Source organism: Anomaloglossus baeobatrachus, chromosome 5 (genome assembly GCF_048569485.1).
Source record: "Anomaloglossus baeobatrachus isolate aAnoBae1 chromosome 5, aAnoBae1.hap1, whole genome shotgun sequence".
Classification (NCBI taxonomy): Eukaryota; Metazoa; Chordata; class Amphibia; order Anura; family Aromobatidae; genus Anomaloglossus; species Anomaloglossus baeobatrachus.
Window position 1 is genome coordinate 577,288,380 of NC_134357.1, and position 72,089 is coordinate 577,360,468.

At 46.8% G+C, this 72,089-nt stretch overlaps 2 protein-coding genes across 2 annotated transcripts in view; one reads left to right on the forward strand and one right to left on the reverse strand.

The window, feature by feature from the left end:
• Positions 1–22,262: 22,262 nt before the first annotated feature.
• Positions 22,263–32,177, forward strand: LOC142312443 (uncharacterized). The gene is made up of 6 exons (XM_075351386.1): positions 22,263–22,408; positions 22,538–22,717; positions 22,799–22,922; positions 23,002–23,099; positions 23,297–23,387; positions 30,413–32,177. The coding sequence occupies exons 1-6, from the start codon at positions 22,331–22,333 to the stop codon at positions 31,936–31,938; spliced, it is 2,097 nt and encodes a 698-aa protein (XP_075207501.1). The 5' UTR covers positions 22,263–22,330; the 3' UTR covers positions 31,939–32,177.
• A 33,701-nt stretch (positions 32,178–65,878) lies between these two features.
• The window catches only part of LOC142313108 (uncharacterized), a 16,225-nt gene continuing 10,014 nt past the window's right edge, over positions 65,879–72,089 (reverse strand). The window contains exon 3 of the mRNA XM_075352092.1: positions 65,879–67,563. Within this exon, the coding sequence (XP_075208207.1) occupies positions 66,128–67,563 (1,436 nt within the window). The 3' untranslated portion in view covers positions 65,879–66,127. The remainder of the gene's footprint in view (positions 67,564–72,089) is intronic.

The window sequence follows — 72,089 nt, forward strand, 5'->3', positions numbered from 1 at the left end:
TATAATACCCTGCACCTGCCTCCACCTGCAGAGCCGCACACTAGATATATAATACCCTGCACCTACCTCCTCCTGCAGAGCCACACACTAGATATATAATACCCTGCACCTACCTCCTCCTGCAGAGCCGCACACTAGATATATAATACCCTGCACCTACCTCCACCTGCAGAGCCGCACACTAGATATATAATACCCTGCACCTACCTCCACCTGCAGAGCCGCACACTAGATATATAATACCCTGCACCTACCTCCACCTGCAGAGCCGCACACTAGATATATAATACCCTGCACCTACCTCCACCTGCAGAGCCGCACACTAGATATATAATACCCTGCACCTACCTCCACCTGCAGAGCCGCACACTAGATATATAATACCCTGCACCTACCTCCTCCTGCAGAGCCGCACACTAGATATATAATACCCTGCACCTACCTCCACCTGCAGAGCCGCACACTAGATATATAATACCCTGCACCTACCTCCTCCTGCAGAGCCGCACACTAGATATATAATACCCTGCACCTGCCTCCACCTGCAGAGCCACACACTAGATATATAATACCCTGCACCTGCCTCCACCTGCAGAGCCGCACACTAGATATATAATACCCTGCACCTACCTCCACCTGCAGAGCCGCACACTAGATATATAATACCCTGCACCTACCTCCACCTGCAGAGCCGCACACTAGATATATAATACCCTGCACCTACCTCCACCTGCAGAGCCGCGCACTAGATATATAATACCCTGCACCTACCTCCACCTGCAGAGCCGCACACTAGATATATAATAACCTGCACCTACCTCCACCTGCAGAGCCGCACACTAGATATATAATACCCTGCACCTACCTCCACCTGCAGAGCCGCACACTAGATGTATAATACCCTGCACCTACCTCCACCTGCAGAGCCGCACACTAGATGTATAATACCCTGCACCTACCTCCACCTGCAGAGCCGCACACTAGATATATAATACCCTGCACCTACCTCCACCTGCAGAGCCGCACACTAGATATATAATACCCTGCACCTACCTCCACCTGCAGAGCCGCACACTAGATATATAATACCCTGCACCTACCTCCTCCTGCACAGCCGCACACTAGATATATAATACCCTGCACCTACCTCCACCTGCAGAGCCGCACACTAGATATATAATACCCTGCACCTACCTCCACCTGCAGAGCCGCACACTAGATATATAATACCCTGCACCTACCTCCACCTGCAGAGCCGCACACTAGATATATAATACCCTGCACCTACCTCCACCTGCAGAGCCGCACACTAGATATATAATAACCTGCACCTACCTCCACCTGCAGAGCCGCACACTAGATATACAATACCCTGCACCTACCTCCACCTGCAGAGCCGCACACTAGATATACAATACCCTGCACCTGCCTCCACCTGCAGAGCCGCACACTGGATATATAATACCCTGCACCTACCTCCACCTGCAGAGCCGCACACTGGATATATAATACCCTGCACCTACCTCCACCTGCAGAGCCGCACACTAGATATATAATACCCTGCACCTACCTCCACCTGCAGAGCCGCACACTAGATATATAATACCCTGCACCTACCTCCACCTGCAGAGCCGCACACTAGATATATAATACCCTGCACCTACCTCCTCCTGCAGAGCCGCACACTAGATATATAATACCCTGCACCTACCTCCACCTGCAGAGCCGCACACTAGATATATAATACCCTGCACCTACCTCCTCCTGCAGAGCCGCACACTAGATATATAATACCCTGCACCTACCTCCACCTGCAGAGCCGCACACTAGATATATAATACCCTGCACCTACCTCCACCTGCAGAGCCGCACACTAGATATATAATACCCTGCACCTGCCTCCACCTGCAGAGCCGCACACTAGATATATAATACCCTGCACCTACCTCCTCCTGCAGAGCCACACACTAGATATATAATACCCTGCACCTACCTCCTCCTGCAGAGCCGCACACTAGATATATAATACCCTGCACCTACCTCCACCTGTAGAGCCGCACACTAGATATATAATACCCTGCACCTACCTCCACCTGCAGAGCCGCACACTAGATATATAATACCCTGCACCTACCTCCACCTGCAGAGCCGCACACTAGATATATAATACCCTGCACCTACCTCCACCTGCAGAGCCGCACACTAGATATATAATACCCTGCACCTACCTCCACCTGCAGAGCCGCACACTAGATATATAATACCCTGCACCTACCTCCACCTGCAGAGCCGCACACTAGATATATAATACCCTGCACCTACCTCCACCTGCAGAGCCGCACACTAGATATATAATACCCTGCACCTACCTCCACCTGCAGAGCCGCACACTAGATATATAATACCCTGCACCTACCTCCTCCTGCAGAGCCGCACACTAGATATATAATACCCTGCACCTACCTCCACCTGCAGAGCCGCACACTAGATATATAATACCCTGCACCTACCTCCTCCTGCAGAGCCGCACACTAGATATATAATACCCTGCACCTGCCTCCACCTGCAGAGCCACACACTAGATATATAATACCCTGCACCTACCTCCACCTGCAGAGCCGCACACTAGATATATAATACCCTGCACCTACCTCCACCTGCAGAGCCGCACACTAGATATATAATACCCTGCACCTACCTCCACCTGCAGAGCCGCACACTAGATATATAATACCCTGCACCTACCTCCACCTGCAGAGCTGCGCACTAGATATATAATAACCTGCACCTACCTCCACCTGCAGAGCCGCACACTAGATGTATAATACCCTGCACCTACCTCCACCTGCAGAGCCGCACACTAGATGTATAATACCCTGCACCTACCTCCACCTGCAGAGCCGCACACTAGATGTATAATACCCTGCACCTACCTCCACCTGCAGAGCCGCACACTAGATATATAATACCCTGCACCTACCTCCACCTGCAGAGCCGCACACTAGATATATAATACCCTGCACCTACCTCCACCTGCAGAGCCGCACACTAGATATATAATACCCTGCACCTACCTCCACCTGCAGAGCCGCACACTAGATATATAATACCCTGCACCTACCTCCACCTGCAGAGCCGCACACTAGATATATAATACCCTGCACCTACCTCCACCTGCAGAGCCGCACACTAGATATATAATACCCTGCACCTACCTCCACCTGCAGAGCCGCACACTAGATATATAATACCCTGCACCTACCTCCACCTGCAGAGCCGCACACTAGATATATAATACCCTGCACCTACCTCCACCTGCAGAGCCGCACACTAGATATATAATAACCTGCACCTACCTCCACCTGCAGAGCCGCACACTAGATATATAATACCCTGCACCTACCTCCACCTGCAGAGCCGCACACTAGATATATGGCTGCTCTGTGCTTACAGGACCTGTGATGATGTCACATGGAGGGGAGGAGTCAGGGGTCACATGATCAGCTCCTCAGTGTACGTTAGTCGTGGTTTCACAGTTGGCAGCGTTGTGATGTAATGCTCTGAAGTGATTGTTCTCCACGTTGTAGGAAATCCCCATGGATAACGTCATCTCCCCAAACACTGAGGTCAGGATTTCCCGGCTGAGGACGGGGTCTTGAATGTCTTTTTCTGGGGCGAGCCCTTGTGCTGATATTCCATGGACTGACGTTTCGGCTCCGGTCCGTAGTGGTGTACACAAGCTTCATCTCCGGTCACAATTGAATGCAGAAAGGCGTCACCTTCATTCTCGTAACGTGAGAGGATTTCCTGGTAAATGTCCGGTCTGTGGCTTTCATGTCAGACGTCAGCATCCGGGGCAGCCATCGTGCACAGATCTTCCCATAACCAAGCAGAGCAATAATGTGACTACACGTTCCTGTGAAATGCCGATTGTGCTTACAATTTCTCTCTGAGTGATACGACCATCATCCTGAGTCTACGTTTTCCATGTGTAACTCCGTGGTTGCTGTCACAGGACGTCCAACTCTTTCTTTGTCACACAAGTCAGACGTTCCCTGTCACCATCTGTAATCTTACTACTGGCCCAACGACGCACAGTGCACATCAGCACAATCACCGTACACGGCTTGTATTCTCTGATGGATCTCCTTTGGGGTGACACCTTCTGCTGTCAAGAATTCAATGACAGCACGTTGCCTAAATCACATTGACCGATCGTCTGCACAGGGTCCATTCTTTACACTGTAACAACACAACCGTTCATTGCTAAGGTCTCCCACCAACTGGAGTTGTAGAGGAGAGTCTCCTGAACAGTCCAGTACCTGCCCCATACCAGCGCTGACATCTGAGAGGAGTTATGAAGGTGGAGATATTACTTTTCATTCAACCCTTGTATTATTGTGTTTTTGGCCTTACAGCCCCATTTCTCTGACCTGCGCTCAGTCCCGGGGGTCCGACGCTCTCTGTGTTGTAGATTTGGGGCGTCTCCATAGACATTTTTCCAGGCCTTTCCCTTAGACCGTGCTCACACTGTTGTATATTTTCTCATGTATCAGACTCTAGTGTGGAGCCGAGTGTCATTCACTATAATTAGATTCCATCATAAGCAAGAATCAAATAACAGGTGCGGAGAAGATGGACAGATTAAAGGGTTTATCCAGCTTTATAGTAACTATTACGCTACATAGATACATGTAGGTTGATACCAACTACTTAGGCTGCTTTCACACCTCTGGTTTCTGCAATGCGGCACAATCCGGCACTTTGCAGGAAAATCGCAACCGTTTTTTTTTGCTGCCGATTGCGTTTTTTCTGCATAGACTTTAATTAGTGCCGTATTGTGCTGCATGGGCTTGCGTTCGGTCCAATTTTTGCCGCATGCGGCAGATTTAGCCGATGCGGCGGCCGGATGGAACGTTGCCTGGCACGTTTTTTCGTGCGGCAAAAAAAAAACGCATTGCGCCGCATTCGGCCGATGCGGCGAATTTTTTCAATGCATGCCTATGGCGGCCGGATGCGGCGCGATGCGGCAAAAAACGCATGCGGCCGCCGCATGCGGTTTTTGCCACTGCGCATGCTCAGTAGCATGCCGCATGCGGCAAAAACCGGACGGGCCGCATGGGAAAAACTTATGCAAAGGATGCGGTGTTTTCACCGCATCCGTTGCATAGCTTGCACAGCCGGATTGAGCCGCACAGCTCAAGCCGGATGTGTGAAAGCAGCCTTACCTGCTCTTCTGTGAGCTCCTCTCTCTTTGCACAGAGGTCATGTTAGATAGTTGCATAGGTTGAAAAAAGACCTAGGTCCATCTAGTTCAACCTTCCTCCACCAATTTTACATTTTGATATTAAGTCATTTATAACTGACAATGTTGTGTACTGAGGAAATCCAACTCTTTTTTAAAAGCAGTTATAGTATCTGCCATTACTACCTCTTGTGGTAGGGCATTCCACAGTCTGACTGCTCTAACTGTAAAGAACCCTTTCCTATTTAGGTGTCGGAATCACTTTTCTTCCACTCGCAGTGAGTGCCCCCTGGTCCTTAGTATTGTCTTTGGAAGGAATAAGTCATGTGCCAGTCCTTTATATTGACAACACATGTATTTATACATATAAATGAGATCTCCTCTGAGACATCATTTTTCTAAGCTAAACATATCTAACTTTTTCAACCTCTCATCATATGGGAGGCCTTCCATTCCTTTTAATAGTCTAGTTGCCCGCCTTTAAACTGACTCTAAATCTGTATGTCCTTCTTAAAATGTGGAGCCCAAAACTAGATCCCATATTCCAGATGTGGCCTTACAAGTGATTTATAGAGGGGTAACAATACATTGGGATCACAGGATCTAATATCTCTTTTTATACACCCTAAAATCTTGTTTACTTTAGCAGCTGCTGCTTGACATTAAGTGCTGCTGCTCAGCTTATTTGTAACCAGAGTCCTCCTGTTCTTTAGCGCAAGATTACTTCCATTAAAAGTATATGCATCTATAGGATTACTCCGTCCTAAGTGCATTACTTTACATTTATCAACATTAAATCTCATTTGCCAAGTATCTGCCCATTCTGACATCTTATCCAGATCTTTTTGTAATATTTTACTATCAAGGTCAGTTTTTAATATCATACATAGTTTGGTGTCATCAGCAAAGACATCCACAAGGTCATTAATAAAGAGATTAAAAAGGATCGGTCCTAGCACAGATCCCTGCGGCACCCCTCTGCTGACTATGGCCCATTTAGAGAATATACCATTTAAGACTACTCTTTGTTTCCTATCTTTTAACTAACAGAGTTAAATAGATGGGTAGAGTGCTCAAAAAGGGACTAACATGTAATCTCAACCCTATTTTAAAATGTGCAATTTTTATTAATATTCATTAAAATGTACCCACAAACAGACACACAAACATATAAATGAGAATGGATCACGATATCCTTGTAAATAACCAAGGAGTTTTATATACACACTCACTTTAGGAAAGGGAAGGGAAACTAATATAGCCCTATAAGGGTAGTGTATCCCTACCTAACAACGGAGGGTATGACACCATAAGTTACCGGGCGCCCCCGTTCCACGTCGGCTCTCCCTCTCCCTTACCCTGATATAGGGATGGGATGGAAAGTCCTATAGTGGTGCTTGCACAGTACAATATCCATGGATTGTTATTGAACAGGACCCGCTGCCGTCTCCCCTTAGCCTCCTGATGAACCTCTAAAGGGAGAGGAGAAACGCGTTGAGGCCTGGCAGGCCTAGATTCCTGCTTCTCAGGGAAGTAATTAATCTTTTCTCCCTGTTATACTATATTATATAGAATATGATTGGAGCAAACTTTTCTATTTTGCAGTAATTTGCAGGGGTGTCTGTATCCCATTTTTCTTTCAGCTCCTGGGGTATAATGGGGAGATTATCTGAGCCCCTTGTGATATGACTCTAGGTGACTGTAATATACTTGTGGGGTATACCACCCTGTAACATATGTGGTTGTAAATAACTCTTATGGATCACTACCTTGCATAAAGATAATTTATTAGGAATAGAAGTCTATACGTCTTGTACAGTGCTAGTATCATGAATAGGAATTCCTGGTTATAGATCAGTAAATTGATACCTTCTTGATATAAGGAAAACAATACAGGGAAGAGTATTACCATTTGGGAACTCATATATATTGTACTGTGCAAGCACCACTATAGGGCTTTCCATCCCATCCCTATATCAGGGTCAGGGAGAGGGAGAGCCGACGTGGAACAGGGGCGCCCGGTAACTTATGGTGTCATACCCTCCGTTGTTAGGTAGGGATACACTACCCTTATAGGGCTATATTAGTTTCCCTTCCCTTTCCTAAAGTGAGTGTGTCTATAAAACTCCTTGGTTATTTACAAGGATATCGTGATCCATTCTCATTTATATGTTTGTGTGTCTGTTTGTGGGTACATTTTAATGAATATTAATAAAAATTGCACATTTTAAAATAGGGTTGAGATTTCCTATCTTTTAGCCAATTCCTTACCCAGTTGCATATAGTTTTCCCTAGTCCTTGCTTCTGGAGCTTTAGTATAAGGCTGTTATGTGGTACAGTATCAAATGCCTTTACAAAGTCCAAATAAATCAGATCAGCTGCATTACCAATATCCAGGTTTGCACTTACCTCCTCATAGAACCTCAACATGTTGGTTAGACATTACTTATTTTTCATGAATCCTTGCTGTCTGTCAGTTATTATATTATGTTTTGCAATATTTTTGCATGTCATCCCTTAAAATGCCCTCAAAAACTTTGCACGCTACTGATGTCAGAATTACTGGATGGTGGTTGCCTGGATCTATCCTCTTACCTTTCTTAAATATCGGTACCACATCAGCAATCCTCCAATCCTGAGGCACCAACCCTGTTACAAGCGAGTCTAAAAAGATGAGATACAGCGGTCTGTCAATTACTGAGCTCAGTTCCCTCAATATTCGTGCATGAATGCCATCTGGCCCAGCGGATTTGTCAATGTTCAATTTACTCAGACGCAGACGTACTTCTTCTTGTGTTAAATTAATATCAGGTGGTGAACTTTGATTTTTCACTTGTTGAATTATCCCTGAAACAGTCTGTTCCTTGGTGAACACGGATGAGAAGTGACTGTTTAATATCTCAGTCTTTACTTTGTCCTCTATAATTAACTTGTTACTATATTTTAACGGACCAATGCCATCCTTTGTCTTTTTTTTGGCATTAATGTATTTATAACAAATTTTGGGATTTATTTTAATGTCCTTGTCGATTTTTGTTTCAGTAGCTAATTTTGCTTGCTTTATTTCTTTTTCACGTTTCCTATTGAGATCCTTATGATCTTGAAATGCTATTTCTGTATTCTCACCTTTCAAGATTTTGAATGCCATTTGTTTTTCTTTTATTATACTTTGTACAGTCTTATTTATCCATAGAGGTTTTGTTTTTATTCCTAGACATTTTTTTACTAGAAGGTATAAGTATTTTACAGGACTCTAGTAGTATATCCTTAACCCTTTAGTGACGGAGCTAATTTTCACCTTAATGACCAGACCAAATTTTGCAATTCTGACCAGTGTCACTTCATGAGGTTATAACTCTGGAACGCTTCAACGGATCCCGGTGATTCTGAGATTGTTTTTTCGTCACATATTGGACTTCATGTTAGTACCAAATTTAGGACAATATTTTTTGTGTTTATTTATGAAAAAAATTGAATATTGGCAAAAATTTTGAAAATTTAGCAATTTTCAACTTTTGAATTTTTATACCGTTAAACCAGAGATTTCTGTGACACAAAATAGTTAATAAATAACATTTCCCACATGTCTACTTTACATCAGCACAATTTTGGAAACAAAATTTTTTTTTGTTAGGAAGTTAGAGGGGTTCAAAGTTTATCAGCAATTTCTCATTTTTACATCAAAATTTACAAAACCATTTTTTTAGGGACCACATCACATTTGAAGTGACTTTGAGAGGCCTAGATGACAGAAAATACCCAAAAGTGACACCATTCTAAAAACTGCACCCCCCAAAGTACTCAAAACCACATTCAAGAAGTTTATTAACCCTTCAGGTGCTTCACATGAACAAAAGCAATGTGGAATGAAAAAAAGCAAAAATTAAATTTTACCTAAAAATGTTGCTCTAACCCAAATTTATTCACTTTTAGAAGAAATAACACAACAAAATGGACCTCAAAACTTGTTCCCCACTTTCTTATGAGCGCGCCGATACCCCACATGTGGTCAGAAACCTCTGTTTGGACAAATGGGAGGGCTCGGAACAGAAGGAGCAATATCTGAATTTTGGAAAGCAAATTTGGCTGAAATAGATTGCGGGCACCATGTTGCATTTACAGGTCCGCTAAGGTACCTAAACAGAAGAAATCCCTCACAAGTGACACCATTTTGGAAACTAGACCCCTCAAGGCTTCTATCTAGGGGTATAGTGAGCATTTTAGATCCACAGGTACTTCACAGATTTTGTTAACGTTACGTTGTCATATTGAAAATTTTAATAATTTTCTCAAAAATGTTGCTTTAGCATCAATTTTCTCACTTTTTCAAGAGGTAATTCCAAAAATTTGACCTCATGGTTTGTTAACCACTTTTTTATGAGCGCGGTGATACCTCACATGTGGTCTGAAACCTTTGTTTGGACAAATGGGAGGGCTTGGAACGAAAGGAGCAATATTTGAATTTTAGAAAGGAAATTTGGCTGAAAAAGATTGCGGGCACCATGTCGCATTTGGAGGTCCCCTAAGGTACCTAAACAGCAGAAACCCCGCACAAGTGGCCCCATTTTGGAAACTAGGCCCCTCAAGGAATTTATCTAGATGTTTGGTGAGTACCCTGAACCCTCAGGTGCTTCACAGAATTTTATAACGTTGAGCCATGAAAAAAAAAAAAAAAAATTTTACCACAAAATTGTTATTTCAACCAGGTAGCTTTTTTTTTTACAAGAGTAAAAGGAAAAAATTCAGCATAACATTTATTGTGCAATTTCTCCTGAGTTTGGCGATACCTTATATGTGGTGGAAATCAACTGTTTGGGCGCATGGCAGGGCTCGGAAGGGAAGGAGTGCCATGTGACTGCAAAATTGGCTGGAATCAATAGCGGACGCCAGGTTGCATTTGGAGAGCCCCTGAGGTGCCTAAACAGTGGCGGTCCCCCAAAAGTGACTCCATTCTGGAAACAAGACACCTCAAGGCTTTTATCAAGGTGTATAGTGAGCAGTTTGAATCCACGAGTACTTCACAGAATTTGATAAGCTTAGGTTGCCATATTGAAAATTTTCATTTTTTTCACAAAACTGTTGCTTTAGCATCAAATTTCTCACTTTTTCAAGAGACAACAACAAACCGTGGACCCCACAGGTTGTTATCCAATGTCTTATGAGCACAGGGATACCCCACATGTGGCCAAAAACCTCTGTTTGGATAAATGGGAGGGCTTGGAATGGAGGGAGCACCATTTGAATTCTGGAAAAGTTGAAATAAATTGCGCGCACCATGTCACATTAGCAGGGCCCCTTGGGTACCTATACATCAGAAAACCCCCACAAGTGACCCCATTTTGGAAACTGGATTTTATTCAGGAGTATAGTAAGCATTTTGAATCCACAGGTACTTCACAAAAATGTTGCTGTAGCAACAAATGTCTCACTGTTAGGCTATGTGGCCATGATCCAGCGACACGGCATCTAGTACACAGTGTCAGCCTCCTGCAGAGATGTGAGTGTTGTCCACGGGAGAACGCAGCTGCCCAAGCCCACGATTTGGGTTCAGGCCGCTGTGGAGCTCTATGCTACCTGCAGAGAACACTCATCTCCGCAGCATAAATTGACATGCTGAGGCTTGGGAAGCTGCGCCACAGGTCGGTTTATGCTGCGGAGAAAAGAAGCACATTGGGCATGGGATTTCTAAAAATCCTTCCACTGTGCTTCTACTGCACAACGCAGCGCTATGGACGCAGGGAAAACACTCTGCGCCCAAAACGCTGCAAACCCTGATTGTGGGCACACAGCGTAAAATGCTACAATGGATGAATGGATAGATGTCAAACAAATATAACGTCCCATTCCCCTGCATATTCTAAGCTGGCGCCCTTTAGTGCCTTTCATGTGGCACTAAAGGGTGCCTAGCCTTGTATTTAGCCCCCCAAAAAATTAATAATTAAAATAAACGACGTGGGGTCCCCCCTATTTTTGATAGCCAGCTAGGGTAAAGCAGACAGCTGTAGCCTGCAAACCACAGCTGACAGCTTCACCTTGGCTGGTGATCAATTTGGAGGGCTCCCCAGGCGTTTTTTAAAAAAAAAAAAAAACGTGGGGTCCCCCCAAATTAGATCACCAGCCAAGGTGAAGCGGACAGCTGGGGTCTGGTATTCTCAGGGTGGGAAGAGCCATGGTTATTGGACTCTTCCCAGCCTAAAAATAGCAGGCCGCAGCCGCCCCAGAAGTGGCGCATCCATTAGATGCGCCAATCCTGGCGCTTCGCCCCAGCTCATCCCGCGCCCTGGTGCGGTGGCAGACGGGGTAATATATGGGGTTGATACCAGCTGTAATGTCACCTGGCATCAAGCCCTGGGGTTAGTGATGTCACGGCATCTGAACAGATACCCGACATCACTAACCCAGTCAGTAATAGAAAAAAAAAAGACAAAAAAAAAATTTATTTGAAAAAACACTCCCCGAAACATTCCTCTTTTACCAATTTATTGAAAATAAAGAAATTCCGGTCGCTGTAATCCATTTTGGAGGTCCCTCGGCGACTCTGGATCTTCTAGAATATGGGGGGCACGTTCAGGGAACGTATCCCCCATTTTCTGGAAGAGCAAGCTCTCCATGAGCAGTGTGGGTGCAGTAATCTGAGAATACTGCACTCACACTGCCCCGGTCCAACCTAGGGCAGAGTGACCTGCAGTAACCTCATTCCAGAATATGAGGGGCACGCTCACAGAACGTACCCCCCATTTTCTGGAACAGCAGCCTCTCCATGTGAGGAGTGTGGCTGCAGATCACTGCACTCACCCTCCCCCGGTCCACAGTGGAGCCTGTGCATCAGCGACGTCAGCAGGATCCCTGCTTGCAGGGATCCAGCTGACAGCCGCTGTCTGCGCATGCGCCGCCAGCATTGAAGAAGGAGGCGGCGATCGCGGGCCCGGAGCGGCAGACAGGTAACGTATAACCGGGGGCTTGGGGGGGGGGGGGGTGACGGGGGGTTACCTAGTGGGACCTGGGGACACCTTTCTGCCGCATGTGACGTGTCACATGCGGCAGAAAGAGCAGAATGAAGGCGGCCGCGCGCTGTGCGCCGCCATCTTCCACGCTCCGGAGGGGGGAGGGGGGAGGCGGCTCTGGAGACCGGAGGGGGCTCCGGTGACCAGAGGGCTCCGGTGGACCGGAGGAGGGGTCAGGGGGAGGACATTTCCCTCCGATCTGAAATGTTTGATCATTTCAGATCGGAGGGAAATGACTGCAGAGCCGGCGCCGGCGGCAGTTTTCTGTGCGCTTCGGCGCCATTTTGGATGTCCGGTGGGGGTAGGGGTGGTGGTGGGGGGACTCTCCGGTACCGGGGGCTTTGGGGGCACTAGGGGGTTAGATTTCTTTCTCATCTGACATGTTTGATCATGTCAGATGAAAAAGAAATCAGTTTTACCGGCCATTTCTTTTTTTTTCATGTGTTCGTCGGTATACGGTGTATACCGCCGATCACATGATCGGGGTCCAAAAAAAACACCCCGATTCATAATCTGGGGGGTCTCAGCTACCCCCGGTAGCTGAAACCCCCGAGATTTTCGGTCGCTGGGGGGCGCTACAGGGTTTTTTCGGGCCGCCGCTTTAAAGCGGCGGAACAGAATAAGTACCCTGTTTTGCCGCCGCTTTAAGTCGTACGGCCGTCGTTATGAGGTTAAACTTACCCCATTTATGTTCGGTATCCCCAGTTACCATGACTTTGTCCCAATCTACACAATGAAGCTCTTCCTTTAATTTGTTAAATCAGCTTTCCTAAAATTCTAGGTTTTAGGATTTCCCCTTTTAAATGTTCTATTGAATATTACGTTGAAGCTTACCATATTATGATCGCTGGTTCCCAAGTGCTCTCGGACCTGTAGATCTGAAATTGTATCCGGTCTATTTGACAAGACCAGATCTAGCAGATTATCTCCCCTTGTCGGTTAATCTACCATCTGAAAGAGGAAATGGTCTTGAATAGTAGATAAGAACTTACAACTATTAGCACAACCAGAAGATTCTATGTCCCACTAAATGTCTGGATAGTTAAAATCCCCCATAAAAAGGACCCGATTATTATTATTATTATTTGATGACTTTTCAATTTGTTGCAGCATTTCACCCTCTACCTTTCAGGTATGTTAGGAGGCTTATAGCAAACTCCAATTAGTAGCTTTCCGTTATTCCCCTCCCCATGTACATTTTCCCATACTGACTCTACATTGTTGCAGTTCCCCCCAATGTCATCATTGAGCACAGGTCTTAGGTTGGATTTTATAAATTTACACACCCCTCCACCATTTTTGTCTTTCATGTCTTTCATGAATGTAGTATAACCCTCTACGTTTGTCACCCAGTCATGGCTCTCATCCGATTTCCCTAATGCCCACCACATCATAATCCATGCTTGACATTAGTCTCCAATTTATTCATTTTCTTTGCAAGACTTATTGTATTTGCCAGTAGACATTTAATAGTATTAAACACATTCCTTACTCCTTGCCTCCCTACTCTCCTTGCATGTTCCAGATCCCCCAACCTTCATTGACCCCTACTGTTTCACTGTCTCTATATGCTCTATTCCTTTATTTGTTCCACTACCCTCCCTCCCCCCAAATCCTAGTTTAAAAGCTCCTACATCTGTCTGACCATTTTCTCCCCCAGCACAGCTGCACCCTCCCCATTGAGGTGCAGCCCGTCCCTACTGTAGAGCCTGTAGCTGACTGAGAAGTCGGGCCAGTTCTCCATGAACCCGAACCCTTCCTTCCTGCACCAATTCCTAAGCCACATATTTATCTCCCTAATCTCCCGCTGTCTTTCTAGTGACGCTCGTGGCACCGATAGTATTTCTGAAAACACCACCTTGGAGGTCCTGTACTTCAGCTTCTCTCCTAGTACCCTGTAATCATTTTTAAGGACCTTCCACCTGCCTCTAAAGTTGTAATTAGTACCAATGTGCACCATGATTGCTGGATTTTCCCCAGCCCCACCCAGCAATCTATCAGATCCGCAATATGCTGAACCTGAGCACCCGGCAGACAACACACTGTTCGGCATTCATTGTCTCGACGAAAAATAACCTTGTCTGTCCACCTAATTATAGAGTCCCCTACCACCAAAATCCATCTGGCTTTTGCTGCACTCCTATTTCCCTCCTTCCTACAGCAGCCATTTTCCTGGTTGCTAGGAGCAACGTCCTGCTGTAGTGATCCTAGTCCTGGTCCTGCATTCCTAATATCAGCCACACAGGCATATTTACTAGGTTGTGCCAGATCAGGACCGGGCTCCCTGACACTTTTCCCCCTACTTCTTCTTCTGTTAGGCCGGTTTCACACATCCGGCTTTTTGCCGTTTTACCGGATCCGGCGCTCTCCCGTACAGATAATACAGTACAATGACAGCGCTGTAACTTCCGGGTCACATGCGCCGGTCACATGACAGCATGTGACCGGCGCTTATTGCTCTGTCATTGTACTGTATTAACTGTACGGGAGAGCGCCGGATCCGGCAAAACGGCAAAAAGCCGGATGTGTGAAACCGGCCTTACCCAGCTACCTACCTCTGGGTCCTGACCTTCCCCTCCTCCACCCTCCTCCATAGCACTGGCCCCAGCCAGAGCCGCTCAGTGAGCTCTAAACTCCTCTCCAGGTTTGCAATGCTCCTGAGTGTTGTGAGCTCATATTTAGATCAGTTACCTGGGCTTCCAAATATGTAACACGCTGACATCGAGTGCAGACATATTCACCCTCCAACGGCTGCTCAAGGCAGGCATACATCTGACAAGACACACACCTGGCAGCATTGTCCATGGAGCCGCTATTAAATGGGGATAAACAGCACAGATAAAAGCAAAAAACAATGGAAATACAATGGAAAACTCCAAACTCTGCTCTTGTGTCACACTATGATATTGTGCTTATACTATGGACTTACCGGCCCCCTCAGACTTTACTGCCCCTCACAAACTCAGGGACCCTCGCTTACTGTGGACGGGGGAAATAGTTCTGGTCGTACACACACGGCTCCGCACACCTCGTACACACACGGCTCTGCTCCGTACCCACACGGCTCCGCACACCTCGTACACACACGGCTCCACTCCATACCCACACGGCTCCGCTCTGTACACCTCATACACACACGGCTTTGCTCCGTACACCTCGTACACACACGGATCCACTCCGTACACCTCGAACACACACGGCTCTGCTCCGTACACCTCGTACACACACGGCTCCGCTCCGTACACCTCGTACACACACATTGGTCCGCTCCGTACACCTCGTACACACACATTGGTCCGCTCCGTACACAAACGGCTCCGCTCCGTACGCCTCGTACACGCACGGCTCCGCTCTGTACACACACGGCTCCGCTCCGTACACCTCATACACACACGCGGCTCCTCTCCGTACACCTCGTACACGCACGGCTCCGCTCCGTACACCTCATACACACACGGCTCCGCTCCGTACACCTCATACACGCACGGCTCTGCTCCGTACACCTCGTACACACACGGCTCTGTTCCGTACACCTCGTACACACACGGCTCCGTTCCGTACACCTCGTACACACACGGCTCCGTTCCGTACACCTCGTACACACACGGCTCCGCTCCGTACACCTCGTACACACACGGCTCCGCTCCGTACACCTCGTACCCACACGGCTCCGCTCCGTACACCTCGTACACACACGGCTCCGCTCCGTACACCTCGTACACACACGGCTCTGCTCCGTACACCTCGTACACACACGGCTCCGCTCCGTACACCTCGTACACACACGGCTCCGCTCCGTACACCTCGTACACACACGGCTCCGCTCCGTACACCTCGTACACACACGGCTCTGCTACATCCACACTGTAAACCCCTCCTGACCCCACACATAAACCTCCCCTCATCCAGCACCATGACAACCAGCACAGCAGAGTCCTGCATACACTGAGGAGCTGATCATGTGACCCCTGACTCCTCCCCTCCATGTGACATCATCACAGGTCCTGGAAGCACAGAGCAGCCATATATCTAGTGTGCGGCTCTGCAGGTGGAGGTAGGTGCAGGGTATTATATATCTAGTGTGCGGCTCTGCAGGTGGAGGTAGGTGCAGGGTATTATATATCTAGTGTGCAGCTCTGCAGGTGGAGGTAGGTGCAGGGTATTATATATCTAGTGTGCGGCTCTGCAGGTGGAGGTAGGTGCAGGTTATTATATATCTAGTGTGCGGCTCTGCAGGTGGAGGTAGGTGCAGGGTATTATATATCTAGTGTGCGGCTCTGCAGGTGGAGGTAGGTGCAGGGTATTATATATCTAGTGTGCGGCTCTGCAGGTGGAGGTAGGTGCAGAGTATTATATATCTAGTGTGCGGCTCTGCAGGTGGAGGTAGGTGCAGGGTATTATATATCCAGTGTGCGGCTCTGCAGGTGGAGGTAGGTGCAGGGTATTATATATCTAGTGTGCGGCTCTGCAGGTGGAGGTAGGTGCAGGGTATTATATATCTAGTGTGCGGCTCTGCAGGTGGAGGTAGGTGCAGGGTATTATATATCTAGTGTGCGGCTCTGCAGGAGGAGGTAGGTGCAGGGTATTATATATCTAGTGTGCGGCTCTGCAGGTGGAGGTAGGTGCAGGGTATTATATATCTAGTGTGCGGCTCTGCAGGTGGAGGTAGGTGCAGGGTATTATATATCTAGTGTGCGGCTCTGCAGGTGGAGGTAGGTGCAGGGTATTATATATCTAGTGTGCGGCTCTGCAGGTGGAGGTAGGTGCAGGGTATTATATATCTAGTGTGCGGCTCTGCAGGTGGAGGTAGGTGCAGGGTATTATATATCTAGTGTGCGGCTCTGCAGGTGGAGGTAGGTGCAGGGTATTATATATCTAGTGTGCGGCTCTGCAGGTGGAGGTAGGTGCAGGGTATTATATATCTAGTGTGCGGCTCTGCAGGTGGAGGTAGGTGCAGGGTATTATATATCTAGTGTGCGGCTCTGCAGGTGGAGGTAGGTGCAGGGTATTATATATCTAGTGTGCGGCTCTGCAGGTGGAGGTAGGTGCAGGGTATTATATATCTAGTGTGCGGCTCTGCAGGTGGAGGTAGGTGCAGGGTATTATATATCTAGTGTGCGGCTCTGCAGGTGGAGGTAGGTGCAGGGTATTATATATCTAGTGTGCGGCTCTGCAGGTGGAGGTAGGTGCAGGGTATTATATATCTAGTGTGCGGCTCTGCAGGTGGAGGTAGGTGCAGGGTATTATATATCTAGTGTGCGGCTCTGCAGGTGGAGGTAGGTGCAGGGTATTATATATCTAGTGTGCGGCTCTGCAGGTGGAGGTAGGTGCAGGGTATTATATATCTAGTGTGCGGCTCTGCAGGTGGAGGTAGGTGCAGGTTATTATATATCTAGTGTGCGGCTCTGCAGGTGGAGGTAGGTGCAGGGTATTATATATCTAGTGTGCGGCTCTGCAGGAGGAGGTAGGTGCAGGGTATTATATATCTAGTGTGCGGCTCTGCAGGTGGAGGTAGGTGCAGGGTATTATATATCTAGTGTGCGGCTCTGCAGGTGGAGGTAGGTGCAGGGTATTATATATCTAGTGTGCGGCTCTGCAGGTGGAGGTAGGTGCAGGGTATTATATATCTAGTGTGCGGCTCTGCAGGTGGAGGTAGGTGCAGGGTATTATATATCTAGTGTGCGGCTCTGCAGGAGGAGGTAGGTGCAGGGTATTATATATCTAGTGTGCGGCTCTGCAGGTGGAGGTAGGTGCAGGGTATTATATATCTAGTGTGCGGCTCTGCAGGTGGAGGTAGGTGCAGGGTATTATATATCTAGTGTGCGGCTCTGCAGGTGGAGGTAGGTGCAGGGTATTATATATCTAGTGTGCGGCTCTGCACGTGGAGGTAGGTGCAGGGTATTATATATCTAGTGTGCGGCTCTGCAGGTGGAGGTAGGTGCAGGGTATTATATATCTAGTGTGCGGCTCTGCAGGTGGAGGTAGGTGCAGGGTATTATATATCTAGTGTGCGGCTCTGCAGGTGGAGGTAGGTGCAGGGTATTATATATCTAGTGTGCGGCTCTGCAGGTGGAGGTAGGTGCAGGGTATTATATATCTAGTGTGCGGCTCTGCAGGTGGAGGTAGGTGCAGGGTATTATATATCTAGTGTGCGGCTCTGCAGGTGGAGGTAGGTGCAGGGTATTATATATCTAGTGTGCGGCTCTGCAGGTGGAGGTAGGTGCAGGGTATTATATATCTAGTGTGCGGCTCTGCAGGTGGAGGTAGGTGCAGGGTATTATATATCTAGTGTGCGGCTCTGCAGGTGGAGGTAGGTGCAGGGTATTATATATCTAGTGTGCGGCTCTGCAGGTGGAGGTAGGTGCAGTGTATTATATATCTAGTGCGCGGCTCTGCAGGTGGAGGTAGGTGCAGGGTATTATATATCTAGTGTGCGGCTCTGCAGGTGGAGGTAGGTGCAGGGTATTATATATCTAGTGTGCGGCTCTGCAGGTGGAGGTAGGTGCAGGGTATTATATATCTAGTGTGCGGCTCTGCAGGTGGAGGTAGGTGCAGGGTATTATATATCCAGTGTGCGGCTCTGCAGGTGGAGGTAGGTGCAGGGTATTATATATCTAGTGTGCGGCTCTGCAGGTGGAGGTAGGTGCAGTGTATTATATATCTAGTGCGCGGCTCTGCAGGTGGAGGTAGGTGCAGGGTATTATATATCTAGTGTGCGGCTCTGCAGGTGGAGGTAGGTGCAGGGTATTATATATCTAGTGTGCGGCTCTGCAGGTGGAGGTAGGTGCAGGGTATTATATATCCAGTGTGCGGCTCTGCAGGTGGAGGTAGGTGCAGGGTATTATATATCTAGTGTGCGGCTCTGCAGGTGGAGGTAGGTGCAGTGTATTATATATCTAGTGTGCGGCTCTGCAGGTGGAGGTAGGTGCAGGGTATTATATATCTAGTGTGCGGCTCTGCAGGTGGAGGTAGGTGCAGGGTATTATATATCCAGTGTGCGGCTCTGCAGGTGGAGGTAGGTGCAGGGTATTATATATCTAGTGTGCGGCTCTGCAGGTGGAGGTAGGTGCAGTGTATTATATATCTAGTGTGCGGCTCTGCAGGTGGAGGTAGGTGCAGGGTATTATATATCTAGTGTGCGGCTCTGCAGGTGGAGGTAGGTGCAGGGTATTATATATCTAGTGTGCGGCTCTGCAGGTGGAGGTAGGTGCAGGGTATTATATATCTAGTGTGCGGCTCTGCAGGTGGAGGTAGGTGCAGGGTATTATATATCTAGTGTGCGGCTCTGCAGGTGGAGGTAGGTGCAGGGTATTATATATCTAGTGTGCGGCTCTGCAGGTGGAGGTAGGTGCAGGGTATTATATATCTAGTGTGCGGCTCTGCAGGTGGAGGTAGGTGCAGGGTATTATATATCTAGTGTGCGGCTCTGCAGGTGGAGGTAGGTGCAGGGTATTATATATCTAGTGTGCGGCTCTGTAGGTGGAGGTAGGTGCAGGGTATTATATATCTAGTGTGCGGCTCTGCAGGAGGAGGTAGGTGCAGGGTATTATATATCTAGTGTGCGGCTCTGCAGGTGGAGGTAGGTGCAGGGTATTATATATCTAGTGTGCGGCTCTGCAGGAGGAGGTAGGTGCAGGGTATTATATATCTAGTGTGCGGCTCTGCAGGTGGAGGTAGGTGCAGGGTATTATATATCTAGTGTGCGGCTCTGCAGGTGGAGGTAGGTGCAGGGTATTATATATCTAGTGTGCGGCTCTGCAGGTGGAGGTAGGTGCAGGGTATTATATATCTAGTGTGCGGCTCTGCAGGTGGAGGTAGGTGCAGGGTATTATATATCTAGTGTGCGGCTCTGCAGGTGGAGGTAGGTGCAGGGTATTATATATCTAGTGTGCGGCTCTGCAGGTGGAGGTAGGTGCAGGGTATTATATATCTAGTGTGCGGCTCTGCAGGTGGAGGTAGGTGCAGGGTATTATATATCTAGTGTGCGGCTCTGCAGGTGGAGGTAGGTGCAGGGTATTATATATCTAGTGTGCGGCTCTGCAGGTGGAGGTAGGTGCAGGGTATTATATATCTAGTGTGCGGCTCTGCAGGTGGAGGTAGGTGCAGGGTATTATATATCTAGTGTGCGGCTCTGCAGGTGGAGGTAGGTGCAGGGTATTATATATCTAGTGTGCGGCTCTGCAGGTGGAGGTAGGTGCAGGGTATTATATATCTAGTGTGCGGCTCTGCAGGTGGAGGTAGGTGCAGGGTATTATATATCTAGTGTGCGGCTCTGCAGGTGGAGGTAGGTGCAGGGTATTATATATCTAGTGTGCGGCTCTGCAGGTGGAGGTAGGTGCAGGGTATTATATATCTAGTGTGCGGCTCTGCAGGTGGAGGTAGGTGCAGGGTATTATATATCTAGTGTGCGGCTCTGCAGGTGGAGGTAGGTGCAGGGTATTATATATCTAGTGTGCGGCTCTGCAGGTGGAGGTAGGTGCAGGGTATTATATATCTAGTGTGCGGCTCTGCAGGTGGAGGTAGGTGCAGGGTATTATATATCTAGTGTGCGGCTCTGCAGGTGGAGGTAGGTGCAGGGTATTATATATCTAGTGTGCGGCTCTGCAGGTGGAGGTAGGTGCAGGTTATTATATATCTAGTGTGCGGCTCTGCAGGTGGAGGTAGGTGCAGGTTATTATATATCTAGTGTGCGGCTCTGCAGGTGGAGGTGTGTGGAGATTCCCCATTACTGGGGCAGGCGGCATTAACCCCTTCAGCTCTGAGACTTTCTTAGAGTTTTTCTTTCGCTGATTTCTATGAATCGTGAGGTTTTTGTTCCTTTTCCTCTGATAGATACAAACGCCCCAACTATGAGAGGCCGGAAGTGAGGAAACCCATCTGCCCTCAGTCCTCGCCCCTTTCTGCCCTCAGTCCCCGGCCCCTTTCTGCCCTCGGTCCCCGGCCCCTTTCTGCCCTCGGTCCTCGGCCCCTTTCTGCCCTCGGTCCTCGGCCCCTTTCTGCCCTCCGTCCTCGGCCCCTTTCCGCCCTCCGTCCTCGGCCCCTTTCCGCCCTCCGTCCTCGGCCCCTTTCCGCCCTCCGTCCTCGGCCCCTTTCCGCCCTCCGTCCTCGGCCCCTTTCCGCCCTCCGTCCTCGGCCCCTTTCCGCCCTCCGTCCTCGGCCCCTTTCCGCCCTCCGTCCTCGGCCCCTTTCCGCCCTCCGTCCTCGGCCCCTTTCCGCCCTCCGTCCTCGGCCCCTTTCCGCCCTCCGTCCTCGGCCCCTTTCCGCCCTCTGTCCTCGGCCCCTTTCCGCCCTCTGTCCTCGGCCCCTTTCCGCCCTCGGTCCTCGGCCCCTTTCCGCCCTCGGTCCTCGGCCCCTTTCCGCCCTCGGTCCTCGGCCCCTTTCCGCCCTCGGTCCTCGGCCCCTTTCCGCCCTCGGTCCTCGGACCCTTTCCGCCCTCGCTCCTCGGACCCTTTCCGCCCTCGGTCCTCGGACCCTTTCCGCCCTCTGTCCTCGGCCCCTTTCCGCCCTCTGTCCTCGGCCCCTTTCCGCCCTCTGTCCTCGGCCCCTTTCCGCCCTCTGTCCTCGGCCCCTTTCCGCCCTCTGTCCTCGGCCCCTTTCCGCCCTCGGTCCTCGGCCCCTTTCCGCCCTCGGTCCTCGGCCCCTTTCCGCCCTCGCTCCTCGGACCCTTTCCGCCCTCGCTCCTCGGACCCTTTCCGCCCTCGCTCCTCGGACCCTTTCCGCCCTCGCTCCTCGGACCCTTTCCGCCCTCGGTCCTCGGACCCTTTTCGCCCTCGGTCCTCGGCCCCTTTCCGCCCTCGGTCCTCGGCCCCTTTCCGCCCTCGGTCCTCGGCCCCTTTCCGCCCTCGGTCCTCGGCCCCTTTCCGCCCTCGGTCCTCGGCCCCTTTCCGCCCTCGGTCCTCGACCCCTTTCCGCCCTCGGTCCTCGACCCCTTTCCCCTTATTCTCTCCAGTAATTGTATTATTACAGCGGATTCTTTATGATGTTACATCGTCATCTTCTCCCCATTCAGGTCCCTACAATATCGGATCCTCTCAGTGGAGATCTTCTATAGAAGAGAATTCTCCTGATTGCCCCGTGAAGGATGGATATGGACAGGGACAAGATGGCGGAGAGGATATTACACCTCACCCTAGAGATCCTCTTCCGGCTTACTGGAGAGGTGAGAGATTCTGATAACGTCACATTACATCATTCTTATCTATGGGAATAACAGATGGACAGAACTGGAGAGGTGAGGACTCTGGAAATGTCTGGAGTGAGATTTATTACTGTGTCTCTCCATAACCAGGATTACACAGTAGTGAAGAAGACCTCTAGTGAGCGCTATCAGGCCCCTGTGTCTGAGGGATGGGGAAGGCCCCTGAGCCCAATCACGGGGCCTCCACCTCACCCCCCGATACATGAGGACATCAATTACCAGAAGATCCTAGAACTCACCTACAAGATGATTGAGCTGCTGACTGGAGAGGTGACACTGCTGGGAATGCTGGGACATTATACAGTAACGCTATGAAGGGATCGGGGGTGACGGTATCATTGTATGTGTCAGGTTCCTATAAGGTGTCAGGACGTCACTGTCTATTTCTCCATGGAGGAGTGGGAGTATTTAGAAGGACACAAAGATCTGTACAAGGACGTCATGATGGAGGTTCCCCAGCCCCTCACATCACCAGGTAATAGGACTAAATACACACGGCCTATAATTATCTGTATGTAAGGAATGAATTCAGTCCCTGTATGTGTCTCCTCCAGTTCTATCCAGTAAGAGGACAACACCAGAGAGATGTCCCCATCCTCTTCTCCCACAGGACTGTAAACAAGAAGACCCCGATGTTCCTCAGGATCATCAGGTAGATGGAGAGAAGGGGCCATGAAATCCCCCTATGATGTGTAGACGGCTGTGAAGGTCTTGTGCTCAGTCTTGTTTTATCCTCCAGTATTATATGTGTTATACTTGTGTAATGAGAGCGGTGGAGATGGCAGGATTAGAGCTGATCATAGATGGGACTTCTCCATCTGTCTGTGACTTTTACAATATTTGTTTTAGGGGGAAGATCTGCCCCATATTAATACTACAGAGACATATGTGAGGGGTGATGAGCGGAGTAAAGAGGAGATTCCTACAGATAACCGCCCAGGTGAGTAGTGACCACGAAATGCAGAGAAGTCACAGATTCTTCTCAGTCCTCGGCTGTGGCTGATTTATCGGTGGTGTAGTTCGGCCATATCACAATCAAGTGGTCCCCATTACTTTGGGCATTTGAGGTCCTTCTGTTGGGGTTAGAAGTCTTGTACCCACAGCTGCCCAGATCTGTAAACTAGAAATTAAATGGCAGCGTACGTAGAATGTGCGGACAAGTTTGAAAATCACTTGTAGAATGATATTATGATGGCCTGTAGGAGATATCGGAGGATGATGATGCTGTTTCCTTCCTAGAATCTTGGCATTATATAAGATGAATCTACCTTCTCTGTATTTTGTGCTGCTGAATGTGATAATTTGGTCCCTACAACACCAGGTCCAGTCTTTTTGATCAAACTTTGCTTTTACGATGGACAACATTAAATGTCCAGTGAGATCCAAGTGTGAATTTCTCTACAATAGTTTCCCTTTATTTTGACTTTTCAATTTTCTTTAAAACCGACTAACCTCAACAAAATTGCAATAAACTGCAAAAAAAGACCATTCCCCGTCTGCCGTGATCTATCCCTCAGCTGTGCGTGGCTGATGGCTCTAATCTACAGATAAGAGCCACCAAGCCACATCCTCTAATCACCCAGAGATGTGTCACCGCTCGTTACTAATTATTTTACTGATGAAGACGGATGAGTTTGATCATTTCAGTAGATTTGTTATTGTCTATACTCAGTTATTCACTACAGTAGTTAGCGCCCAAAACAATCTGATTTCACCACTTACCGCACCCAGTTTTTCCGTTCCTAACGAGGTGATCACTTTGGAACCTTCTTCTGATTCCAATGATTCGGAGATATTTGTTCTGTGACACATTGTACTTTATGTTTCTGGCAATTTTAGGTTGTAATTTTCAAACTTTAAAGTTTTATGCTCTTAAGATAGAAACCACACAAAATAGTTAAATAACATTTACCTTATTCCTACTTTAGGGCGGCAGCATTTTTCAAACATCCTTTTATTTTTTAGATGCTAGAAGGCTTAAAAGTTTAGAAACAAGTGTTTATATTTTCAAATAAATCAACAAAACTTATTTTCCAGGTCGTTTCTCATGACAGCATCATAGCAGGTTGCTCCTCATATCCTCTATAGGGACAGGACACACACGAGAGGTTAAAAGCCTCTCCCACCCTCACCCTCCCAGTATTTTTCCTGTCCCTATAACAGGAGAGACGCAGGAGGTAGTGCAGCAGCGTGAGGCACCTACCTGGAGACTGACTCGGGAGGATTGGGGGGTTCACCTTTCTCCTTCCTCCTGTAAAGTGGTCCGAGGCCTACACCTCTTCCAGGGAAGTCCTAACCCTGCCCCAGTAGAGCGGGACAATGCTTCTGGCGCCAGCTGCTTCCTTCGCATAAGGGCTGTTGGCGTCCTGCCATGATGGCCGCGACTGCTTATGGTGATGTGCAGTGCGTGCCTTCCACTCCAGAACGCACTTCGGGTGCTGTCATGATGGACTCCTGGAAATACAATTACCAGTAGGTGTAATTCCTGTTTTTTGGATAACAATTCACTTTTAAAATTACTTTCAGGGATCTAGATTTTAGAAAATTGCTCTCTTCATAGTATCAAACACCACATTCAGGAATTAACACAAAGTGGAATGCAAAAAAGCAATGTAGATTTTTCAATATAATTTTGGTTTGATCATAATTTTTTCATTTTCACAAAGGGTAACAGGAAACAAATGGAACTTACTAATTATTTTCCACTTTCTCCTGAATCTGACAATACCCGATATTCGGCTGTACAGTACTGTCTGGGCACATGGCCGAGATCAGAAAGGAAAGAGTCGATTTAGTTTTTGGAACACAGATTTTGCAGTCAAAAACTAGTTTACAGGTAGAAAGTTACGAGGGTAGTGCTTGTGGTCACCTGGCAGCTCAAGACATGGCAACCATGAACAGACTTGGACTATATAATAATATACTAATTTTTATTTCTATAGCGCCAACATATTCCACAGCGCTTTACTGTCTATTCGGCTTTTCAGATCCTAGTGACTACTTTGAACATCACCCTTTAACCCCTATTCATGGATCTGGACTTACACAGGGACCCCTAGTCTGGGGCCACAGAGTTAGCTGCTGCTTGAGTGCGAGATGGCAAGAAGAATAGTCAGGTAGTCGGGTCAGAACCAGGAGGCAGAGAAAATAGAAAATCAGAAGATGTAAGAGTAGTCAGCAAACAGATCGGGAAGAGAACAGGAAACGGAGGATGTGAACACACAGGACTGAACCAGAGGAGAGCAAGGCTGTATCTGGCAGCTTCCAGCAATATACTTCCAGCTCTAGTAGGGTGTGGTGCTTTCCAATTGGCTGATGCAGAGAGCAGATTACCTCAGCTGGACTGCACACACTGCCAGACTGGATTGTACTACACATCCCAGCCACCCTAATCTTAGGGACTAGACAGAGCCTGCACCACCTGTAGCGTCAGGTTCTGACATCTCCATCACCAGCTCCACCGGCAGAATGAATAAGGCCGTACCTGGTGACAGAAGCTGATGTCGCTAGAGCAGATCCCAGAGGAGATCTGGCACACCATTTGCACAAGCCCAGAACAGCAGAAAACCAGAGCAGAAGAAAGTGTCGTAAAGTGACTCCATTTTGGAAATTATAGCCCTCAGTGAATTTCTCCATAGTTGTAGTGACTAGAGTTGATCGAACCCACCAAAAACCGGGACCGGCGGATCACAGCCAGATTTTAAAAAGAGTCCGATCCGCTCCAGAATCCAGTGCCCATAAAAGTCAATGGGGACCAGAATTCGGAGATTAAAAATGTTTGTGGAGGGGATAGGTAGGTACAGTGCTGGCCCAAAGTATTCGCACCCCTGCAATTCTGTCAGATAATACTCAGTTTCTTCTTGAAAATGATTGCAATCACAAATTCTTTGGTATTATTATCTTCATTTATTTTGCTTGCAATGAAAAAACACAAAAGAGAATGAAACAAAAATCAAATATTGCTCATTTCACACAAAACTCCAAAAATGGGCCAGACAAAAGTATTGGCACCCTTAGCCTAATACTTGGTTGGTTGCACAACCTTTAGCCAAAATAACTGCGAACAACCGCTTCCGGTAACCATCAATGAGTTTCTTACAATGCTCTGCAGGAATTTTAGACCATTCTTCTTTGGCAAACTGCTCCAGATCCCTGAGATTTGAAGGGTGCTTTCTCCAAACAGCCATTTTGAGATCTCTCCACAGGTGTTCTATGGGATTCAGGTCTGGACTCATTGCTAGCCACTTTAGTAGTCTCCAGTGCTTTCTATCAAACCATTTTCTAGTGCTTTTTGAAGTGTGTTTTGGGTCATTGTCCTGCTGGAAGACTCATGACCTCTGAGGAAGACCCATCTTTCTCACACTGCACCCTACATTATGCTGCAAAATTTGTTGGTAGTCTTCAGACTTCATAATGACATGCACACAGTCAAGCAGTCCAGTGCCAGAGGCAGCAAAGCAACCCCAAAACATCAGGGAACCTCCGCCATGTTTGACTGTAGGGACCGTGTTATTTTTTTGAATGCCTCTTTTTTTTTTTCCTGTAAACTCTATGTTGATGGCTTTTCCCAAAAAGCTCTACTTTTGTCTCATCTGACCAGAGAACATTCTTCCAAAACGTTTTAGGCTTTCTCAGGTAAGTTTTGGCAAACTCCAGCCTGGCTTTTTTATGTCTCAGGGTAAGAAGTGGGGTCTTCCTGGGTATCCTACCATACAGTCCCTTTTCATTCAGACGCTGACGGATAGTACGGGTTGACACTATTGTACCCTTGGACTGCAGGGCAGCTTGAACTTGTTTGGATGTTAGTCGAGGTTCTTTATCCACCATCCGCACAATCTGGCGTGGAAATCTCTTGTCAATTTTTCTTTTCCTTGCACATCTAGGGAGGTTAGCCACAGTGCCATGGGCTTTAAACGTCTTGACACTGCGCACCGTAGACACAGGAACTTTCAGGTCTTTGGAGATGGACTTGTAGCCTTCAGATTGCTCATGCTTCCTCACAATTTGGAGTCTCAAGTTCTCAGACAGTTCTTTGGTCTTCTTTCTTTTCTCCATGCTCAATGTGGTACACACAAGGACACAGGACCGAGGTTCAGTCAACTTTAATCCATGTCAACTGGCTACAAGTGTGATTTAGTTATTGCCAACACCTGTTAGGTGCCACAGGTAAGTTACAGGTGCTGTTAATTACACAAATTAGAGAAGCATCACATGATTTTTTCAAACAGTGCCAATACTTTTGTCCACCCCCTTGTTATCTTTGGTGTTGAATTATATCCAATTTGGCTTTATGACGATTTTTTTTTTTTTTTTTCATTGAAGACAAATTAAATGAAGATAATAATACCAAAGAATTTATGATTGCAATCATTTTCAAGAAGAAACTGAGTATTATCTGACAGAATTGCAGGGGTGCCAATACTTTTGGCCAGCACTGTAGGAGCGAGCGTGGCATATTCAGAGTTGCTGTCATGGCGGCAAACTCCTTCCGGGTCATGTTTTTCCCTTCCGGAGCCAACAATTCAATATTCACTACTTTACCCACCCATCGGCGCGTGTAATTGGTTTCTGTTAGACATGCCCCCATCCTGAGTGGCAGCGTGTCAACTAACCGCAACCAATCACAGGCGCCAGGACAGCCAGTGGGCGGGGAAAGCAGTGTATCTCTCGCATGTGTGACTCCGGCTTTTTTTTTTTTTAAAATAAATAATTTAAAAAAAAAAAAAGACGTGCGGTCCCCCTTAATTTTCATCCCCAGCCATATTAAGGCCGGCTGGAGGCTGGTATGCTCAGCCCGCAGCAGCCCGGTATTGCTGCATATGTTAGATGTGACAATCCCGGTACATTACCGGCCCTTTCTGGTGGTGTGATGCGGTGCCAATCGGGGTAATAGGAGGTTAACAGCAGCGCACAGCTAGGTTGTGATGGCACGGGCGCCTATGAGTTACCAGCATCACAAACCTGTAAATGAATGTAAATAAACAAGACAGAGAAAAATCCTTTATTTTGCATAAAGTACAAAAGGCACTACTTTATTAAGCCCAAACACCCTGCAGCTCCTGCGTAATCCACACAAGGTTCGATGACGACACATCCGGCTCTGTTACATCTCACAGCTAGCAGCCATAGAGAAGACTGCCAGCTCTGAGTGTAGCCTATTACTGAGCCGCAATGAGCGATGACTGCAGCAGAGACTGTTACAGGCTGTAGGGGCACGTCAACCTGGAACCAATCACAGATGAGAGGATGTCCGGTGGGCGTGGAAAACACGTAAAGATGTGTGTATGCAATGCACAGTACAGGAAGTGAATGCGCGACCCGGAAGCAGTGTGCCGCCATTAAACCGAGTCTCGATAAGTATGAAACTCTCACTTATTTCTTCTTTTATTTTTACTTTAATTGCCGAATCTGGATCGTGCACCCAGAACTCCGGGCCTGGGTCCGGCACTCAGAGTGTTGAAACCGCGCGGATCCGGACTTTTACAGTCCGGATCCTCTCAGCCCTAGTAGTGACTATTTTGACTGACAGGCACTTTCCAGGAATTAGCACGCAGTGGATGTTGGAGAGTGAAAATTGCAGATACAGTATATCACAAAAGTTAGTACACCTCTCATGTTTTTGTAAATAATGAATTCTATATTTTCATGGGACAACACTGAAGATCTGACACTTACATGTAATGTACAGTGTCAGTGTGCAGCTTGTGTAACAATGTAAATTGCCATTACTGTCAAAAGTGCTGGCAACAAGCATGAGTACCCCTAAGTGAAATGGCCACATTGTGCTCAAATTATGCTGGACTTCCGGCCGCTGAGAACGAGGCTTGGAATGGAGCGCATGTATTGCCTGTCAGGAAATGAGGAGGAGTTCCCTCCTCCGCTCCCCAACGTCCAGATGCTGTGGGTGTGTTTCTGAATGGAACACACACCGAGCAATGCAGGAAATGAAGTGACTAAATGATAAGGTAATCACCGTTATGGTGGATACTGTGGGCGTGTTTCCTAATGGAACGCACGCCGTGCAATCCAGGAAGTGAAGGGAGCTAATGGCGAGGCGATTGCAATTTTCAATGGAATTGATACCAGGTGAGATAAAACGGGCATGATTGGACTAGATGTAATGTTAACATTTATAAAAGACCCCATTTGAGAGACGTCAGGCTCTCTAATACTATGAGCAGATGATAGCTGGGTATAAGAACCTCATCTACAGTAAGCATTATGTCCCCTGAAGAGTCGTTTAAGACGAAATGCGTCGGGACGCTGATAGGGTCAATGTAGGGGTCCAGCGTTACAGATCTAGCTGTGGACCGTCGTTGTTAGGTCGGGAGCTTGGGGTACCAGACAGCTCTTTTATTTTCTCCAGGAGGTCTTAGGGACAGCTAAATTTGGAGAAAGGCCCTGGACCCAATTTCCTGGTGGAAGACTCTGTATACCCTGACCTAATAGGGCGCGGTGAGATCTGTCCTAGTCCTTGTATTGTATTATATACTGTCCCGTGTGTTTGACCGCTGTCAGCACCCTGTGGAAAATGTATATATTTATTTAGGTCTATTCTGTTGCTTTTGCGGTGTTTTTTTTTTTTACCTAGGACCACTATCCAGTACTTGATAGCAAATGTAATAGTATTGTTTTCTGTTTTTTTTTTTTTTTTTTTTCTTGTGTTTCTTTGTATGACTATATGTGGCTGTTGCAGAGGCCCCCATCTATGGGCCAGTATAGTGCCAGAGGTAATCTATAGGGCATTATTGCTATATGCTGGTCCAGCTAAATAGTTTGGGAACCCTGACCGCTTATTGAGTTTACGTAAATCCAAGCGAAGAAAGAATTTTCTTCCTTTTAAAATTTCTATATTAATAAAGATTTAAATTTTATGATGCTATTTGATTAATATTTATCTGATTTGGTAGTGCTGTTGCAACAAGCATATTTTATGAAAAAAATAACAGGTTTTATTCTTAACAGATGACTGTACCATGAGACCAGTGGGACGACTGACATCTTCAATTTATAAGTCAGATGACCTTGAGATCACACAGGATTCAACTAAAGTGAATGCCATTATTCCAGATATCCCATCTTCCTTTCACAGCAAAGATCTATCATCTGAACCTATGAAACGGGTCCTCTCTTCTGAATCTTTCCAGACTACTAAAATAAATAAAAGTCACAAAAAAGGCAGTAGGAAACTAACTGCTCTTAAAGGAAAGAAGCCAATTTCACAATTAAAGAATAGAAATAGTTTTCCCCTTGAAACATCATTTGTTAAACATCAAACAATTCACACAGAGGAGAAGACATTTTCTTGTTCCAAATGTAAGAAATATTTTACTCAGAAATCAAACCTTCTAAAACATCAGAGAACTCACACACGGGAGAATCCATATTCATGTTCCGAATGTGGGAAATGTTTTAACCAGAAATCAGATCTTGTTAGACATCAAAGAACTCATACAGGGGAGAAGCCATTTTCATGTTCAGAATGTGTGAAATGTTTTACCCGGAAATCAAATCTTGTTATACATCAAAGAACTCATACAGGGGAGAAACAATTTTCATGTTCACAATGTGGGAAATTTTTTATCAATGAATCAAATCTTGTTACACATCAAAGAACTCATATGGGGGAGAAGTCATTTTCATGTTCAGAATGTGGGAAATATTTTAACACCAAATCAAGTCTTATTACACATCACAGAACTCACACAGGTGAGAAGCCTTTTTCATGTTCAGAATGCGGGAAAAGTTTTAGCCAGAAAATAAGTCTTGTTAACCATGAGATAATTCATACTAGGGAGAAGTCATATTCATGTTCAGAATGTGGAAAATGTTTTAACCGGAAATCAAATCTTCTTACACATCAAAGTACTCATACAGGGGAAAAGTCATTTTCATGTTCAGAATGTGGAAAAAGTTTTAACTGGAAAAAAAATCTTGTTACACATCAGAGTACTCATACAGGGGAGAAGTCATTTTCATGTTCAGAATGTGGGAAATGTTTTAACCAAAAATCACATCTTGTTACACACCAGAGAACTCACACAGGGGAGAAGCCATATTCATGTTCAGAATGTGGGAAATGTTTTAACCGAAAATCACTTCTTGTTACACACCAGAGAACTCACACAGGGGAGAAGCCTTTTTCATGTTTAGAATGTGGGAAATGTTTTGCAGATGAATCACAATTTGTTACACACCAGAGAACTCACACAGGGGAGAAGCCATATTCATGTTCAGAATGTGGGAAATGTTTTAACCAGAAATCAGATCTTGTTAGACACCAGAGAACTCACACAGGGGAGAAGCCTTTTTCATGTTCAGAATGTGGGAAATGTTTTACCCAAAAATCGCAACTTGCTAAAAACACCACAGAATTCACACAGGGGAGAAATCCTTGCCATGTTCAGAATGAGGGAAATATTTTACAAACTAATGACTTCTTTTTAAATATCACAAAACTCACAAGGGCCATTATCATACCTAGAAGGTGAGAAATGTTTTACTTGAAAATTATAATTTGTTGACCACTAAGAAAAATTCACATGGGGAGAAACCATATATTTGGCAAGCAGGACAAGAAAACACAAAAGAGACAGTCAAAGTAAAGGCAAGTAAGTACATGAAAAGGAAAGCATGTTAGAAGTTACATTAGAGTCAAAATATATTCAGTTACTAATAGATGTCTGTTTTCTAAAAATCCAATAAAAAGCAATATTCCATGTGCACTGAACATTTCACATTGTTATATATTTATATAATCACTATATAGAGAAGCAGGGCTGCCATCAGGGTATTACTACTGTGACTCCTGTAGTTTCATTCATCTGCTCACCGGGCCCCAAGGGCAGGGGCCACCATTAGGGCAATGAGGGGGGCCCGGGCCGCTAATAGAGAGCTGCCACCTCTCTTCATGCTCTGCAGAGCAGGACAGGAAACGTACCGGACCACAATGGAGGCTGCAGGAGCTGAGAAGGTGAAGGACCTGTAAATTCAGGAACTTCCATGTCAGCTGACTAATCATGTGCCTGATCTCATGACAGGGAAAGTGACTGGAACTTCTGCAGCCTCCGTGCAGATCCCAGTGTCTCCTCTCCTGGTCTGCACCATCTGGAAATGCAAGATGAGGTAATGTGTGTGTGTGTGTGTGTGTGTGTACAGGCTGTGTGTAACATGGTGCTGCAGCCTGTGTGTGTGTATATGTGTAAAGGCAGTGTGTAATATTAGGGTGCTGCAGCGTGTGTGTGTGTGTGTGTGTGTACAGGCTGTGTGTAACATGGTGCTGCAGCCTGTGTGTGTGTGTGTGTGTGTGTGTGTGTGTACAGGGTGTGTGTAACATGGGGGTGCTGCAGCCTGTGTATGTGGGTGTACAGGCTGTGTGTAACATGGGGGTGCTGCAGCCTGTGTGTGTGTATATGTGTAAAGGCAGTGTGTAATATTAGGGTGCTGCAGCGTGTGTGTGTGTGTGTGTGTGTGTACAGGCTGTGTGTAACATGGTGCTGCAGCCTGTGTGTGTGTGTGTGTGTGTACAGGGTGTGTGTAACATGGGGGTGCTGCAGCCTGTGTGTGTGTGTACAGGCTGTGTGTAACATGGGGGTGCTGCAGCCTGTGTGTGTATATGTGTACAGGCTGTGTGTAATATTAGGGTGCTGCAGCGCGTGTGTGTGTGTGTGTGTGTGTACAGGCTGTGTGTAACATGGGGGTGCTGCAGCCTATGTGTGTATATGTGTACAGGCTGTGTGTAACATGGGGGGGCTGCAGCCTAGGTGTGTATATGTGTAGAAAAAAAGAGAGAAAGACATTGCATCACCTTGCACAGGTGCTCAGGAGAAAAGCGTCAATACAGAAAGGAATAACTCCGGCACACTGTATGTTTCCCAAAGAGAAAAAGATGGACACAAGAAAGTTGATTTCAAATCCTTTTCTTTTATTCAATGTGAAAAAGTGAAGAAGTGCTGTACAAAACAAAAGGTCTGCCAGGAACAACGTTTCGGCCAAGAGGCCTTCCTCCGGTCAGACAGACTGGATGTAGTGTTATATACAATAAAACAAAACAAAAGGAAATGCATCAATATGAATATACGGATAATGTTGACATAATACCATAATACAGTACAAAATGCATAAGTGAATCCTGAGGAGGGAACAGCAGAGAATCAAAGGATCACAACATCAAGAATATCAAGAGGGAGTAAATCTAGACATGTAAAAAGGAAATATACCGCGTATTATGGGTGTATATGGGATAAATACGTGATGAAGGTGGTACGCGGTGTAACTAATAGGTGAGGTGTCAGAGGCAGGAGAGCTCACCTAGAATGGACAGGAATCACTGGAGATCAGCAAGCAGAATGTATATATGTGCTTAACACCTGCTGTGCAAAGGGATAGAAAAATAAGCATGTGGGGTATCGCGTCTTAGAAAAGTAGATGCCGTATGAACGTACCACAAAGAGTATGCGTAATCACGAACAGCGTATAAGCTGTGACATGAAGGAACGGCACTTGTAGGGAAGTGTCATCACACGGTGCTATAGGGAAAATGTTACAGTAGATGACATGAAAATGAAGTACATAACGATATGTCTTGAATACTGTGTGGAAGATACCTATTAGTCAGGGAAGGTTGAAATGATATCCGCACATATGGTCTGAACACGAGTCCCTGTATGTTATAGTAGGAGACTGCACACGGAAAGGTAGGTTGTCTAGAGGCTGCAGAAATGAGACCTATATAAAGAGATATATATATATAGAAAAAGAGTCATGTATACAAGAGTTATACATAGGAGGAAGATTCCAGGGACATAGACTGTAATGGGGATTATTTACCTCCAGTGACGTAAAAGATCTAGCACGATATGGCACTGTATATAGCTGACCCTGATCTGGGCCCTAAATAGGGAACGGATGGGATGAGCTCTTCATCAACCCCACTAAGCACTAAAGGACAAACAGAGATAACAAACAAAGGGAAACAACAAACAACTTATCTATAGACGACTAATTAAGAACTTCAGTAAAGAGCAATAACAATCCTGCTGGTGTGTGCAAGCCACATGCTTGCATCCAGAGCTTGTGAAGGAACTGAATATCACTAGTACAAGTTCATGGAAAATGAGAGTATTTAAACCCAAGGGGAAATACAGATTATTAGCAGCTGAAGGGAAGAGGAGCTCCTCTGGGTCCTAAAGAAAAAAGGATGATAACTGTAATACTTATTATATGTTCTGAGGATTTCGATAGCGTAGGGCAATGATCAGCAGAGACGAGTTTTTGATACAAGATGTTTTATAATCTGTAACCACGGTAGATAACAACGGAACAAACACAGCAGTACAAATACACAAAATACCTTCCCGAAACGGAGCGGAGGGAATTCCCGGGGCCACGCACCGGACTCCCCCAGGGAGACCACCAGAGCGAACCCCTATACAGGGACTGTCCGGCAATCACCCCGGAAGGCCTAAATGCGCAGCAGCCGGGACACAATGGGCAAGCGGTAAAAGTCCAGGAGTGTCCGTACGGGATGATTGTCCAGAGTGGTTACGAACCAGAGAGAACCGGGCAGAGTGCTGACCGAAGATGGCAGACGGAATCCGGGCACAGCTTGAGAAACCGGGTAAGGTCCAGAGTCGGTCGGTCGGTAGTCTTTAGGAGGATCCAAAAGCAATCAGGATTAGCAGCAGCAAAGCAGGAGCACACAGCAAGCAGTATACTCAGGCACTGGACTGGGCTGAGAGGCGGCCTTTTAAGCAGCTGGACAGGAAGTAGGGCAACAGAACCTTAAACTCCATGTTAACTGAGGGCAAGCTCATTCAAAAGAGAACTGGAAAACCTGGAAACCTGACATTACTCCCCCCCCCAGAGACGGCCTCAGGACGGATCAGGGCCCGGCTTGTCCGGGAACCGACGATGAAACTGAGCGATCTTCCGGGGTGCCCGAATGTTACCCACCGGTTCCCAGGAATCGTCCTCGGGGGCGTACCCCTGCCAACGTACCAGATATTGAAGCCGACGACGATGGAGCCGGGAGTCAATAATGTCCTCAACCACGAACTGCTCCTCGCCGTCGACCATCACAGGCGGAGGAGGAGGCACAACACGACCACGAAACGTATTAGGAGAGACAGGTTTGAGGAGAGACACATGAAAGACCGGGTGTACCTTTAGATGGTGCGGCAACCGTAGCCGACAGGCCACAGGGCTCACGATCCCGGTGATCTTAAATGGACCGATGAATTTTTGTCCCAGCTTCTGCGAAGGAACACCCAATCTCAGGTTTTTGGTGGACAACCATACAGAGTCCCCTACCTTGTACATGGGTGCCGGTTTCCGGTGAGTGTCGGCCACCCTCTTGTAACGCTCCTGGGCCGTAGCCACAGTGTCCTTCAGAACCTCCAGATTTTGTCGTAGCTCTGTCAATCTGTCCTCCACCGCTGGCACCGAAACCGCAACCGGTGACCTAGGCAAAACATTCGGATGGTAACTCAAGTTAGCGAAAAAGGGCGTTACCTTAGTGGAGCTGCTCTGAGTGTTGTTATATGAGAACTCCGCCAACGGAAGCATCTTCAACCAATCGTCTTGGAGATGGCTGACATAACATCGAAGGTATTGTTCCAGGGTTTGATTCTTCCGTTCGGTTTGCCCATTTGTCTGAGGATGGTATGCAGAAGACAAACAGACATCAATCTGGAGTGCCGTACAAAACCCCTTCCAGAATCTAGACGTGAACTGCACGCCCCGGTCAGAGATGATCTCGTCTGGTACCCCATGCAATCGGAATACATTCTGGATAACCAAATCCACTGTCTCTGCGGCTGAGGGAAGACCGGTACACGGAATAAAGTGAGCAGCTTTAGTCAATCGATCTACCACCACTAAAATGGTATTGTGTCCGCATGAGACTGGCAACTCCACAATAAAATCCATGGAGATAGACCCCCAAGGGCGAGATGGCACGGGTAACGGTTGGAGGAGTCCCGTAGGAGCCACACGAGGGACCTTGCACCGGGCACAAACCACACATGAGTGGACATAGTCCTTCACATCCTTTAAACAAGTAGGCCACCAGAAAAAACGGCTCAGAAATTCTTGCGTCTTCTGTACCCCCCTATGACCAGCCAACACGGAGTCATGGACCAACTTGAGAACCCGAAGTCTTACGGCCTCCGGGACATAAATGCGTCGCTCTCTCAACCACACTCCATTCCGAAGAACAAGAGTTACATCATTCGGGGGGGCAGCAAGAAATACGTCACCATCATAGGCCAGCTTGATGTCCTTCCACAAGTCCCGGTCCTGGAGTACTCCAACGAAATTGGCATCCGATAACACGGTCTGAGACGGGGTTCCAGGCACGGAGTCCACGGCGTGGATTCGGGACAAGGCATCGGCTTTCCCATTACGTGAACCTGGACGGTATGTAACGATAAAATTGAATTGGTTAAGAAATAGGCTCCAACGGGCTTGCCGTGGAGACAGGCACCTGGCAGACTTAAGGAATTCCAGATTACGGTGATCCGTGAGTACTATCACTTGCTGCGCGGCTCCCTGTAAGTGGTGTCTCCATTCCTTGAAAGCGGAAATAATCGCCAATAATTCCTTGTCCGCAATGTCGTAGTTCCTTTCTGCAGGGGACAACCGGCGGGAAAAGAAGGCACACGGATGCAAGAGACTCTTGTCCCCGGTCCTTTGAGAAAGAATGGCCCCTAATGCATAGTCGGAAGCGTCGACCTCCACGATAAAGGGAAGTGCGGGATTCGGATGGACTAATATTGGCGCTGAGGTAAAACATACCTTGAGACGATGGAATGCTTCCTGGGCCTGGGCGGACCACACAAACTTCTGTCCTTTCTTGGTTAACAGAGTGATGGGACGGACAATCTCTGAAAAGTTACGGATAAAGCGTCGGTAAAAGTTGGCAAAACCGACAAAGCGTTGTACCTCCTTGATGTTTCCCGGTTCCGGCCAGTCCAGAATGGTTTGTATCTTGCTAGATTCCATGTTTAGTCCCTGAGGAGAGATGACATAACCTAAGAATTGTATTTGTGAGCAGTGGAACTCGCATTTCTCCAGCTTAATGTACAGGTGGTTTTCCCTCAGACGGGTAAGTACGGTCTTGACGTGCTCCTGGTGTTCCTGTAACGAATCAGAAAAGATTAGTATATCGTCCAGATAGATCACCATGAATTGGTCCATGATATCCCTAAAAATATCGTTAACTAGATGTTGAAATGCCGCGGGAGCGTTACAAAGTCCAAAAGGCATCACTAGGTATTCAAAATGTCCGTACCGACATCGGAACGCGGTCTTCCACTCGTCTCCGGGACGTATACGAAGCAGATTATATGCCCCACGGAGGTCCAATTTGGTGAATATTTTTGCCTGTTGGACCCTCTCCAATAGCTCAGGAATCAACGGTAACGGATACCGGTTCCGGATGGTTATTTTATTCAGTTCCCGGTAGTCAATACAGGGTCTCAGAGTCCCCTCCTTCTTTTTCACGAAAAAGATGGGTGCCCCTGCGGGTGAGGTAGACGGACGAATAAATCCCTTGGCTAGGCTTTCATCAATGTACTCTTTTAGCGCTCCTAGCTCAGGTGCCGCCAACGGGTAGACATGACCAAACGGAATCTCCGCCCCTGGGAGTAAGTCTATGGGGCAATCATACGGTCTATGCGGGGGAAGTCGGTCGGCTTTTCTTTTGTCGCATATATCAGCGAAGTCACGGTAAACCGGGGGTAAAACAGGTACCTGTACAGTGCTCTCCGTATTTGGTGGTACTGGAACCGGAACAGTTGGACTAATGGTCGGAATATTCTGCGGTGGGAAGGATATTTCCTTAGTTTCCCAATCGATGACTGGATTTGTAGACCGTAGCCACGGAATACCTAAAATAATCGGAAAATGAGGAGATGAAATTAGCATGAAAACAAGGGTCTCCTGCTGACCTGGCTTCATGACGCATTCTAGCGGTACGGTTTCCCGATCGACTGGTCCAGAGATTAACGGAGATCCGTCTACCGTCTCCATGGTAACCGGTGAGGATTTTTGCTGAGTCCGGATACCGTGTTTCCTAGCAAAAGAAGAGTCCATGAAATTTCCCCCTGCCCCAGAGTCTATCATTGCAGAGGTAGGAATTAGTTGTCCCTCCCAACGGATCTGAATGGGGAGTGAGCGATGGGTATTTTTCCCTTCTGAGTCCTTCGGTGAGGTTGACATTACAGTCAAGGGAAATACCGCATCCAAGTGTCCACTTGCCTCAGAGATATCGGACTCTGCGTCCATGTTGTCACACTCTGCCATGGCTGCCAATACCTTATTTGGGCGATTCGGACGTTTCGGGCAGTCGATCAAGAAATGGTCCGATTGACCGCAATAGAAACACAAACGCTCACGGAGCCGGTGTTCGCGACGTTCATTGGTCTCTCGCTTTTGCAGAGAGTCTACTTGCATAGGAACGTCCTCGGCCTCCCGTGGCGTCCTGAGAGCGGGTTCTCTGGAAGGAAATGTAAAGTTGTTTACACGGTTTACAGCTGCCCATTTTTCCTGTCTACGTTCCGTCAAGCGGGTATCAATACGCACACAGTGCTGGAGAAACAGTTCAAAATCCCCTGGAGATTCGGAACGAGCTAACTCGTCCTTGATGGTACCGGACAACCCCTTTCTGAAAACAGACAATAATGCATTGTTTCCCCAGTCGGTGTCTACCACTAACCTCTTAAATTCAGTGGCGTATTCAACGACAGAACGCTTTCCCTGACGTAAGGAAAGGAGAGCCGATTCAGCGGTAGCACGGCGATTCGGATCATCAAACATCTGCGCCATTGCGGTCAGAAAATCATCTAGGTGATTTAAACGGATATCCCGGTTCTCTATCATAGGATTAGCCCAAGCCAGTGCTCGTGAGGTTAATAACATAATTATACATAACACTTTGGACCGGTCAGAACGGTAATAATCAGCATGTACATCAAAAAACAGTATACATTGGTTCACAAATCCACGAAACTGACCACGGTCACCATTGAAACGGAATGGGGGTAACCTAGGCATACCGGCAGCTGATACGGACGTAGTGGGGCCGGCTTCCTGAGCCTCCACTCTGACTTGCAAATCTTGTATAGCCGGACCCAGTACCTGGTGATCATGACCCAACTGTGCCTCCACATCTCTAAGTTTAGTCTGCACCACCTCCATCTCCTGCTGTAAGGAGTTAATCATAGAAAAGAGCTGATCTACTCCTCGTGTCTCAGTCATTGCCCCAGCGAAATCCTCTTATTTTGGCCTGAGTATAATGTAATACTTATTATATGTTCTGAGGATTTCGATAGCGTAGGGCAATGATCAGCAGAGACGAGTTTTTGATACAAGATGTTTTATAATCTGTAACCACGGTAGATAACAACGGAACAAACACAGCAGTACAAATACACAAAATACCTTCCCGAAACGGAGCGGAGGGAATTCCCGGGGCCACGCACCGGACTCCCCCAGGGAGACCACCAGAGCGAACCCCTATACAGGGACTGTCCGGCAATCACCCCGGAAGGCCTAAATGCGCAGCAGCCGGGACACAATGGGCAAGCGGTAAAAGTCCAGGAGTGTCCGTACGGGATGATTGTCCAGAGTGGTTACGAACCAGAGAGAACCGGGCAGAGTGCTGACCGAAGATGGCAGACGGAATCCGGGCACAGCTTGAGAAACCGGGTAAGGTCCAGAGTCGGTCGGTCGGTAGTCTTTAGGAGGATCCAAAAGCAATCAGGATTAGCAGCAGCAAAGCAGGAGCACACAGCAAGCAGTATACTCAGGCACTGGACTGGGCTGAGAGGCGGCCTTTTAAGCAGCTGGACAGGAAGTAGGGCAACAGAACCTTAAACTCCATGTTAACTGAGGGCAAGCTCATTCAAAAGAGAACTGGAAAACCTGGAAACCTGACAATAACCCAGCAGAGGAGATATCAGTACACTGAATACTGACAGCAGGAACAATAGAAAGTCAGGGAACATTTTGCGCAGCTAAATGCTGTGACCGTCTAATGCCAAACACCACAGTACTGTCTGTTACCCGTGACAGACAGGGAATATGAGTAGTAGGGGTTACACATGTCACATCAAAAGTAATTTGACAGGTACCACGCCCCTATCAAAGTGTATCAAAGTGTGGGCTTGTCACTCCCCCTCTCTCCCTCCGCACACACAGCTCCCCTCCCCTAACATTCCATCTGGCAGTTGCTTTCTACATTCCCAGTATTTTATAGGCTTTTGATTAGGAATTTGATACCGCAATCTGTATGTAGTTTTGAATTTGATTGTGGTTTTATCCAGTGAGATTTTTAATCAGAAGTAATCCTGATAGTGGATTTGCTTGGTATTTTATTCAGTGATTATGATACAGAACTAATTCTGATAGTGTAATTGATTGGGCATATTATGTATATGGGCAATCACACCATTTTATTTAGTGATTATGATACAGAACTAATTCTCATAGTGTAATTGAAATGATTGGGCATATTATGTATGTGGCCAATTATACTATTATGCGCTTTATGCTATAAAGCATCTTTTATAACACCCATGTATAAAGTTTGTGTTTTATATTGGTTATTTAGAATGAAAGACAGACACAATATCAAAATTTAAAGTTTATTGATCAAAACTTAATCACATCAGTTGCACAGCAATTCAGCAGAATTGCAAAACGGTATATACAATATATTTGTATTTAATTATATTAATACAGATATACAGAGTCCTTACTACAGAATGAAGAAAATGTGTGATCTTCATCACTTCCCTCCAAGGCAAAAAAGAAAAAGATCAATTACTTCCTACAGATGTTAAAGTAAAATAAGGTTCTCAAATATAATCACAACCAGATGTACACACAATCACCCATCACTACACAAGGAACAAAACATCTGACCTTTGCACTGTCCAGCCGTGTATGGACACAAAGATGCTCTCATATATGATCACAAACAGATGTACACACAGTCACCCATCACTACACAAGGAACAAAACGTCTGACCTTTGCACTGTCCATCCATACAGAATGAAGAAAATGTGTGAACTTTATCACTTCCCTTCAATACAAAGATAAATTACTTCCTACATTCGAATCAGTACAATGAGCCTCTCAAATCTGCTCAGCCAGATGTGCTACAGCTTATGTCTTTATCACTCCCTTTTGAAACAAATCAATATCTATAGCTGATTATAGATAAAGTTAATAGATGTTGATTAAATTGGTTTATTAAAGGCCCAGTCACACTAAACAACTTACCAGCGATCCCAACAATGATGCAACCTGATAGGGATCGCTGGTAAGTTGGTAGGAGGTCGCTGGTGAGATGTCACACTCCAGCGATCCCACCAGCAACCTGACCTGGCAGGGATCGCTGGAGCGTCGCTACACGAGTTGCTGGTGAGCTGTCACACATGCAGATCTCACCAGCAACCAGTGACCAGCCCCCAGCCAGCAGCGCCGCGTGGAAGCATGCTGCGCTTAGTAACTAAGGTAAATATCGGGTATCCAACCCGATATTTACCTTGGTTACTAGCGCACACCGCTTAGCACTGGCTCCCTGCACACGTAGCAGAGTACACATCGGGTTAATTACCCGATGTGTACTCTGCTACGTGTGCAGGCAGCAGGAGCCGGCTTCTGCGGACGCTGGTAACCACGGTAAACATCGGGTAACCAAGAAGCCCTTACCTTGCTTACCCGATATTTACTTTCGTTACCAGCGCACCCGCTCTCACGCTGCCAGTGCCGGCTCCCTGTTCCCTGCACTCCTAGCCACAGTACACATCGGGTTAATTACCCGATGTGTAGTGTGGCTACGTGTGCAGAGAGCAGGGAGCCGGCACTGGCAGTGTGAGAGCGGGGACACTGGTAACGAAGGTAAATATCGGGTAACCAAGGTAAGGGCTCCTTGGTTACCCGATGTTTACCATGGTTACCAGCGTCCGCAGAAGCCGGCTCCTGCTGCCTGCACATTTAGTTGTTGCTCTGTCGCTGTCACACACAGCGATGTGCACTTCACAGCGGGAGAGCAACAACTAAAAAATGGGCTCTTGATCTGGTGATAAATCAAATGCAAACAATGTGAATCCATCCATAAATTCTTCACGATCTATCGCTAGAGCATGATCAGATTTAAAACGGCCCAAAACATGCGCCAAAGAAATAAATTCTCAGATGGCTAAATCGGCATTGAAGTTAGGTTGGAAAGGGCGGGCTGGGATTTGTTTTCCGTCAAGGTAGAGGCCTGCCTGGCTTATATTGTAGTGTTGGAAGCACAACGGGTTTTTATGGTACGAACCGCTGAAGGCTTCATTATCAACAAAGCCCAATATAACAGTTTTCGGAATTTGTGCCAAGAAGAGGTTCTAATGGTTTGTAATTCGCGTGCCGGCTGGAATACTGTATACTTTCATGCAGGCCCTATCAATAGCGTATTTGGCTGTCGCGGATAGTAGAGCCTAACTATGACCTATACGGACAGCTGGAGAAACTTGCACTCTCTTCACAAAGAGAGACGCTTGTGAGATTTGCACTTTATACTGCTCTGCATCAGCCGACATCAAACAGAAAGCGTCCTTATTTCTCGACAACTTGATCTTGAGGTCGAGTCCATTCAGTATGAGCTTCGGTTGATTAAATACATCTCCAAAAATAGGACCCAATAGATCTACAGGTTTAGAGAGCTCAGTTATACGTGCTCTTTTGACAAATCCAGCATTTGGACCATCCAAGCTCCGATCATTATGATGACCCGCACTGTCTTTATAGAACAATCCAGCTGTAAACTGAGTTGATAGTGTTTGCGAGCTGTAATTTAAAAGAGTTTCAATGTACGCTCTATAGCTGTAGAGGTTATCCGCCTGCGAGATGAGGCGATCTCCCAGAGTGATATCGACCTGATTAAATAGAGTGGCTAACGGGTAATTTATCAATGCAACACGCGATCCATCTCCGATAGCCGTATTATCTTGTTTGACGATGCGGCAATTTATGTATAGTAGCGTGTTGTTCAGATCATAATAATATTCGCCACTTCCCGATATGAAAAATTCCAGGGGGGCATTGTCCGACAGAGCCGCAATAGGCTGAACGTCTACAAAAAGCGATTTCTCAATACTTGTTTGTGTTGGAGGGAGGTCAAAAATATCCAGCTCAGATTTTGCGCACTCTACAGAAGCATCGTGTATGAAAGCCATTATAGTTGATTAGAAGATGTCGTCCACAGAGCGTCTTACTCTTTTCTGACGATTTTGTCTCTTGGTAGGTTTTTTATTCATGAGCATTGGGGGCTGTGAATAGTGCACACATCTTTTTTCTTTTTTGTTGTTTTTTAGCAACATAAACTATGCCGGAGCCCTCCTGCGGCGGAGTGTTTATTTGATTCATTACGGCTGATGAGAGGGATGCATCTTTAGCAATGTTTTTGACCGCAGTCTTCACATGAGGCTTTACTATTTCCAGTCCTCTCCTGAATAATGGTACGGCTCTTCTAAAAAGACCTCTAAAAATTCCGGCAAGGCCGGCACCATACATGTACTCATCACCGCGAAAACCCTCTAATCCATGACCCGACTGTGCAATGTAATATCTGGCATAGATGGCGGGGTCGCCATATACCCTCTGAGACACCATTTTTCTGTGTCAACACCTTCGTGGTCAAAAGTGTAATCGAATAATAACCTTGCCGTATTTGAATTTAACAGGTACACCCTGATCTGATAATATAGAGATTGTTACAGAATCAAAATGTTGCTTGCATAGAGGTACATAATCAGGCCTTGTGTAGTGGAAAGTGGTTAGTTCACCACTCTTTCCTGTTACTTGAGCGGTTCTCAGAAGTTGAACATAACTATGCCCCACAAGCTGATGTTGTATTATATCTGTGTACACATATAATGTATAAAAGCCATCTTTTATATCTGCATACGTCTTTTTCCTTTCCAGATGTGCATTATCTACAGAGGCCTCAATATAGGGTGGTAGTCCTAAAATATGCGAGAGTTTCTGCCCTGGTGCAAAATGTATAGTCGGTGAATCCGACATGGTAACAGTTCTCTTCACATCGTCGTATCGTAGTTTAAAACCATCGGGTGCCACCTTCAATGCATTAACACGTCCATTAATGGCTCTTATGAGTTCACCGATGTTTGAATAAAATCCCGGTTTCACATAAAACGCCTTCAAAATTTCACCACGCTTCCCTATAAAGAAATTTCCATCATTCTGCTCAAACGTATACCATGTATGCGGGTATTGAATCTCAGTGAGCGCAACTTCAAAGGGTCCAGAAAGGTGTACAGGCTTTGCCACTTTTGGTGGTATAAGTTGATATTGTGTTCTCAGGGTATATTTTAGAAGATGCATTGCTCGGTAATGTTATATAAAATGATCCCTCCTCCATGATTTAGATGTCCGTCAGCTGATCTTCTTTAATTCAACTGTTAAACTTTGAAGGATATCCCATCCATTTCACTAGACAATACATTGACCCGCTAATACGCTTTTTTCTTAAAATCTTTTCAATTCTGTAGATGCGATTCTCATCCACAGCTATTTTTTGCAGCTCTTCTTTATAAAACGAGCCCTGTACATCTTCTCCACTCAAATCAACAATTTTATAGAGAGGGTTTTGAAATTTGACGTTGATGGATGTAATAACAAATATCTCATTGGTGTACGTTTGTTCATAACCCTTAGTGAAAATGCTTTTATAGCGTGACACTCTTACATGATGGCCAATTTTTAAAGAAGGTTTAATAGGCTTAGCAGCATTACTAGAAGCGTAAATATTTCTCCAGATTTGTAACGAGTTATGTTTGGTCACATCAACGGGTCTACAACGAATTGCTGTGTGATACGAATGATTATAGCTATATACCAAATCAGGTAAAAAATCAATATACCTAAAGGTATTATGTTTCGTAAAATAACGCCACATTTTCGATTTCAATGTTCGATTAAATCGCTCCACCAAGGCTGCCTTTACAATATTGTTAGTAAAAAAAAGATGAATATTATATATTTTACACACACGTTTCACAGCGTTATTCATAAATTCTCTGCCCCGATCCATCTGTAATTTCTTTGGTATGCGTTGATCATTTTCAAATATTAATTCGAGTGATCTGGCAACAGTTGTTCCGTTCTTGTTTGGCAAGGCCACACACCACGCAAATTTTGATAAGATATCTATCACTGTAAGAATATATCTTATTCAATCATTTTCACGGGAATGATCGATCATGCTGACAAGGTCAGCTTGCCATTGTGTATCAACATCTGACACGATAACTTTATTTGTTAAAAATCTTTTTCTCACTGGCTTGTGTAAAATATATGTATCTTGATTATTCAGCCAATTAAGCACCTCTGTCTTTTTAATACGATGATTGCGTGCTACACGGAATAAACTTTCAGTACCGCCAAAGGAACCAGCATTTTTAGGATTAAAATACTGTTTTTGTAATATTTTTTCACAACGGCAAGAAAACATGATTCAATAAATAAGATTGGTGTAATGTGAATCAAGAGCCGAATGTTTCTATCAGAAATTCAACAGTATAAATGATATTAAAAGAGTGTTTTTAATATAAATATTTCATGACTGAATAAATAAAACTGCTGTGGTGGACTTTAAGACCTGATTCTCTCTATGAGAAATTAAGCGGCATAAATGTTATAGGCTTTAATATCATTTTATTAACTTTGATATCTCATTATTGCGCTTTGCTAGCATTTCATTACCATTTTATATCTTTTTATAGACTAGCAACATCTTTTTATTAAGTTGTGATAGTGTGAAGTAGTGTAATTGGGCGTTACAGGTTGTTCTTATGGGCGTATACAGAGGGTGTGTACTCTGCTGGAAACTGTATATTTACAGTCCTTGACTAACACTAGCCAAACAGCCTTGCAGGAAAAACACTAGCTGACAAAAGAAAGCAGAAAGCATCAAACCTAAAAAGTGAGTATTAAGTTATTTAACTTTTAACGTTTAATATTGTAAGCATTTGTTCTTATTACGTCTAGATGTCTGTGTCTTCTATAGCGCCTATGTTTAATATAACACTATTTATATTTATAGCAGTAATAGAAGTATTTGTTATGGAATAGCCTGTAGTTTATTTTATAAGTTAGGCGTGTATTTTAAACATTAGTTAATAGCTGTTCTTTTTAATTTGGGCTAATGTTTATTGTGTGTGTGTGTTTAATATTGTACCCACTTGGCCTCACTAGTCCTAATAAGTTGCGAGTTTAATAACGGTTAAGTTTAATGTAACAGTATTTATAACAGTAGTATAAGTAATTCTTAGACGGTAGAATGTAGTTTATTTTATAATTTAGTCAAATATTGAATATGGTAGTTAATAGCTGTTCTCTTTTAATCTGCACAATTGTTTATACTGTCTGTGTGTGTTAGGCTATGTGCACACTAGAAAAAGGATGTTTCTTAAGAAAATTTCTTGAGTGAAGGATTAGCGCACCTGCGTTAAAAACGCACCAAAAACGCAACTGCATTTTTACCACGATTTGGTGCGTTTTTGGTGCGTTTTTACCGCTGGTTGCTCCCTGCGTTATTGTGCCAATTATCGATGGCAAATAACGCAGTTAGCTGCAGAAAAGAAGGGACACGCTCATTCTTTTTCTTAAGAAAATCTACTGAAAGAATTTTCTTATGTGAGGTAGCACGGTCGGCTGCGCAGCAGAAGACACGGGATCCAGGCATTAAGGTTCACAGCACACGGTTTTAATGTCCAAACAAAAGTCCATAACACAATACATGTGCCTCTCCAGCAGAAAACTCAGGGAGTTCTGTTCACTCCCTCACACCCGGCACACCTGCCCTCGTTCCTGTTTCCTTTTAACCCTTCCTTAAGCCTGTAGGGAAACAGCATTAACCCTATAGTGGATTTACTTTCTATCATGGAGTGAGCACAACCTGGGCGAGACATACCGGCCGTCATAGATAACCCCGGTCACAGTCTCACATACCCCCCCCCTCAGTTCAAGCGTGCGGGGTTGAACTCCAGCCATCAAACACGGGCCGCGGGACAAGGCATCGGCGTTGCCCTGCAACCTACCGGCCCGGTGTTCAACCGTAAACCGGAAGTTCTGCAGAGAAAGGAACCACCGGGTAACCCGGGCATTCCGTTCCTTGGCGGACCTCATCCAGACCAGTGGAGAGTGATCCGTCACCAAGCGAAACTGCCGTCCCAGCAGGTAATAGCGTAGGGACTCCAAGGCCCACTTGATCGCCAGGCACTCCTTCTCCACTACGCTATAATTCCGCTCGGGAGGGGTGAGCTTCCTACTCAAGAAGGTGACGGGGTGTTCCTCCCCCTGAACCACCTGAGACAGCACTGCCCCCAGGCCGACCTCCGAGGCGTCAGTCTGTACAATGAACTCCTTCCGGAAATCAGGGTTGACCAGAACGGGCTGTCCGCACAGGACCTCCTTCAGGGCCCGGAAGGAGTCCTCGGCCTGCGGAGTCCACCGCACCATGACGGACTTCTTGCCTTTGAGAAGGTCCGTCAAGGGGGCTGATAGTCCCGCAAAATCCTTTACAAACCTCCTGTAGTACCCCACGATACCCAGGAAGGCCCTAACCTGCTTCGTGGTCAGGGGTCTAGGCCACTTCTGGATCGCCTCAACCTTGTTAATTTGGGGCTTAATCACTCCTTGGCCTATCACGTAGCCCAAGTAGCGGGCTTCCGTGAGTCCCAATGCACATTTCTTGGGATTGGCTGTCAATCCGGCTGTTCGAAGCGCGTCCACCACCGCTTGTACCTGTTCCAAGTGGGTCTGCCAATCGGAGCTGTAAATAATGATGTCATCCAGGTACGCTGATGCATACGCCTGGTGGGGTTCCAGCACTAAGTCCATCAACCTCTGGAACGTGGCCGGAGCGCCATGTAACCCAAAAGGCAAGACAACATAGTGGAAGAGACCCTCCGGCGTAACAAAAGCGGTTTTCTCCTTGGCGGACTCAGTTAGTGGCACCTGCCAGTACCCTTTGGTCAGGTCGAGCGTGGTAAAATATCGCGCCTGTCCCAGCCTATCAATCAGCTCATCCACCCGGGGCATGGGGTAGAGATCGAACTTGGATATTTCGTTCAATCTCCTAAAGTCATTGCAGAACCTTAAGGAGCCATCGGGTTTTGGTATTAGGACAATCGGACTAGCCCATTCACTCCGGGATTTTTCGATGACCCCCAGGCGTAACATTGTCTTTACTTCCTCCGATATGGCTTGTCGTCGAGCCTCCGGTACCCGGTATGACTTCAGGCGTACCTTCAGGTGGGGCTCGGTGACAATATCATGTCGTATCAGACTGGTCCTACCGGGCAGCTCGGAGAAGACATCGGGGTTCTGCTGAACCAACCGTCTGGCCTCTCGCCTCTGTTGCTTGGTGAGGGCTTCTCCAATCCTTACTTCCGGTTCGTCCTCTCCGGAGGTCGCTGGAGCCGGATGTGAACGACCCGAAGAGGAGGGAGGTGGGGAAAAAACAGCCATCAGGCTTTCCCGTTCCTGCCAAGGTTTTAATAGGTTGACATGGTATATTTGTTCAGGTTTCCGCCTACCGGGCTGCAATACTTTATAGTTAACCACCCCTACTCTTTCCTTTATCTCGTAGGGGCCTTGCCACTGAGCCAGGAATTTGCTCTCCGCCGTGGGGATCAATACCAACACCCGATCCCCGGGTTTAAAGGTCCGCACGGTGGCTTGTCTATTGTAGCGGCCGCTTTGCGCGGCCTGAGCCTCCTGTAAGTGCTCCTTCACAATTGGCATGACCGCGCTTATGCGGTTCTGCATACCCAAAATGTGTTCAATCACACTTTTATGGGGGGTGGGCTCTTGTTCCCATGTTTCCTTTGCCAGGTCCAACAATCCCCGGGGATGTCGCCCGTATAACAATTCAAAAGGCGAAAACCCCGTGGATGCCTGTGGCACCTCTCGTATGGCAAACATCAAATAGGGAAGCATCATATCCCAGTCTTTCCCGTCTTTTGAAATCACCCTTCTTAGCATGGTTTTCAGGGTTTTATTGAAACGCTCGACTAAACCGTCCGTTTGCGGATGATACACAGACGTACGCAACTGCTTGATCTGGAGTAGCCGGCATAGCTCTTTGGTCACTTTAGACATGAATGGGGTCCCCTGATCCGTAAGGATCTCCTTGGGCAATCCCACCCGGCAGAACACAGCAAACAACTCCCGAGCTATAAGCTTTGCTGCAGTATGTCTGAGAGGTATCGCCTCGGGATACCGGGTGGCATAGTCAACGATCACTAGGATGTGTTGGTGCCCTCGAGCGGACTTTACGAGGGGCCCCACCAGATCCATCCCTATCCGTTCAAAAGGGACTTCTATAATGGGTAACGGTACCAACGGACTGCGAAAATGGGTCAGGGGTGCAGTAAGCTGACACTCCGGGCAGGTTTCGCAGAACCGTTTTACCTCCCCAAAGACCCCGGGCCAATAGAACCTTTGCAATATTCGCTCCTGCGTTTTCTTGACCCCTAGGTGGCCACTCATCAGGTGTTTATGAGCCAAGTCGAGGACCCGCCGGCGATGCGGCTGGGGCACCACCAACTGTTCTACCCCTACGCCCCGTATTTCATCTACCCGGTAGAGTAAATCCTGCTTAAGAGCGAAATGGGGGTACCTTACCTGGGCACTGGGCAGCTGTGCCACCCCGTCAACTACTGTCACCCGACTCCGGGCATGTATTAACGTAGGGTCCTGGAGTTGGGCTGTCCCAAACGTATCCGGGCACGCCTCCAACTCCGGGATGGGCTCGACCGTCTCAGCCTCTCCTGCCAATACCTCTAGGGGCGACCTATCGGGTTCACACTCTGTCCCTATCATGGTGACCCCTACGGCAGGTGTCCCGGATTCAGGATTGTAGGGCTCAGGTCCCGGACCGACCAATATCTGAGGGGACTTAGGGGGTCCCCTCCATAAAGTCCAAAAATAGGGCAGATCCCTTCCTAGGATCACGTCATAAGGAAGAGTGTTAAGAAGTCCCACCTCATGTTGCACCTGACCGCAAGGTGCTGTGATGGTGACAATCCCCGTGGGATAGTCGCGGCGGTCCCCATGTACGCAAACCACCCCCACGGTGCGTCCTGTGGCCTTTACTTTAGCTCTCAAGGTGGATCGCACAAGGGTCACTAAGCTTCCGGAATCCAACAATCCTGTAACCGGACATCCATTCACCTGTATTTGGCACAAGTGGGGCTCTGTCTCTGGGGAGACCAGGTCAGCGGTACACACCACCTGAGCATACATTGAACCCCGCCGGGTAACCCCACAATCCATGGGCTCCGTGGTGAGTGGACACTGGGCTTCCATATGTCCCACCCGCTGGCACCGCCAACATCTAATGGGGACGGAAACCCCCTTGACGGGTTGTCGTTTAGGGTACAGAACCTTCCGGACCTCAGGAATGGCGGCCGCGGCCTCAGACGGGACGGTAGGGGACTCCTGTACCGTTGTCAGCGGTGGGTCCTTGGCCCTAGGCTTGGAGGGGCCGGACCGACGGGCGGTACGCAAAGTCTCAGTGTCCCGTATCAAGTCCTGCGTAGCCACATGCCGCTCTACCAGGGACACTAATTGGTCCAGGGTACTCGGGTCACCCTGTCCGACCCACCGTTGAACGGTGACGGGTAAAGTGCGCACAAAACGATCCACTACTACCCTTTCCACCATTTGCGCCGGGCTCAGAGTGTCAGGCTGCAACCACTTTTTTACAAGATGCAACAAGTCATAGGCCTGGGAGCGTACGGGTTTGGCTTCCTCATAGAACCACTGATTTACCCGCTGAGCCCGTACATAGGTATTCACCCCCAACCGAGCCAGTATTTCGGCTTTCAGGGTCACATAGTCAATGGCGTCCTCGGCACAGAGGTCCAGGTATGCTTTTTGGGGTTCCCCCGTCAGATAGGGCGACAATACCTCAGCCCACTGCGGGGTCGGCAGCTTTTCCCGCTCGGCCACCCGCTCAAACACCGCCAGGAACGCTTCCACATCATCACCCGGGGTCATCTTTTGAAACGCTTGTCTCACCGCTTTCCGGACGCTGCCGTCGTCACCCGGTCCCGGGGTTGTTGCTGCCGGTCCGGCACGGATCGACTTGGCCAGGAGAACCATCTGTTCTTGGTGCCTTTTTTCCTGCAATTGCAAGGCTTGCTGCTGACGTGCATTGGCCTGCTCCATCTGTTCTTGGTGCCTTTTGTCCTGCACTTGCAAGGATTGCTGCTGACGTGCATTGGCCTGCTCCATCTGTTCTTGGTGCATTTTGACCTGCACTTGCAAGGATTGCTGCTGACGTGCATTGGCCTGATCCAACTGTTCTTGGAGTTTTTTTTCCTGCACTTGCAAGGATTGGAGCAGGTGTGCATTGGTCTGTTGCTGCTGTACATTAGCCTGAGCCAAATGCTTTAGTATGTCCTCCATGCCGTCGCCGGGTTTGGGCTGTAGTATAGCCGCTCGAATCCAGGACATGCGCAGCTGGGTCACCAGGGATGGATGCTACACCTCACCGGCTGTCATGCCCGCCGATTCTCCACCATATGTGAGGTAGCACGGTCGGCTGCGCAGCAGAAGACACGGGATCCAGGCATTAAGGTTCACAGCACACGGTTTTAATGTCCAAACAAAAGTCCATAACACAATACATGTGCCTCTCCAGCAGAAAACTCAGGGAGTTCTGTTCACTCCCTCACACCCGGCACACCTGCCCTCGTTCCTGTTTCCTTTTAACCCTTCCTTAAGCCTGTAGGGAAACAGCATTAACCCTATAGTGGATTTACTTTCTATCATGGAGTGAGCACAACCTGGGCGAGACATACCGGCCGTCATAGATAACCCCGGTCACAGTCTCACACTTAAGAAAAAAACGCAGTGTGCGCACAGCTAATTTTTTTTGCCATAGGTTTGGCTGGGGAATGTCTGCAGAAAGGTTACAAGAATTTCTCAAGAAATTTCTGCAGCAAAAACGCACCAAAAATGCAGGTAAAAAACGCAGTGTGTGAACACAGCCTTAGGCTAAGTGCACACTAGAAAAAGGATTTTTCTTAAGAAAATTTCTTGAGAGTGAAGGATTAGCGCACCTGCGTTTTTACCGCGATTTGGTGCGTATTTGGTGCATTTTTACCGCTGGTTGCTCCCTGCGTTATTGTGCCATTATCTATGGTAACTAATGCAGTTAGCTGCAGAAAAGAAGGGACACGCTCATTCTTTTTCTTAAGAAAATCTACTGAAAGAATTTTCTTAAGAAAAAAACGCAGTGTGCGCACAGCTAATTTTTTTTGCCATAGGTTTGGCTGGGGAATGTCTGCAGAAAGATTACAAGAATTTCTCAAGAAATTTCTGCAGCAAAAACGCAGGTAAATAACGCATGTGTGAACACAGCCTTAGTGTTATCCTACATTATTTAATTGTCATGCCATAGTATGGTTTCTAGTAATTTGGTGTTTGGTGCATTTAACATTACACTAGTTATGTAATTGGTGATAATTGTGATGATGTAGAACAGCCTTTGCTTCTATTTAATCTATCCAACTGTCTAATCTATTTCATAGGTACAACATTCATAGTTATTAGTGATGAGCGAGTACTAAAAAGCTCGGGTGCTCGAGGCTCGGGCCGAGCATACCAAGATACTCGTGTACTCGGCCCGAGCACCGAGCCCAATGTTATCCTATGGGAGACCCGAGTATTTTTGTGAAATGACCATCGGCAGCATGTAGAAACCATAAAACTGTAAATTAAAAAAAAAAACGTGCGTGTGTGTGTAAGCGTGCATATATATATACACGAGGAGTGGAGTGCGGGAGGGGCCGTAGCCGAGCGGGGAAGTGTCGGGCTAAAGGCACGGTCATTCTGTGAGGGCCGGCCAATCACTGCAATTCCACAACAGGGCTGTGGCATTGCAGTGGTCTGCCAGCCAATCCCTGCATAAGGGCTGGCTCTAAAAAGAGCGCCAACATGAAGACCACGAGTACAGCACGAGTATCGCGAGATTACTCGGTCCCCGCCGAGTAGCCCGAGTACAGTGATACTCGTGCGAGTACCGAGTAGTAACAAGCATACTCGCTCATCACTAATAGTTATAGATATATAAATATTTATTATATAGTATATAAAGTATAGTTGTCAATGTTATAGATTTGTATCAATTGCCATGGAAAATTCACACAGGCTTAATATTTTAGATGGAAGTACAATATTCTGCGGATCAATTCGATGATAGCCTTCCCGATGCCCAACAATTGGGTATGTATTATTCTGAATATAGCTGTAAATGTTAAATCATTCTGGTTGAAAAATTGTTTTGTATACTATTTTTATATTTATCTCTTTCTCGTTTAAGATGAGTTTATGGACTGCAGTGTTTCCGATGCGTTTTTGCGTGCTATAAATGGTGGTGCTGCCGCTGACGCGACTCCAGATGGGGTTGCTGATGCTAATACTAGTGCAGGAACAAGCGGAGCTAATTTACAACAAACTCTGTACGGTAAGCTGCGTATATAGCTATATATTTATATATGTGTGGTGTAGTAACACTATTTCTTTATACGTGCAAAAGAGAGTGAAGATTTCATCTCACCGTTACAAGACAAACACCGCTCCCCATTCAGATTCAGCGCACGGAAAGATCTGCTGCTGAGTGTCCTGGAATCATATTGAAAGGAAGGAAATCCAGCGCGATCCTTGGGGTATATTAAAAAATCCAAATTTGTTTGCAAAAATAGTTAAAATACAGTGGTGTGGCTGTAAAATTGCAGGGGGGGTATGCCTCGTAGAACTACGCGTTTCGACACATAGTCTTAATCTTGTTCAAATGAGGAATGGGAAATCAGTTGTTTTAAAGGAGACACACACACACTCATACTAATCAACAGCATGTGTGTGTTGCTGCAAAGAATCCCTGCCAATATGATGGCATGATAGAATAAAGAGGCACAAATGTAAAAATATACAATTCAACAACTGAAACTAGAGAAATAAATTGATTAAAAATTATCCATAAAGGAATATGGGATAATATATGTATGGGTCTGCGGTTCTGTTTTTTTCTCAATAGACATATTCATTCCATAGTATAAATCAAAAATAAATACATAGATATGAATATTCATGAATTCATATGGGTTTTATAGATTTTAATTATATGATTCATATGAGTGTAGATATATGATTGAGGTAGTTAATATAACAGAGTCTTAATATAAGTTGTAATATTTAATCTCTTAATATCTATTTATGATATGCCAAATAAACCCAATATGAGTAATCACTATTTGGATGGATACATATGATGCGATCAAAAAGTAACGCAGATCCATACTAAAAACACATGCACCCACAGTACATTTAAGAGAGAAGACTAAGTTCACACAGGAAGGATAAATGAGATCGTGGTGTGTTTATACACGGAAAAATAGCTAAGTCGCAAAGGGGTGAAGAGAAAACCTTGTAAGAGTGCACTGGAATTTATAAGTTAATAGCGGTTTATCAGGAATGCGACTCCAAAGTGGTCCCAGACTGAAACATGAAAGACACTATCAGGCACATGGAATGATTCCCACAGATCGAATCTTAAAGATTCATACAAGGAAAAGCCGCATCAAATGAACAGGGGCAATATTAGACCATAGGTTTTTATAACATTTTAGTGTTACATGAATATAGATTATAAGAGATAAAAGCAGATCGCGTTGTTAATTGCGGTCTGTCCTTTAAGTCACACAAATTTGTTATCGTGTAACACAAGATATTATAAGATCATGGGATGATTCCCATAAATACAAGCTAGAAAATTCACTTGGGGCAAAAAAGCTACATGTAATATATAGAAGTGTCGCGGGCGGGGGAGAGGGTGTCAGCACTGCGCTCACCCCCACTGCTCGGGTCCGGCTGCTGCTGCTCAGTGGTGGCTCGAGCGGTGGGCCGGATCCTGGGGGTCTTGAGCGGCGCTCCTCGCCCGTGAGTGAAAGGGGGTTGGGTTTTTGGGATAAGGTATATTGTCCGTGACGCCACCCACGGTTGTGGTGATTTGTTAGCACCACCGCTGCTCGATATGGGGATCCCGGGAGTGATGATGTGGAGCAGCCAGTTGTTGTGTTGCCCCTCCGTGGGTAGGGGTTGGTGATCCCGGGGCCCAGTGATGGCTTGGGAGGTGCAGGGCCTGGTGGGCGCAGGGACGCGGGGGCAGCGCTGTGCCTTGCGGCACTGTGGTACTCACTCAGCCAGAAATCAGGACACAGTTCTTAGTAAACACTCGGCTGGATGGACGGGTACCCACAGACGGCTGCGGTTGTTGTTTATCCCCTGACCCAGTTTGGTGGTGTAAGTCCCTTCTTCCACTTCCGTGCACCCTTCTCCTGCACTCCGGCTTCCAGCTGGCTCCCCGATTCAGTACCGGGGGGCCACTGCCCAGCCCCGGCTACCTGCGGTTCCACCAGCTGTCTCCCCGGCTCCCTGCAGACGGCACCTAGCGTCTGCCGGACTCTCTGTACGAGGCCCTAGGCTCCAACCTAGGCCCCTGGCTATGTCTGCCTCTCTGCAGACCTTCTCTCTTCCTCTCCTAGGACTTGACTCGCTTGTTCCCTGCCTCCGGCCAGCTCACTCCTCGGTGGGCGTCCCCATCTCCTGATTACGCCCACCTGCTGTGTCAGTCTGAGCCCGAGGCAGAAAGCAGGTCACTTTGGGGATGTCTGCTGTGACCTGCTGGGGGTGGGTGTGTGTGTGTGTTGTTACCTGTGTCCCCTGGCTTGTCCAGGGCGACACAGAAGCAATACGAGATTATAAATTTTTCTTTAATAATATAAGATTATTTTAATATAAATTATAAAGAGTAATTTTAATCCGACAGATCATGTTCTCTACTTAAATCTGTCTATTAAAGTGTATATAGTATTTCCAGCATTGGTATAAAGGGAATAGTCTTTGATCCCCCTATAGGGCTAACAAAATCAACACATGAAGTAAGATGGATTAGAAAATATGGGAGGGGGAAGGGGGGGGGGAAAGAGGGAAGAGAGAGAGGGGGGGGGATACAGGAGAGAGTCGTCAATAATGGAGAATGAGATCCTGGCGATTATTCATTGCAAAAGGATATCTACATTCCAAAGTAAGGATCCAATATGTTTCCCTGTTCAGCAGCTTTCTCCTATAATCTCCCCCTCGATTTGGTCTATGAACCCTCTCAATCCCCATAAATTGAAAGCTTTGGAGGTCTCCTCCATGTACATTTTGAAAATGTCTCGAGACTGCTGATATAGGTGTAGCCAGGGGATTAACTGAGTCAGATAGGTGGCGCCGTATTCTATTTTTCAATGGGCCCGTAGTGCATCCCATATACTGAATATTACATTTATTACAGGTGATAAGGTAAACTACATGGTCTGTGTTGCAATTTATAAAATCATTAACTTTATATTCTCTCAAATTTTTTAAAGATTTGAAGGTGCGGCTTTTCAATGCATGGAGACATGCCTTACATTTTGTGGCTCCACATTTGAAGTAACCTTTTAAATCCAACCAGGTGGTGTTCAAATGTGTTTTTTTTATCATGATTAATGAATAGGCTGGGAGATAGTAAGTTGTTTAGTGTGGGAGCTTTCCTAGCAATAAATTTAATACCTTTTTTCGTTATATTTTTTAGTTTGGCATCCTCATCAAGAATTGGTAAAAATTTTTCACTATACTAGTAATTTGTGAGAACTGGTTACTAAAGTTTGTTATAAATTTAACCCCACTACTAGTATGCATGTCAGTTGGTGATCTGCGTTTTTTTTACTAGAAGATCTTGTCTGTCCATTTTGTCCACAATGTGTTTTGCTCTGTTCAGTGTCCAATTTTTATATCCTCTGTTTCTTAGTCTGGTACAGACCCTATCCTCCTCAATAAGATAGTCTGTGTGGGCAGTGCAATTCCTCTTGGTACGGATCAATTCCCCTATAGGGATATTCCTTATTGTATGTGATGTGATGTGTGGCAGGAGTCAGCAGTTAGGATGGAGTTACAGGCTGTGGGTTTTCTATATGGTGTAATAATTAATTGATTATGTTTTCCCACTGTTGGTGTAATATCCAAAAAATTATGTTTTATGGGGTGTGAGTCTGTTGTAAATTTTAAGTTGAAATCATTGGAGTTGATATAGTTGGTAAAATCAAGAATCCCGTTCGGTGCACCAACCCATATCAGCAGCAAGTCATCCAGATATCTGCCATACCAATGGATGCTGCTGCTGAAAGGGTTGGCGTCACCAAACAAGAACTCCTCCTCCCACCTCGCCATCACAATATTTGCTAGCGAGGGGGAGAAGCGAGCTCCCATGCTGACTCCCCTTCGCTGTAAGAAAAATTTGTCATCAAATAAAAAATAATTATGTACCAAGAGGAATTGCACCGCAGTCACCAGAAAATCTTTCAACACTGTTGAGTATCCACTAAATCTGTCAAGGTGCTGTTCCAGACACTTGATGGCAACATTATGTGGTATTGATGGATACAACGAAATCACATCACATGATACCCACAAATAGTGTTCTTTCCATTCAAAGTTGTCTAACGCTTTTACTATTTCTTTGGTGTCTTTCATGAACCCTGGGATAGCAAAAGTCAGGGGTTGTAGGAATTGATCTACCCATCCTCCCAATTTTTCCCCCAAAGACCCAATGCCAGAGACAATGGGCCTGAGGGGGGGGGGGATGTTTTTATGTATTTTGCGTAGTGAATGGTAAATGGGTATCACAAGGCATGGGACATACAGGTATTCTTTAGTTTTTTCGTCAATAGCACCAGTACTGATTCCCTCTTCCAGCAGCCTCAATAAGAGGCTGTTGAAGTGGTCAGTAGGATTGGTTTTTAACTCAATATATGTATCCAAGTCCTGGAGATCTTGTAAATTTAGTTTTTTATATAAGCCAGAATCGAGCAGGACAATCGCTCCCCCCTTATCCGCTTGTCTTATAGTTAGATCCAAATTATTTTTTAATTTAGACAGCGCCACTCTCTTACCTGGTGTGAGGTTGTCTTTACAGGGGGCGAACGTCCTGCTCAACTCTGTCAACTCCTGTACCACCAGTTCCTGAAAGGTATCCAATATGTGGGGACGTGACTGTATAGGATAGTAATTTGGGTTAGACAAATTAATATGTGACTTGATATCATGAACATTAATATCTTTATCAAAACCAGTTTGCAACAATCTAAGGTCCATTAATGCTTTCTGTTCTTGAAAGAGAGGAAAGGCAGGTTCTGGAGGCATTGTGTCCAGGGTAGATGTTTTTGATGTAGAGGTATCCGTTTGTTGAGAAAAATGACATTTTAATGTCATGTTTCTCGCAAATTTATTGAGATCCAATATTGTGTGGAACATCTCGAAATTCGTGTTTGGGGAAAACCCCAGTCCTTTACTGAGTAGGGAGATCTGATCTGATGAAAGAACATAGCTGGACAAGTTCCAAACAGGTACATCTGGGGAGTCGGTATTTAATTTAGAATATTTTTTATGTTTCCTCCCAGCCCGCCTTTGTCGTTTTTTGGCACATTTTTATATTGCGAGTAATGAGCATTCTTGTTCTTGTAATTGGTTTTATGATGAGATTTAGATCTCGTTATCATAACAGGAATATCAGTAGATGATATAGAGGTATCCAGATTGCTATCAGAGGTTGAAGCGAAAGAAGTAGTCAGGTCATTATCAGACTTATCAAAGCTTAGGGTACCGTCACACTTTAGCGACGCAGCAGCGATCCCACCAGCGATCTGACCTGGTCATGATCGCTGCTGCGTCGCTACATGGTCGCTGGTGAGCTGTCAAACAGGCAGATCTCACCAGCGACCAGTGACCAGCCCCCAGCGACGTGCAAGCGACGCTGCGCTTGCAGGGAGCCGGCGTCTGGAAGCTGCGGACACTGGTAACCACGGTAAACATCGGGTATGGTTACCCGATATTTACCTTGGTTACCAGCGCACACCGCTTAGCGCTGGCTCCCTGCACTCGTAGCCACAGTACATATCGGGTTAATAAGCAAACCTTTGCCAATTTATCCGATGTGTAATCCGGCTATGCATGCAGGGAGCCGGCACTGGCAGCGTGAGAGCTGCAGACGCTGGTAACGAAGGTAAATATCGGGTAACCACCTTGGTTACCCGATTTTTACCTTAGTTACAGCTTACTGCAGGCTGCCAGACGCCGACTCCCTGCACATTCAGATCTTTGCTCTCTTGCTGTCACACACAGCGATGTGTGCTTATCAGCGGGAGAGCAAAGACCAAAAAATGACCCAGTTCTGTGTGTAACGAGCAGCGATCTCACAGCAGGGGCCAGATCGCTGCTCAGTGTCACACAGAGCGAGATCGCTAATGAGGCCACTGCTGCGCCACAAAACCGTGACTCAGTAGCGATCTCGTTAGCGATCTCGCTGTGTGTGAAGTACCCCTAAAAGAACATCACCCTCACCATCCCCCACACCAGTGGTGACTCCAGGCTCAAGCTCCCTGAAGGGCATTCAGAAATTCTTCAAAGAGGAACATTGTCTCGAAACATTGGCCACTGCTGCATGCTTCCTATCCCTCTGTAACTGAATTTTCAGTGCCTCCACTGTTCTGTCACAAGAGACCCAAAAACTTGAGGAACAACTTAGTCAGGGTAGACATCGGGCCCGTCTCTACCGGTTTATGCCAGACCTTTCTAGGTATTCCCAAGAAGGGTAATCTCCCATGCTTGCACTGCAACAATCTTTTTCGTGGGGATTCCTTCACTCACCCACACACTGGGAAGGTTTACCAGATCCATGACTATCTCACCTGCGATTCATCATTTGTTGTCTATCTGATAAAATACCCATGTGGTCTTGGATATGTTGGGGAGACAACCCAAACATATCCGAGACAGGATAAACAAGCACAAGTCTACCATCAGGTGTAAACAGGTGTTGTTCCCTATTCCACACCACTTTGACACTCATGGACATACGGTAGCCCAACTGCGCTACCATATTATAGAACATGTACCACCACTGAGGCGAGGGGGGCAAAAGAATCAAAATGCAAAAACAAAGAGAAGCTTTTTGGATACACACACTGAGGACACTAGAACCACACGGCCTTAATCGTGAATATGATGTGCTTCTATAGGTATATCATGATCTCTCTATATTTACTATGCTAACATTTAATACTTTATATGGATCGTGTTACATGCAACTTTGAAATAACACAATTGATGTACTGATCTCATCTGTAATCACTGTATTATGTTATGGAATGTAGATGGATGCATTAACTCTCCAATTTTTTTCATCATCTAACTTCCCTTTTGTCACCTGATCCACCTCGACTCACCTGACTCACTATGAGCACGCCACCCCAGCCTGCACTATATTTCCACCATAGATCTGTACCGGATAACTATTGAGTCACCACCTGTTTTTCCCTCCCAGCGCCTTATTTTACATGATATGTGGCAGCACTATGCGGCCTCTCCCTTGCTTATTGTACTGCGCGTGCGCAGTCTCCCCGTCATCACACATCACCTACATCACTTCACCTTCCACACGCGTGCGCGGGACTCTCTGCCTTCCGCACTTGCGCGGTGACGTCATGCCACCCATGTGACGTCCGTTCCATCGCGCATGCGTGGGGCATTCCACCGCACGCGCTGACATAACACACTGTCCTGTTACTCACGCGCGTGTGCGTGGCTCTCTGCCTTCCGCGCGTGCGCGTGGCTCTCTGCCTTCCGCGCGTGCGCGGTGGCATGGTGCCGCTTAAGTGGCGTTCCTGCCATCGCGCACGCGTGGGGCACTTTGCCCTATGCGCATGCACTGTTACGGTACACTGTCCCACCGCCCACACGCATGCGCGGGGCTGTCTGCCTGCCGTGTGTGCGCGGTTACAACGGGCTTCCCCGAAGGGTGCCCCGTTGCACGCGCGGGGCGTTTCTGCCCAACACGCATGCGTCAGCGCACGTCACACGCCGACATGGCGGTGTCCATCCACATAAATAGCCACACACTGCTCCACTCGGTAGGCTCCACACGTTCCCTGGTACCTCCCTGAACCACGACAGGTATGTACACCTTCTCCCCCCTCACTGCGATCTTGCCCCAAGCCTGACATTTACCCTGTACCTTTTTCCATAGAGCCATTGGCCTATACCTTATTAAAGACCCACATGTACTTCATTGTAACTGGGAGGTATGTGTTCATGCACGTTATTTGGATATGCTCTATTAAGCATTGTATGTTTAATGCATCCACATTTCCTATATTTCTATGTATGTATTACTCTAATGTTTTCAGCCCCATAAGCCATGCTGTTAGCCAGTATATATGAAACCATGCATGATGATAATCACTATGGTCCTTGGTTTGTTCCTTGGTCATGTGGACATACTAATGAAACATTTACCTTCTTTGCTCTGTAGCCTCTTAACCAGCTATCCATTTATTGGATCTACACATCTCTTCTTGTCCCTCAAGTAGTCTGAGCCTCACTCTTGACGGTTTACTTACTGTTTTGATACAGGTATGCAACCCCTACAACAAGAGTTTCCCCTAACAGGATGTGGACTCCTTATATTACTTATGTAATTTCCTTTTGTTTTACCACCCATATCGATATAGGTACCATGTACCTCCCATATCATACCTCATATTTTCGAATATTTACTCATAGCACAAGGTATTATATTTTAAAAAAATGTTTTTCAAAGTTTAACCACCCTCTTTTTTGGTCACTATGACACCTAATTGTGCTAATATTTTCCCCTCTCGTAGGTGTCCACACACCTGGTCTGTCTGATTGACACCTATGCATACAACAAAGGCAACTGCAGGCATACCCCTATGAGTACCCTCCATGTCACTAAGCTAGGATGGATATTTTTCCTCAGACAGACTTATCTACTCTACCGATAGTATGTTACTACATGTACATTAATTTGGACGTCTTCTCCTTCAGAAACCCCATGATCTCTGAGAAATATTACCGTATTTTTCGGACCATAAGATGCACTTTTTCCCCCCCACATCTTGGGGGAAAGTGGGGGTGCGTCTTATGGTCTGACTGTGGCTGCGGGGAATGAGGGTGCTGCGGTGGAGCGGGTCATCGGGGGCACGAGCAGGCTATAGCAGCCTGCCGTGACCACGTGGGCCCGCTCATTTAATATGCACGCCCATCCTCCCGCCCATCTCTCAGTGCTGAAGCCGGCACTGACAGGTGGGCGGGGTGATGGGCAGGGATAAACAGTCGACCCGCATGATCACCCCTGGCAACTGCAGCCTGGAGTGATCATGTGCGGCTGTATTCCCTGCTCCCCGCGCATCATCATCAGTGCGGGGGGCAGTGAATCAGTACACATTACTCACCGTTCCCCTGCAGCATCGCGATCTCCTGTCTTTGCCGGTCAGCTGACTTACTGGAGACTAGCGGCGCGCACAGCGATGACGTCATCGCTGTGCGCACATGTCCACACGCAGCTGCCGGCACAGACCACCGGAGGACATCGCAATGCTGCAGGGGAACGGGAACGGCTCCACTCAGCGGCACTGCCACTGACATAGACGGTAAGAGGAGCGGTGCTGTAGGGAGTGAGGTGAGGTGAGTATGAACGTTTATTTATTTTTTTTTATGTGCCACAGGATGCGGCCATACACCAGGATGATGGCATATAGCAGGATAGGGGTATATTATGAGCACTATGGGGAGTATATGAGCAGGATGAGGGTATATAGCAGCATGGGGAGTATATGAGCAGCATGAGGGTATATAGCAGGATTAGGGTATATTATGAGCAGCATGGGGAGTATAGGAGCAGGATGAGGGTATATAGCAGGATTAGGGTATATTATGAGCAGCATGGAGAGTATATGAGCAGGATGAGGGTATAAGCAGGATGGGGGTATATGAGCAGCATGGGGAGTATATGAGCAGGCTGGGGAGTATATGAGCAGGCTGGGGAGTATATGAGCAGGCTGGGGAGTATATGAGCAGGACATTACCCCATAACAGTGTCAGCAGCAGATCCTCGCCCCATAAGTGTGTCATGACCACATTTTTTTGCTTAAAATTTTATTTTCCTATTTTCCGCCTCTAAAACCAGGGTGCGTCTTATGGTCCGGTGCATCTTATAGTCCGAAAAATACGGTACCTTTCAGTGCTCCTTGTGAAATATTCCTTATATCTATAGGTATGTGTGTGTTTACCTCGCTCGTACACTTATCTATATCATGTATGCTTTCTGACAATCACATTTAGGAGATATTTCCTCTATGGAATATGGCGAATATTGCTATAAAGAGGCTCATCCTACAGTGTTATTTACATCACTATGATGTTACTCGTTTGCATCTGCCTTTTTCATGTGCCTTATCATTGCAGATTTTCTGATGTAACGGTCTGTTATTTTGTTTAATAACTTTTTTTTTCTGTATTTCATAAAATTAGACAAAAGTCCTTGATAAAGACCCACAGGGTTGAAACGTTGGACAATGTCTTCCATGAATATACCAAAATAAAACATATATTTTTTGAGCACCAATTTGCACTTTTCATCATTCATATTAGTGTGTATTTTTGTATATTGACTTCCTTTTTCTCCAGAGCACCTGATTCATGGTAGTTGAGCCAGGTTTAACCCTTCTATATGGTCTGAAAATAGTCCAGATCTCAATCCAATTGAAAATCGTTGGTGGAAGTTAAAGAAAATGGTCCATGACAAGGCTCCAACCTGCAAAGCTGATCTGGCAACAGCAATCAGAGAAAGTTGGAGCCAGACTTGATAAAGAGTACTGTTCGTCACTCATTAAGTCCATGCCTCAGAGACTGCAAGCTGTTATAAAAGCCAGAGGTGGTGATACTAGTGATTAGTAGTGTTGAGCGAGTATGCTTGTCACTACTCGGTACTCGCACGAGTATCACTGTACTCGGGCTACTCGGCGGGGACCGAGTAATTTCGCGATACTCGTGCTGTACTCGTGGTCTTCATTCCTGCATGTTGGCGCTCTTTTGAGAGCCAGCCCTCATGCAGGGATTGGCTGGCAGACCACTGCAATGCCACAGCCCTGTTAGTTGTGGAATTGCAGTGATTGGCCGGCCCTCACAGCATGACCGTGCCTTTAGCCCGACACTTCCCCGCTCGGCTAAGCCCTCTCCCGCACTCCACTCCGCATGTATATATATACACGCATACACACACACGCACGTTTTTTTTTTACTTTACATTTTTATGGTTTCTTCATGCTGCCGGGGGTCATTTCAGAATAATACTAGTGATTAGTAGTGATGAGCGAGTACCAAAAAGCTCGGGTGCGCGAGGCTCGGGCCGAGCATCCCAAGATACTCGTGTACTCGGCCCGAGCACCGAGCCCAATGTTATCCTATGGGAGACCCGAGTATTATTCTGAAATGACCCCCGGCAGCATGTAGAAACCATAAAAATGTAAAGTAAAAAAAAAAACGTGCGTGTGTGTGTATGCGTGTATATATATATACATGCGGAGTGGAGTGCGGGAGGGGGCTTAGCCGAGCGGGGAAGTGTCGGGCTAAAGGCACGGTCATGCTGTGAGGGCCGGCCAATCACTGCAATTCCACAACTAACAGGGCTGTGGAATTGCAGTGGTCTGCCAGCCAATCCCTGCATAAGGGCTGGCTCTCAAAAGAGCGCCAACATGCAGGAATGAAGACCACGAGTACAGCACGAGTATCGCGAGGTTACTCGGTACCCGCCGAGTAGCCCGAGTACAGTGATACTCGTGCGAGTACCGAGTAGTGACAAGCATACTCGCTCAACACTACTAGTGATGTATTGGAGTGTATTTTAGTTTGTTTGTTTTTCATGATTCCATCATTTTTACCTCAGAATTGATTGATTCCATAATTTTTACCCCTGCTCGGTCTAAAAAAGTAACTGTTACTGGCTAGCACATTTTTTTTCCTTAATTTCTTTAAGTGTTTCTTAAAGCCAGAAAGATGACATTTGAAATGATTTTAGTTTTGTGCCATGTCTGTGATCTGCTTTTTTTCTAAAATAAAACAACTGAATGAACATCCTCCGAGCCAGGTGAGTCCATACTTTTTGCTATGGGTTATATACCAGGATGAAGATCATATATACCAGGATGGGATAAAGATGGGCAACATATATACCAGGATGGACATATACACAAGAATGGGAGACACATATACCTGGAAGGGGCCAAGGATGTGGACATTAGTACATTTTATCCCCGTAACAGTGTCAGCAGCAGATCCCCCCCCCCCCATAAGTGCATTATGACCACATTTTTTGTGTGAATTCTTTTCCCTATATTCCTCCCTCAATTAAGGAATTGCAGCCGACTTTTGGAAAAAACCCTTTTTATTATAATAAATCCTGATGGCTTCTCCCGTGTGACTCATCTGACAACAGGACCTAATTGATGATAAAAACATTTGGCAAATTCTGAAAACAAAAATGGCTGCTCTGCTCTGTTGGTTTTCTGATGGTCGGCAAGACTTGATTTACCAGTTAAATATTTAAATTATTCACATGGAAAAAGGTTCCTTCCCAGTGCAGCCTCTTCACATGTTTAACAAGATCTGATTTCTGAGAATTACATTTTCCACATTCAGAACATAAAAATGGTTTATTTTGTGTGATTTTTTTGATGGTAAACAAGACCTGATTTCCAAGTAAAACATTTACCACATTCTGGACATGAAAATGGCTTCTCCCCTGTGTGATTTTTCTGATGTCTAACAAGGTATGATTTATGAATAAAACATTTCCCACACTCTGAACATGAAAATTGCTTCTCCCCTGTGTGACCTCTTTGATGCACAACAAGATCCGATTTCTGAATAAAACATTTCCCACACTCTGAACATGAAAATGGCTTCTCCCCTGTGTGAGATCTTTGATGCACAACAAGATCCGATTTCTGAATAAAACATTTCCCACATTCTGAACATGAAAATGGCTTCTCCCCTGTGTGACCTCTTTGATGCACAACAAGATCTGATTTCCGAATAAAACACTTCCCACACTCTGAACATGAAAATGGCTTCTCCCCTGTGTGAGATCTTTGATGCACAACAAGTTCTGATTTCCGAATAAAACACTTCCCACACTCTGAACATGAAAATGGCTTCTCCCCTGTGTGAGATCTTTGATGCACAACAAGATCGAATTTCTGAATAAAACATTTCCCACATTCTGAACATGAAAATGGCTTCTCCCCTGTGTGATATCTTTGATGCACAACAAGTTTCGATTTCTGAATAAAACATTTACCACATTCTGGACATGAAAATGGCTTCTCCCCTGTGTGAGATCTTTGATGCATAACAAGTTTTGATTTCCGAATAAAACACTTCCCACATTCTGAACATGAAAATGGCTTCTCCCCTGTGTGATATCTTTGATGCACAACAAGTTCCGATTTCTGAATAAAACATTTACCACATTCTGGACATGAAAATGGCTTCTCCCCTGTGTGAGATCTTTGATGCACAACAAGATCCGATTTCTGAATAAAACATTTCCCACATTCTGAACATGAAAATGGCTTCTCCCCTGTGTGATATCTTTGATGCACAACAAGTTCCGATTTCTGAATAAAACATTTACCACATTCTGGACATGAAAATGGCTTCTCCCCTGTGTGATTTTTCTGATGTCTAACAAGGTATGATTTATGAATAAAACATTTCCCACACTCTGAACATGAAAATGGCTTCTCCCCTGTGTGAGATCTTTGATGCACAACAAGATCCGATTTCTGAATAAAACATTTCCCAGATTCTGAACATGAAAATGGCTTCTCCCCTGTGTGATATCTTTGATGCACAACAAGTTCCGATTTCTGAATAAAACATTTCCCACATTCTGAACATGAAAATGGCTTCTCCCCTGTGTGAAGTTTTCCATGGTCATGAAATGATGATAGAGCTTTTCGAGGAAGGACTGGAGGTATATCTGGGACAACAGCATGCTCTTCATGTGTATAATGTGTGATACTTTTATCATCGGTTATAAATTCTGAAGATAATAGATTTCCATCTGAACTCCCAATACAGTCATCTGCTAAAAATAAAACCAATTATTATTTTTTAATGATATCTTGAAAATACATTTTTTTTAAACCATAACATCAAAAATTTAATTAGGGTGAAATATATTCTGAATCTGTTCTCCAATTTCAACATCTTAAGGCCCCGTTACACGCGTCGATTTATCGTGCGATCGCACCCGCCCCCATCGTTTGTGCGCTACGGGCAATTTGTTGCCCGTGTCGCACAAAGTCAGTAACCCCCGTCACACGTACTTCCCGAACGACCTCGCTGTGGGTGGCAAACATCCTCTTCCCGAAGGGGGGGGATGTTCGGCGTCACAGCGACATATCACAGCGGCCGCCCAATAGAAGTGGAAGGGCGGAGATGAGCGGGACGTAACATCCCACCCACCTCCTTCCGCATTGCCGGCGGCCACAGGTAATCTGCAGTTCATCGTTCTCGGGGTGTCACACGGAGCGATGTGTGCTGCTTCGGGAACAATGAACAGCCGGTGCGCAAAAGGACGATCGATTTTTTGAAAATGAGCGACGTGTCAACGAGCAACGATAAGGTGAGTATTTTTGCTCATTCACAGTCGCTCGTAGCTGTCACACGCTACGATATGTCAAATGATGCCAGATGTGCGTCACTAACGACGTGACCCCGACGACATATCGTTAGATATATCGTAGTGTGTAACGGGGCCTTAAGAATTACATTTTCGTAAATTCGTATCTCCCATTCCTAGCAACAGTTTTCTGGAATGTGCCACAGTAAATAATCTGATTGATTGTCACAATGTGACTGCAGGATAATGAGGGACAGAGGGCCCCTATACTATGCCTCACGCTAGGGGACCCTAAGCTATTCCTAATTTCTGAATTACCCCTGAAGATAGAGATGCCGGAGTCCCGGGCCTTACTATTCTCCCGACCAGGTCTAATCTGTTATTCCCCCGGGGCAGGAATATGATGGAAACACAGATTAAGACAGACGGGACACATTGCGAACTCACAGAAATAAACAGTGAGAGACTAAGGAGAAAAGCAAGAGCAGGAAGGCAAAAAGGGTTAACACCACAACAGCTCACAGCAATAATACACAACTACCCGTAAGTCTAAGGCGGGCTTTGCACGTTGCGACATCGCAAGCCAATTCTGTGATGTCGCATGCGATAGTCCCCGCCCCCGTCGCAGGTACAATATCTTGTGAAGGCTGGCGTAGCGAAAATTATCGCTACGCCAGCTTCACACGCACTCACCTGCCCTGCGACCGTCGTCCTGGCCGGCGATCCGCAGGGGGCTGGTCGTGCAGCATCATAGCGACGTCACACGGCAGGCGGCCAATAGCGGTGGAGGGGCGGAGATGAGCAGGATGTAAACATCCCGCCCACCTCTTTTCTTCCGTATAGCTGCCGGCGGCAGGTAAGGAGATGTTCCTCGCTCCTGCGGCTTCACACACAGCTATGTGTGCTGCCGCAGGAACGAAGAGCTGCATCGTACCGGTCGCAGCACCGGCATTATGGAAATGTCGGAGAATGCACCAATGATACGATAACGACGCTTTTGCGCTCGTTCATCGTATCATCTAGCATTTACACAGTACGATGTCGAAAGTGACGCCGGATGTGCGTCACTTTCGATTTGACCCCACCGACATCGCACGTGCGATGTCGCAACGTGCAAAGCCGCCCTAAATGACAACACCTCACCAGGTCAGTATAGGTAAACTATATGTGGCATTAATGAAATAGGCAAGTTGAAGGGGAGCAAACGATACTTTCTTCTCTACAGCATGTGATCAAAGATATTAACAAGCAGCAGAACAGAGAATAACTCTTGCTAGTCTGCCCAAGCCTGTGGTTCGATGCCTGCGTCTCCTTGCCCTGCTCACAGACACCAGAGAAGTTAATGTGGCGCCCCTGAGTAAATCAGGGTGCCACAGGGTACTGCATCCTTATATAGGGTGCAGGGCCTACCCCCCATGGATCTAGGCTCTTATCAAACCGGTATCACTAACAACAGCACTACAAATCCCAATCAAAACCTTACATCATGACCTGTCAGACACACCAGTGGGTTGGTCTAGCTGGAATAGGGTCACCCACCTAGGGGTCAGGTAGACTGGTAGGAGGGAAGTGAGTCAGTCAGGGTTGAGGAAGGAGAGGAGTAAGAGCCCTCAAAGAGTAAGAGGCTGCGGAGAGTGAGCTCCCGGGGAGCTAAACCGTGCTTGGGTCGCAGACGGTGGTCCGGTACCAGAGGAGTCGGGGACTGGTTGCAGTGACATTGGAAAGGGTGCGACGGACATAGTCTATGAGAACTGTCGGCCCCATCAAGCCCAAAAGAAACTGACCGGTACCGAGCACGACGGGGTGCAGAACCCTAGGTCAGGAGCCGATTCAACATCCTGGGAATTAACCTGCAGAGAGGAAACCTTCAGGGACCTTTCCACAGAGCTCAGAGATTGGGGGCATCAGCACAATGCGGGGGACAGGGTTTTCCAGCCAAAAGCAGCCACTGAAGTCCCAAGTGCCAGCTCCTAAGAGCACAGCTACACTTTACAAGGGTAGCGGGGCCCTAACCACTTCACGCCGAGGGGCCACAGACAGACACTAAAAATTGTGCACGGAGGAGGGCTCCGGGACCATCCAGTGACACCGGTGGAAGCCGACACCTGGACGGGCTCCCCTGTGGCAACTGTGACATACAGAGAACTTGGTTTATCTGCAGTGTATGTGTCTACTTTATAATCCTCATCCTGCACCACGACTACCCACAGTGAGTACCTCGCTCCCCCTGCACCCTACGCTCCCAACTCATCACCACCAATTAAACCCCTGAGCCCGGGGCCATCCCTAGCTGTGGAGGGACTAACATCAGGCTGCTTCACTCCATCTGCCCCGGGTACGCCCTACAGCAGCGGCGGTACTCCCATTACTGCAACCCACAGGTGGCGTCACAAACTTATCCCCTGTAAATACCCCCTTTCAAGGATCCAAGTGTCCACCAAGCCGGGTCCGGGCCCCAAGAGCCACCACGATCCCGGATCCGAGCAACCCGACCAACACTGGGGTGGTACACTGGCGTCACGAACAGGATAAGGACTGGACCCATTAACCGGGTGACGTGCGCCTTTTAGAACTGTCCAAAACTGTGCTGTGACTGTCCGTTTGGATTGCCGCCATTTTGCTGCAATCTTGCCCGCCATTTTGGTACCAAAAACAACAACTGGGCAATCCTCACCAGCAAAAGGGTGTGGAGCCGGAGCTTCGCACCCTTGGAAGTAACAGGATGTAAAGGCGGAGACCAGGACTCTGCAGAAAAAGTTCCTGGAACACAGAGAGCAGCAGGATGTCGGTGCCAAGAGACTGGTTGCTTGAGCGTTCCGTTCCCGGGATGGCTACCTGGATCGAAGAGGAGACAGAGTGGCTCTGCAGGAGGATGCAGATGCAGTTCCTGTTCTTGCTGAATGACTGTAGGATCGAGATGAGGAGTGTGGCTGCGGCAGTGCGGGTCCGTGATGTAGAAGCCCTGAGTGTGGAGCGGATAGGCAAACGCCCAGTTCTGGTTGATCCAGCCTACCTGGCCACGGAACACGATATGCCCCCAGCTACCGTGACAGCCTTGCCACCTACTCCGCCCTCGGCTGAAGCTATAGCCGAGCCACTGCCCCCAACACCGACAGTGGAGCCTCCAGCCCCCGCGGAAGATGAGCAGGCCGCAACGCCTCTGGCCCTACCACCGGCCAGACCTGACCAGGCCGCAACGCCTCCGATGCCATCCACGGCCAGACCAGACCAGACCAGACCACAACACCTCCGGTACCATCCATGGCTAGATTAGACCCGGCCGCATCCCCCGGCCGCATCCCTGGGCCCGTATCTCGGTATGGAGCACCTGGCCGCTGCTGGCCCAGCTGTGGAACAGCCGATTCATCTCGTTACCACTGCAGATGAGGAGCCCACCAACATGCTGGTTCCGCTGCAGCGCGGCCTCCCCGGTAGCTGCCGGGGCTGGGGGAATCCGAATACACCCGGTTCCCCTGGGGGAGATGGAATCTGAGATCCACGACCCATACTGGGAGAGACAGCACCAGCAGCTGCTTACGGAGATGTCCGCCAGAGAGCAGCGTCAGGCAGAGGTTGCCACCCGCATGCATAGAGAGGAGCACCTGAGAAAGGCTACATTCCGGGTCAGAGGGCCGCGGTACCAAGGCCTGGTGGAGCGTTTTGACCCCCATCAAGGGGTGGGGATTCATCTCTGAGCCGAGCCTTGCTGCTGGGGTGTTTGTCTCCAGGAGGGATGTAGCAGAACACCTCCCAAAGGGGCACCCCGACCGAAACCTGAAGCCAGGAGATCTGGTTTCGTACTGCCGGCATTGTGGAGAGCGGGGCTGGTATGCCCTGGAGGTTAGCAGGCATGTCATGCAAGATGGAAAAATAGTAAAATGATAGCGGAACCTGGCTATCTCATTACAGTGTTGTTATGTTATTTAATGCTTAGAAAATGATAAGTAATGTTTTAAAATGTTGAAAATACTAATTACCCGAATAAG

What these genes read in the sequence shown, in the direction of transcription:
- LOC142312443 (XM_075351386.1), top strand. Translation starts at nt 22,331, where the DNA reads ATGGATATGGACAGGGACAAGATGGCGGAGAGGATATTACACCTCACC. An exon ending in CCAGCCCCTCACATCACCAG is followed by an intron (nt 22,923 to 23,001) that starts GTAATAGGACTA and finishes TGTCTCCTCCAG; the next exon opens with TTCTATCCAGTAAGAGGACA. An exon ending in TCCTACAGATAACCGCCCAG is followed by an intron (nt 23,388 to 30,412) that starts GTGAGTAGTGAC and finishes TATTCTTAACAG; the next exon opens with ATGACTGTACCATGAGACCA.